Genomic DNA, 72,089 nt, shown 5'->3' with positions numbered 1-72,089 from the left:
AGCAATAATATTACGTTTTTAAAAATATTAGCTTTAACTTGATATTATTGCTTTTAACTAACCTAAATTGTTGACATAATGCCTTTTTTAAAGTCAACGTTTCAGTTTTTCACTGTAGGAGAAGAAATGAACCGTTTCATTGGAGTGATTGAAGTGAACATTTGTAACGCAGGGCTTGGATTGTTAACACGTTGTGATATGTCCTCCTGCAGTCCAGGGGGCAGTGGTGTTTGCTGTGGTGCTCTCCGCCGTGAAGAGGACTCTGGCCAGAATTCTGGTGATCATCGCCAGTCTGGGATATGGCATCGTCAAGTAAGCTGAAGGAGTTTAATTTCACCTAAAGTAATGTCTACACTTAAAATGATAGCTATGAAGGGAACTATGAATACATAGTTTCAAAAATTGGTGTCACTCAAGTAGTAGAATCCAAAATGACGATGAGCCAAATCCATCCAAATTTTAACGGACGTTAAACATGGCAGTTAAGGAGACATCCCCCCATGACTAATAATCAATTATTAATCAATTATTAATCTCGGTCAGGTTATCCATATATTGCAACGTGGCAGGGGATGCTTCATGTTGAATAAACAAAAATACTACATTATTTTCTCGGGCACAAATGGCACACTAAAAACACAGAAACATTACTTTAATCGAATGTATTATATCAATGAATTTCACATAACTGTATTAGGTTAGTTAAAAGCAATAATATTAACTTGAACCTAATATTGTGTATTTTGTATCACCAGGCCCAGACTCGGGGCGTTGCTCCACAGAGTTGTCGCGGTCGGTATGCTCTACCTGATCGTCTCTATCATTGGGGGGATCCTAAAAGTCAACGCTGTAAGTCACAAAAAATGTGTGTGTGTGTGCATGTGCTTTTTTGCGTTCGCATGTGTAACCTGTATTTCTCCAGGATGGAGGCGACAACATCCGACCTACACTGTTGTGTGAAATAGTGATGGCCTTCACTGACTCCTGTATTGTCTGGTGGATATCCTTTAACATGTGTACACACACACACACACACACACACACACACACACACACACACACACACACACACACACACACACACACTTTTGTCTTAGTTGTTCCATGATCAGTTATTTATTTATTTATTAAAAGCTTAAAATTACACAAATTATTTTCTACCATAAGTAAATCAATTGAACTATGATTTATGAATAAAACTAAAATTATATCATTTAAAATATTCAAATCTTAGTTCAGAGGGTAACACCCTTTTTTTTTTTACATAACTGTCTATAATCATTGTCTGTTATTTAAGTGTTCGAGTGAACAGTAAGCACTACGTTTGTGCCTTGGATTCAGCCCCAACAAGGGCATGGAAAGGCATGGAAGGAAAGTCAATTAATACTTTTATAACCTCCTAAATAATATTGTGCATTAATTGAAATAACTATAATAATTACTGTTCAACAGCCATCATCAACAGAAACAAAAGTTGAACACTTGTACACTTATATACACAAACCTTTTTTTTGTGTGATGCGTCTCCATTTTCCTTTTTTTGTTGTGGTCACTTCTCTTTGCCTATTGTCAGCTCCCTCGTCTTCTCTTTCACCCTCTTTTCTTTCCACATCCTGCTCCTTTATCCACCTACTCTCCCTCTTTTGTTTTAAATATTTTTCCCCTTTCCACCTCTGTCATTCTTTTCTTCCCCTGAAACCCAAAGGTGATGTAGTTCTCCTGGCTGCTATTGCCCTGGCTGTGCTCAACTCTGCCCTCTGTTGGTGGATATCTTGCACATTCCCCTCTTTTAATACAACTACAGTTTTCCCCCTCTCTCTTGTTTTAATTTGTCCTTTTTGCCTTCTTAGTATGGTGGCACACTAAATGCTAATATCAAGTTTTAATATGAACAATTTGAATATACAGCTCTGGAAAAAATTAAGAAACCACTCCAAATGTGTCTTAAATCTCAATCTCTACATGTATGGCAGCCATTCCATCAGTAATTTATAATATAAATTAAATATTTTACTCAAACACATACTTATAAATAGTAAAAGCAGAGAAACTGATAATGCTTCAGTGGTCTCTTAATCTTTTTTCAGAGCTGTATATTTGGCTGTATTTTACTGATGATTGACAGTCTATTAGCATTTAGAAAATGCTGCAAATGTATTGAAACAAGTTTATATATTCAATGTGCATGTGTAAAAGAAAAAACATTCTTTGACCTATCATGTTATTCTACAGTCCTTAATCAGTCAGAAAATGGTAGACACAATATTCTTAAACAGGATATCAGAACCAGAATCCAGCAGTAGAGTGTATTTTACCCGTGATTGTTGTTCCTTGACTGTGTGTTCACATCTTCGTGAGTTTGGCCCAAACGATGAAGCTGCTGAAGCTGAGGAGGAACACGGTGAAGCTGTCGCTCTACAGACACTTCACTAACACACTCATCTTCGCCGTCATCGGTACGGAACACACTCTTTAAAGTGGTCTTTAACACCTGCTGAAAACAGACGTTGTGTATCTGAAGCTTGTGTGTTTGTGTGTTTTACAGCATCTGTCATCTTCACCATTTGGGCCTTCACAACTTTGAAGAGTGATACTTGTCATTCTGTGAGTACTTAAAGCTTTACTATTAACTGTGACCTTTACAAAAAAAAGAAGGAATTTTCAGTGTTAAACCTGCACATAAAATCTTGTTCCATTTGTATAATTCATGAATTTCACTTGGAGTTAAATTAACATTTAATATACAACAAAAAATAGTTTTCTCTAGATATCCGTTGCAGCTGCTTGAGTCAAGATCAATGGCTATATGCAGGGCCGGCCCTTGGCATAGGCAGTATAGGCTAATGCTAAGGGCGCATCAATCAATGGGGGGCGCCGAAAAAAAAGAAAGAAATTGAAATAAAAATTTAAAAAACATAACAACACAATTTCCCTATTTTAGATCAACAAAGTACATCTTATTATCTTATACTACGCCTATATTGCGTACAGCGCCCATAAACCAAACCATGACACAACCCCCCCCCCCAAATCAAGTTGAACCGCCCCAGCCCCAGTAAAAACCAGAGGTTTATGTGAAATGGTTCTTTTTTTGAAATAATGGTTTTAGTGTGCAATTATAGGTTTTAATTTTGTAGTTGTGTTAATTTAAAATAAATGAAACTCCCCAAAAATGTGTACAGCTTTTATTAACATTGGAATTTACTGTGTAAGCGGCCGCGGGGGGGGGGAGCTTTAGAGAGCTCTCTCCTGAAAGACTGAGAGGCTCTGATAACCTCAGCTCAGTGAGGTAAAGGCACACCTTTATATGATCATTATAGTTATACAAAAATAAGAGAATAGATTTTCATCTATTCTCTTATAGTATAAAATACTATATGACAGTAAAAAAAAGTTGTTATTAATAAACAAGAATACAGTTTAAAAGGGGAGTGATTTGTAAAATATCCGTAAATAAAAAGAAAATCTGCTTACAGTTCTGTTTCATATGGGTGTTGAGAGATGTATCCATAGATCGCTTAATGTTGATCTCAAAGTGCACCAGATTGATGCTTTTAACTTCAATATTCCAAAAAAAAATCTTCCCGGGGGAGCATGCCCCCGGACCCCCCAAGTGGAGGTTAGGTCCACCCCCCACTTAAATCATGTTCAAATGTATAAGATACTAAATACATTTGCACACATCTTGTGTCCATATCAAACTGTTTTGGTGGTCATGCCACAACCGTGCATGCATGCGCGAGTCATAGTGAGTGTCTGCATTTGGGGGGTGGGCGCCAGCTGAAATCTTGCCTATAGGGCAGCAAATTGGTCAGGGCCGGCCCTGGCTATATGCCTTATATCAAATACTGTACAGAAACGCGTATCTAATGTAGCGAGAATAAAAGCTGTTACTAAAGAAAGAAACCCAAATAAATCAATTCAACAAGTCTCCTTTCACTGCAGCCACAGCTGCGCCACATACACATCATCTCTAGGAAAACTGCATCAATATTTACTTAATAAATGACAAGAAAATATAAAGAATGTAAATAAAGGTCATTATAGCCGATACTAACCAATACGTTGAGTAAGAAGAGTTCAATCAGTCTGTTGTACAGATTATCTTAGTGTTTCAGTTCCAATAACAAGTCCTGTTCTATCGCCATGGAGGCTAATGCATAGTCATCCCCTTTAAAACCAGAGGTGGCCTCTTGTTTCCGGTCTAGAAAATGTTATGTTCTAATGCCCCTCTTGGGATGTGCTTTGAGCTGTTAAAGATGACAAAGCAATAATGATTCAGACTTTAGTTACTATGAGCCTGTTTTTTTAATGAAAAATTGTTTAGGTGTATTGACTAGAACTGTTGCATCTATGCTGACAGGGTTATTAAAAACACAACATGTTTATAAAAAAACAAAACAGTGGCACTTCACCAAAGATGCAGAATTAACTTGGTTGGTGGACAAAAATCTTACTTCCAATCTATAATAAATGGTGCTAATTATCCCAATCTCATCGCCCCCAAACGTATTCCCTGGAAAAAAATTGAAGTATATGAACTTTATCCTCGAGGTATTCGGGTCATTTTGCGATTTATCATCTGTAGGTTTAGTGTGTTAGTAAGTCAAGTGTACTTTAATCAACTTAAAACACTGGAATCACTTAAAATGTGCATGTTTCTGCCTTAATCAGGATATTTCAGCATTAATACACAGATCAAGAGCAGAGAAATATTTGTTGTTCCTGAAAACAAAGATTTTTGAAGTGCTTTCATTCTGATCTCTCTCTTTGTGCCTGCAGGACTGGAGAGAGCTGTGGATAGAAGACGCGTTCTGGCCCTTCTTGTTCTCCATCATCCTATTGGTCATCATGTTCCTATGGCGACCATCAGCCAATAACCAGAGGTAAGAAGGATGTCAAGAATGTTTTTATTTGTTTCTCTTTTTAATGTTAAAGATAATCCACTTCCTTTTTTCCTCTGTGTATCAGGTACGCCTATAGTCCTCTGTTCGATGAAGAGAGTGAGGAAGAGGAGCAGGAGCCCATGGCGAACGAGGCTTTCGGTAAAAAATATTCCTCCTTTATTCCCTTGCTTCCTCTTTTCTCTATCCTGTTGCCTCCTTTCTTCCCTTCCTGCGTTTTTCTTTTGCCTCTACCACATTAGTTGATTTAAATGCCAAATGAAACTTAATGCGGCCAAACCAATATATGATCCGTTTTTACTGAAATATGCATCACAGAAAGTTATACCTCTTAGTTAATTACTTCCTGACTTACATATTTTTGTATATCTGTTTTAATTCCTGTGTCTCCAGAGGGGATGAAATTGAGGGGCATAAAAAACGAGACCAACGGAACACCCAAAGCCAACAAAGTGGTGAGTAAAACAGAAACAGCAGCTGCCATTTTTTTCAGATGTGTGTCCGGCCACAACCTTTTTCTTTTAAATTATCTGTTTCCAAACTAATTTGATGTTAGTAGAAGTTCCAGTTTGTTCCAGTTTAACAACAGTTTGCCTCAATTGTAAGTATTTTTTCTCTACAGTTTTGTATGTGCAGGAGCTGAGATGGAAGGTTCCCTGTGTGATATTGGGATCATTTGGTAGTTTCACTTAAAGGACAGATATATATTCCTTGAACATACCACAAACATCCACGCTGTTCTGTATCTAACACTACTGTGCACTCAGACATGTTGTAGGGTTGTAACAGTAAGAGATTTTTCATGCCAGCACAACCACCTCAGGAAATATCCCAGTTTCACAGTATAACATAATTATCATTATCACCAATTACAATGACCCTTGAACTACGTTTTTTTTCTGTACAACTCACACACGAAGGTCAGCCCCCCCCCCTCACAGTTTATCTTTTGGTTTACACTTTGCAGCTCCTTTTTTTTGCAATCTTGATAATCCCTGGTTTGTTTTTGGGATATTACACATTGCAAATGTTATTTCTCGGTGAGGGATGGAGATCAGTACAATACAATGAGGTAAATGTTATGATAACTGCAATACGGCGTCATATTGTGATACCGTTCACACATGTTTTTCCTGTGCTTTCGGCCCATGTGACCATCAATTGAGATTCTCGAGGATGGGTCGCATGGACAAAAGAACGAGATGTAGATAATGAAATGTATCTTAATGGTTATTTATTTCAGATTCTCAACACTAGGGATAGTGGTTTGGATTGACATTATTTGTGTTTATATTTGTCCAGGATGGGAAGAAACAATTTCTCTATGACAGGACACATTTTTGAAAATAAAGATAAATTAGATTATTGTATTAACTATTTTAAGTTTATACCGTTTATTTACATTTTAAAAGATAATGAAATGAAAGGGGTTAAGGTCATTCTGACTATAACAATCATTCAGCATGTTGCAGTCATGCTACCTACATTCAGATATTCAGCACTCTGCTTTATCCAGAGTGAAACAAAGCCCTAAAACAACTGTTGGTGCCACATGCAATGTCATCTTTTTTACATTAAATCAGCTTAACACCACGTTGTTGTTTTTCCAGGATGAGGATCTGAAATGGGTCGAAGAGAACATCCCGACATCTTTGGCAGATGTGTAAGTCTTCATCAGCGCGACATCAGTATCTTGGCTATGATAATTACACATCATAAATGAATGTTTCTCAAATGTTATGCTTTTCCTTCCTTCTCACAGTGCATTACCCCCTCTGCTGGACTCTGATGAGGTAGGGCTTTTACACGTCATTACTAAACTATGATGAATCACACACAGAAAAGGAAATTAGATTCAAAATCAACTTTATAGATCCTGTTTCAAAGTTGAAGTCGTTTAAAAATATACAGCAACCAAAAACAGAAGAAGTAATGTCAGTATAGTGCATTTACTGACTAGTAAGCAGGTAACTGTAAGCTTTGATTAAGAGCGTTTAGATAAGTTGTCAACAGTATTATTCTGCCCCCTGGACACGTAGCAATGATGTACATATCGCCAGATAGTTAAACATTTTATTGTAGTAATCTTGTGAAACTGAAAGTAAAAAGTACAAAGCATTGCAATCAATTCAATGACATGTTACAAAATATAAACATAAATGAAATCTATAAACATAGATAAATCATTAAACTTACAAACAATGCCTCTCCAAGGTCTACATGAGCAGATGGAGCCGGATGTAAGAGGAGGTACAACATGTGGCTGTCTGTCACTACCCGATCTGCATCCCTGCCCTATCTGCACTGCGCATGTGCGAGATGGTCCGCCATATTGGACAACTCTGTACGGCAACCTAACTAGGACACTTGACACAGCTGTCTAACAGAAGTTGAATCCATTTCTCACTTATTCTGACAATGTACTTAACCCCAAATAAAAGAACCCAATAAAAACTGTGTCAAGTGTCCTAGTTGGGTTGCCTTGTGGAGTTGTCCAATATGGCGGACCATCTCGCACATGCGCACTGCAAATAGGGCAGGGATGCAGATCGGGTAGTGACTGTGGGTGTTTCTCAATCTCGATTAAAGCTGCTCCAGAGCCACTATTTCAAGCATACTACGTCATCGAGTGCTGCCGAAGTTCTGTTCCAATGTTCAGCATACTTGGAATTCTACCGAGCCCGGCGTACTTCGTTTGGAGAAATTTCGAGGCTGCACATGTGTAGACTCCGCGGTCTTAAAATTCCCACAATGCTTTGCGCACGGACCAATTTCCCCAAATCTGTGGCGGACAATGTAAGGCGGGGCCTCTCATATGATGCACACCTGCACACTTGCTAGCCTGTTCTACTCTTCGTTTTCCGAATGCCAGGAAGTATTCTTGCCTCGCTTCTGAAGCAAGACGCTCGGAAGACATGTGCTACCAAGCAAGCGTACTCGAGAAACACCCCCACTCTCTAGCTTGTCTGTCAGAAAAACATGGCCGCTGACCTTTCAACTCAGTCATGTGACTATGTAATGTGACCTCTACTGGCCAATGAAAACACAAACAGCCAAAAATAGCATGAATATGCTGCAATCAAGCCAATTGCCTCTAGGAGGTGCTATAACAGCAAAACCGAAACTTACATGTCACGTGACAAGTATAGCAAGTATTACCTGTAGGCTATGCTGGTCAAATATCTTACAGAATGTCCTTCATTTATCCTCCATGGTAAAAGCATTTCCCATCTAGTTCAATGTCATGCTCAGATCAATATTAAGAATTTGAGGAAAGCATCTTCAGCCCCAGTGCAAACATATGATGCCAAGTACAAAGTTGAAATGATTTTTAAAACATGTCACCAGAAGGGATGAAAAAAAAAGAAGTATATAAAATCATAGATGTTGTTTTCTACAATCAGTTTTTAATCATTTAATGTTTTACAAAATATATCTTGAAAATCTCCAAGATTGATATACAGTACACAAACACGCACTTGTTTATCATATTTGTAGTTCTTATTGTCAGCAGCAGGGGGTGGCATACCATCAAGGCAGAGCAGTTGTTGCTACGGTTACATCACACTGTTGTTATCCTTCTCCCTGTTGTCATGGCGAGCAGAACAATGTGATTGCAACATGCCTGTGTGTGTGTTATTGTATTTATTATTTGATGTTCCGTCACAATCTCTCTGAACCATCTCCAAATTATTTACTCTTTCATCTCCGAGCTGAACCTTTTAAAGTGATCTATCAATCAACAAAGTGCCTCTCAAGCAGAATCAATTTTTCCTATGAAAGCTCCTGTATGAACACGGACAGATTTTAAAATCCATATTAAGTACTTGCTCTATGGAATTGCATTTTATAGGGTTCCTGTTGTAAGACATGAAGCAGGGAACAGAGAAAGCTTTGGCTCTGGTTTAAATATGACTTCCTTAGATCTGTGCGCTGTAATTATTGTGCTTTGCGTCAGGATCCTACTATTAAATGGCTACACACTAAATAAACCAAGGACTTGAATCCCCATATTGATTAAAACCCTTTTTATAAGTTTAAAAATGATGGGATTGCTTCCGCTAAGAAAATAAAACGTGTACCAGCGTCACCGTGTACTTATCTCCTTCTGCTGCTCCCGTTAGCCAGCCTGAATCTAAAGTGTCATGATCTCAATAAATAAAAATTAATATTCAAAAAGTATTTTAGTTTGTTTTCTGATGGAGGAAACTAATGTTTGAGCAGACTTTTTTCTGCGGATTGGTATGACTTGATCTTCCTGAGAAACAGTCTATTAGCGAAAATGTGCAGAACGCTGGAATGTCCAATTGGACCAATCAGTGTTAAATATTCAACTAAGCCGTGTAAATAAAGGCTGTTATATAAATTATGCATTTTAAACTGTTTCATATGTAAGTGAACAATGCATACATTTTTCTTTTAACCCTTATGTTGTGTTCGGGTCTCCCGTGACCCGTTTCAAGTTAAAATTATATAATAACTACGCTCTAGTTTTTTTTTACGGAACAAGGTTTCATGATACCCTCCACAACAGCTATACTGTATAAACACTACAAAACAGATTTTGACTATTTTAGCCAAGTCTGAAGGTCTCTTAAAAAAAAGTATATCATTTGGTGTTCGGGTCTGGGAAGACCCAGAAGAATTGTTGTCGGTCACTCGGGGTCAAATTTGGCCCCCTTCATCCACTGTAACAATAATTTTTCGCAACATGCAACTGGTCGTCTGTGTGTGTGTGTGTGGCAGGAGCGCATTTTGTGTGAGAGACAGAGTGGGAGACAGAGAGAGACAGAGAGAGTTACAGGGGTTGTTGTTAGCATCTGTTTCTAGCTCGGAGCTAACGGAGATTAGAAGAGGGAGAGTCCTCTCCTGTCGGACTGAGAGGGATAACCTCAGCTCAGGGAGGTAAAGGACTCTGAGTGATTAGATTGTAAACTTTAGTCTAAGTTATCTCAGTGGGTCTCAAACGGTTTGGTCATCTATGTAAACAAATATTTCCATCTATTTAATATAGTTGTTCAAAATAAGTAAAAAAAAAACACAGTTTCAAAGGGGAGTGATTAGTCAAATATGCGTAAATAAAAAGAAATCATGCAGACTAGGTAAGATAAAGATAGGAGAGAGGAGTTTATCAATGATGTGTTATTGGTTGTGAGCATATTCTAATGGTTTTTGCAGTATTGAAATATATACAGTTCTGTTTCATATGAGTGTTGAGAGAGCTGTATCCATAAATCTCTTAATTTGTGCACCAGATTGATGCATGCAACTTCAATTTAAAGAAAAAAATCTTCCCGGGGGTGCATGCCCCCGGACCCCCCTATAGGATGTGAGGTCATCACAAATGAAACAGGTTCACATGGATAGGATACTAGATAAGTGTGCACACTCATTATATACACTACACATTTTTCTTGGATTAGTTAACACCATAGTCCCTAATAATATTTGTAGAAAGGCAGGAAATGGAATTAAATCGATAACAATGTTTTATTGCGGAGGACCCCCTGTTTTGTGTCCCCGCCACTTCTCAAACCAAAGTTACACTCTTGGTCATACGTACATAGCTACAGTGTAGTTATGATGCTGAAAATCTTAGGTCACAGGCTCCTCCAACAGTGTAACACAATAAAACAGAAAAAGGTTGTGCAAGTAAATACAAAAAATAAAATAGTGCAATAAGGGTATATATACAAGTGATTGGATTATGATATATTAGATAAATAATTTCTAAGTTGCAGCCAGATGAATGTTATGGATGTTCTTTCAAAAGTTCAGGTGTTTAATAGTGTTATCGCCTGTGGGATGAAACTGGTCTGCTGTGAAGGGTTGAGAATTTGGGTCAGGGTTTCTCGCTCTAGCACGCCTTTTCCTTTTTTTCTTTACAAGACTTTTCCTGTCACTTTTTTTGACTAAATGTCTTCCAATGTGTGCCGGCATCACCATATTTAAATCCTATGATGTATAGCTTTTCACCCTACCCTCATGTGTAGCTCTTTTGATTTTTAAAAATAAACTAGTTTCAATTATTAATATCAGGATCAAAGTTTCTCATGCAGCTGTAAAATGGTATTTATTATTGTGTTATGTTTTCTGTTACAGGAAACAATAATGACTAAATACGAGATGTCCAAGATGGAGTAAAGCGGAAGACGAGAGATGAACGGGGGGAAAAAAACACACCAGTCTGGTAAACAGACAGATACATGATACAGATAAATGTTGTGTATAGGATGGATTTAAAGGGAAAGGTGGCTGATTAAAGGGAATTGATGGGAGGAAAAGGGAACGCAGGCAGCGAGTGTTTGCTTTGTGAGACGGTGTGTCTGAATGTGATCTAACCCTGACTTTATGAGCTTTGTAAGCCTTGACTGTACATAGACTGGGAGTTAAATTGATCAGAGCAGCACACAGATTCTTTTTATTTGTATTTTATATTTAAATATCTAAAGTTTATTTTGACAAATTTGATGCTAATCGTGTTCTGCTAGAGAGCAGCTTGTTTGCCTTTTCACTGTTTACATGTGGAAATGTTATTTCTTTCAATATAGTCATCGGACATTTGTGTTTTCACTGTTGACACAACATGAGCGCCCCCAGTGGTTCTGTTGAGTCCTTACCTGTGTTTTTCAGATCTGAAATAAACTAATTAATTGTATGTAAATGCATAAACACATCGTTTTCTCATTCTTACTTATTGGAGCTGTGAGGTTAGTCGTCATTTGATTTTGGTTTCAGCTGTGGTTCCAGTGCAATTTGCACCAATAAACTGTTCACGTTGAGATTATTTTATAAAGACTACGTATGAAACTGAATTGAGTGGTCGTTTTTACTTTGCGTCATTGTGAAGGGATTTTGCTAGAAAAAAGACGGATCTTCTGTCCTTAAATTACAATTCTCCACTGGTTCCATTATTTACATGACTTGTGTGGCCTCCTCGGAGAGCCATAACATAAGTTTAGCCACAATCCCATCAGCCTCAGCTTTAATTTGTATTTAGTGCTAGTAAGCACATTTGACCATGCTAATACACAACTATATGTCCCAATGTCTGTTTTTTGAATTTCACAACTGTAGAAAAAGTTCACTCTACAAGAACATCAGTTTTGATTTTTAAATAAACACTGGAAATACAAAAAAAAAAAAAAATTGTATTTAAAGAAAATATTTCATCCTGTTAATAATCAATTACTCATAGTAATATTTAACAGATTATCTGAAAAAGTTGTGAGTGGCAGCCCTTTTGTTTTAGGAGACTCCTCTGGCGATAAGCGGTTCTGCAGGTGTGTTTTGGGTTCTTACTCCAAAAGTTTATCGTATATGAATTTTCCCTAAAATGTCGCCAGACACCAATTACTTTTACACTTTGACATGAGAACTAAGGCAAAGCAAAGTGTATACCTCTATTATTTGAGGTCAGTTTGGTGAATAAACACTCCATACATCATGGAGTTGCCGCAGGGAAAAAGTCAGATCTCGCTCTCTGCTGTCCGCTGCCATCAGCAGTCTGCCCGCTGTTATCAGGAACATATCTGCAAACGCTCTGGGGTTGTTTTAGATTTTAAACTGAAATTATGGATGTCAGGATAAAGTTCTTTTACATGTATTCCGTTTTTCCTTGTTTGTTTTAGAATACAAATCTCTTCCACACAAGAACAGTTAAAGAAAATAATCTCCGTCCTGATTTAACGCAATTTAAGTGCTTTCAAGGCCACACACACACACACACACACACACACACACACACACACACACACACACACACACACACACACACACACACACACACACACACACACACACACACACACACACACACACACACACACACACACACACACACACACACACACACACACACACACACACACACACACACACACACACACACACACACGTGACCTTGGCAGCAGGGTCAGTGTCGTGGGAGAGTTCGATGCAATAGGCGACCTCTGCTGCTCATATTGTGGTAACTACATGTCCTGTTGGCTAAATGATTGGGCCTGTCAGCTGTTCACGGTCGTATTAATGCCTGAGTCATTCGGGACTCCTGACAAAAGAGATAGGGTTCAAGGCTTTTATTTTTCATACGTACATAGCTACAGTGTAGTTATGTCGAAGAAAATCTTAGGTCACAGGCTCTACCAACAGTGCAACACAATAAAAAAAAAAGAGAAAACAGAAAAAGTAGTGCAAGTAATACAACAAAATAAATAGGGAAATAGTGCAATAAGAGTCTATATACAAGTGATTGGAATATGTAAGTTGCAGCCAGATGAATGTTATGGATTTTCTTTCAAAAGTTCAGGTGTTTAACAGTCTTATGGCCTGTGGGATGAAACTGTCCCTGAGTCTGGTGGTTTTAATCTGGATGCTGCGGTACAGCCCGCCAGACAGCAGCAGACAGAACAGTTTGTGGCTGTGGTGATGGGGGTCTTCTATAACCCTAACGGCCCCTACACGCGGCGGCGTGCGTTGCCGCTTCAACGCTTCTTCCCATTCACTTTGAATGGGGTGACGTCACGATTCGCCGAACTGCATTGTGGGAGCAAAGCGTAGCTTCTCTCGCGGTGCTCGCTGCAAAAGTAGAGCAATGTTCTACTTTTGACGCCTCAACAGAGGCGTCAGCCAATCTAATAATATGCCAGTACAAGCTCTAGCCAATCAAACTGCGTGCTTGTGTGTCTGGGGCGGGAGATTCATGTGATTGGTTGTTGGTCGAGTTTCAGCCCTCCCCGCCGGCAAGCGAAAACGCACGCCGCCGTATTTAGGGGCCGTAACCCTGAGCCGCTGGGAGTAAATATCCTCCATGGATGGCAGCTCCATCCTGGCGATGTGCTGTGCGGTTTTCACCACCCTCTGTAGGTTCTTACGGTTGAGGGCGGTGCAACTGCCGTACCATGCTGTGATGCAGCCAGTCAGGATACTCTCTATGGTGCACCTGTAGAAGTTGCAGAGTATCCTGGAGTCCATGTTGAACCTCGTCAGATTGCGGAGGAAGAAGAGCTGCTGTTTTGGTGATGGTGTTAGTGTGATGAGTCCATGTTAGGTCCTCAGGGATGTGGACACCGAGGAACCTGAAGCTGCTGACTCCAGAGGCGCGGGAAGGTACGTTGAGTGGGGGTGCTGAGGTGCTGGACTCCAGTGAACACTATTACGGGCACCATAGAGCACGCACAAAAAAACTCCCCACACGCAAACACAAAGTAAACCCGCGACTGTTACAATGAAGGCTCGATAATCAGCTCACGGCATATAGGCAGGGGTAAAGTGCTATTTTTTACGAGTGGGAAGCGGACTTCACCTCCTCTAGGGGGGTCCGGGGGGATGCTTCCCCGGGAAGATTTTTTTTAAATATTGAAGTTAAAAGCATCAATCTGGTGCACTTTGAGAGCAACATTAAGAGATCTATGGATACATCTCTCAACACCCAGATGAAACAGAACTGTAAGCAGATGTTCTTTTTCTTTAGGGATATTTTACAAATCACTCCCCTTTCAAACTGTATTCTTGTTTTACTGCCATATAGTATTTCATAACTGTTTTTCCCTTATTCTCTTATTTTTTTTATAACTATAATGATCATATGAAGGTGTGCCGCGGAAATAATCTTTTGAATAATTTTTGACCAAACCGTTTGAGACCCACTGAGATAACTTAGACTAAAGTTAACTATCGAAACACTCAGAGAGTCCTTCAGCTCACCTGAGCCTCTCAGTCTGAGAGGAGAGCTCTCCTCCAGCTTGTTGTGGAACAAACAGCTCCGTATGTCCGTTAGTGCAGCTAGCTAACCAGATGCTAACAACACGGTCCCTCTCTCTCTCCCCCTCTCTCACACACAGTAAATGCGCTATTTCCGCACACACACAGAGCCGCGAGCTTGAATGACACAAGCACACTTTTATTTCCATGCAACTCTCTGATTGGTCTGGTGTCTTGCTTCTGTTGCATTCACTGAACACGGGAAATTACAGACCTGCCGTCCTTTCTAGTGTCTTGATGAGGTTCACGTAAAGCACGGTTAATGTATTATATTATTGAGGTAGAATTGTCCGGGGCTACAGAAAAAACATTCGGGGCAGGCCAAAATATTATTTTACCAACAATGTGGAATTTATTGGCTACATATTACACAGATTATGCACAGCGGGAGCAGCAAAAACCGTCAAATAATAATTCAGACAGGGGAGCTCCGCACCCCCTGCCTGCCGCTAGGGGGTGCTGCAGCGCCCTCAGCACCCCCCTTCCCGCGCCCATGGCTGACTGTGTCTAATGTAGTCCCATTAGGCGCTTTCACACCGAGTACTTTTCCCAGGAATAGTTCCGATAGTTCCTGGGATTTTGCGTTCACACCAAAAAGATCTGGAACTATAACTTTTTTTTGCAAACCTTTTCACCCCTTTTTACTTTCCTGGGGAGAAAAAGGTTCAATTTCTGATTGGCTGGGCGAATTGCAAACCACGCCCCGTAAAACTCTCAAAAGTTTTTGTGAAGCCGCCATTTTATTTGCTGGCATTAGCATTATTAGCATTAGCATTAGCCCAGTACACCAACGGAGAGAGACTAACTTATGGCAACACAAAAGGAAACATGGGAGCGGTGGAGATGAGGAGGTGTCTGCGCTTCTGGCAATTTACTCGGAAGGCTTCAGTAGAAGCTGCTGAGAAGACTCCCAGCAGCTTCTACTGAAGCCAGTCCCCAACTCCGGGGACTTTCGGACGGGGACTCCGGGTGGCAGTATACAGTACGCCGTGAAGTTGTTTGCGGCCTGCCAGTAAACCCAAAGCAGAAGAAGAAGAAGTGACGTCCGCGGCTCCCTCAGGGACTTATTCCGGTGTGAACGCGATTTACTAGATTGTGTGACTACCCGATCCGCATTGCGCATGTGCGAGATGGTCCGCCATATTGGACAACTCCATACGGCAACCCGAATAGGACAGATTTTGTATCAAAGGGTGATGTATCATTTTGAAGATAACCTAAGCTTTATGTTTCTGCGCTTCATTTCGCAATGCAACATCTGTTTGTTGTTTAACTTGATTGTGTGAAGTGACTGTAATATTTTTTTTGTAAAAATATCAAAAGTTAATTAAAAAAACCTTGAAAGTAAATAATTCGCTCCATTGTTTGTTGTCTTTTGATGATTTGTGAAGAAATAAGCCTTAAAATCGTATTTGGTGTTATACAATGATGCATTTTGCATAAGAAAAAAGAACCCTGACACAGATACATCAAGTTTGCACCCGTTATGACAATCTAAATTCTGGCAGTGTGGGATCTTGTATAAGTAGAAGGTCTCTTTAGTGGGAACAAACGGTTGATGTGATAGGCTAACATTTTCTTTCTAGATCTGGGTATAAAAAGGGACCAATGTGTTTAGTGGAGAAGCTTGGTACTGACTTATTTTGGTCAATACCTTACTGACACCAAAAACAGATACCCAGCCCCAACCGATGGTTACGTATTGTAACCCTAGTTCTACACAGACGGAGCGCTCTACTGGACTCTTTGGGTAATACCCAGGGTTGGGAAAGTTACTTTAATTGATAATTACCTGTCTAAAAAAAGTAATCAGTAATGTAATCGAATTACCGCAATATTAAAGTAATGTATCCTGTTTACCTCCTGTTACTTATGGATTACCTCAATGTCAAATATGAAAATAAAGACAATAGAAAATATACATCAATAAGATTGCTTCTACTAATTGTATTCTGATAACAAAAATGAGAAGACAACACAACAATGTACCATTAGAAAAGAAGAGTACTCTATCAGAAATGTGACCTCTTCTCAGTGTTTTTTTTATATATTCTTGTGGATCTCAACGTCATCTTTGTGCTCAAAATGTTTTTTAAACTTCACCCCAAATCGTCCATCTGCAGACTTGTATGATCTAATGATAGTAGCTGTAGTCTCAATATCAGACACTTAGCCGTATTCATCCCTTAAACAAATTTTTCCCATATTTAAGTCTAATGTAATTGAATCTAAGTAAACAGACAAAAGCCTGGCTGGTCCACGCAGCAGGCATGCATGTAGGTGTTTGCTGTGTATTGAGCAGCTGGTGTCTTTAGGTTATAATCCTGACATGTAATCCATCTTTCAGTGTGCTTAACCTCAGCTGTAACCCAAAGGAAGACAAATCTAAAGACGACTGTAACCACTCAGACACTATCATTATCCCGACATATTCTCCATCTGCTACTCAAAGCTGCTTCCATTTAGCTGAGGAAGCACCGCGTTAGTTTGGATTTCATCACTTTTCATTTACACTTAGTGTCATTGTAAAAACTGACGTGATTATTACCCCAATTTGTCCATTAAAATGTCAAATGTAAAACGTGTGTGTGTGTGTGTGTGTGTGTGTGTGTGTGTGTGTGTGTGTGTGTGTGTGTGTGTGTGTGTGTGTGTGTGTGTGTGTGTGTGTGTGTGTGTGTGTGTGTGTGTGTGTGTGTGTGTGTGTGTGTGTGTGTGTGTGTGTGTGTGTGTGTGTGTGTGTGTGTGTGTGTGTGTGTGTGTGTGTGTGTGTGTCTAACTGTACTCTGGCATTATGGCTGTAATAACATAATCCCAGAGATTTGGCTTGACAGCAAGACAGTATGCTGCTGATTTCAACTGGCTGTTGGGAATTATCGTCACCACCGCTTTACAGACGGTTAGACATGTGCTAGTATTTCTGCCTCTAGTCTGAACCTGCGGCCTGTTTAGTGGCAGGTTAAAGAAGAGTGAAGTGGAGAGTGTTTAGGAAGATAGGACAAGGAGGCATTATAGTTAATGTCCATTTAACATTTTATTATATACATATTAGTTAAAGGTCACCTATTATGCAAAATCCACTTTTTCAAGTCTTTTATACATAAATATGTATCCCTTCTGTGTTAAGAGATTCGGAAAGTTTCAGGAAATAAGATTCTTTCTCTTTTTTTCCAGATCCTTTAATATAAAAACTTTAATATAAAAACCTGAAAATGAGCTAATCAGATTTTGGCCACTTTGTGATGTCACAATGCTTTTGTGTGGTTATGCAACCATTAACCAATAACCGCCCACCTTATCACCTGAATCTCCTCCATTGTGTTATTTTAAACCAATCATCTTGCAGAGTGGTTGTGTCCACTCATTTGCATTTAAAGTTAGAGACACAGAATCAGCACTTTTGGAACTGGGCTGTAACATAGGGGTATGAGGCATGCTACGATGCATGACGTGTGGTATTTCCAGCCAACCACTTCAGAGACATGATTTGTATATATCTGAGACCAATAATATAGTGTTGAAAAAAGAGTATAATAGGAGACCTTTAAGTTAATTTGTATTTTATTTCATTAATCCTAAACTTTACGGCGAGAAAATGAATAACAGTGAATTCACGCAGAGGCCCAGCAGGCCTGTTAGTAATCTAACCATGGATTTATGTTTTTAATGAATGAATTTGCTTTTAATACTGAATATTACATCGAAAGAATGACAGTAAATGATATATTGTATATTCACCAATAAACACTATCAACATGACAATCTTAAATATTTATAATAGAGTGGCTTGGTTCAGTGTTATTTTATTGAAATAAGATTATTACAAGAACATGAGTGCCATCTCTTTTCCCCTCTACATATGTTACTGTTTTGCACGTGAAATATTCTAATAACTACCCAAGAATATATATAAAAAAGTATGTTATCAACAAAAGAGTTACAGCACCTCATTTATCATTTGCAACGTTTAAGTAACATTAATGTGTCAATAATTATGATCCAATATAGCAATATATATAATTTTGAAATGCAAATGTGGAACTTTCGGTTGTACATGAGTATTTCATCGTTAGCTGCAAGCGCCAAACTAAACTTTAAATAAATTCCCATTCGAAAAGTACTGTTGCACATCAAGGTTAACTGACATGAGTTAAGATGAATAAAATTACACATTATCCTAAAACTTGACCACTAATTACTCCCCGTCCTGATGTGATCACATTGTGATTAAACGGTAACATGACATGTCTCTCAGCTTCCTTTGTTCATTTTAAAGTTGTGTCAGCAGCTCACATTCAGATCTGCTTACACTGAGCCGGCTGGTTCAGTGTTTGGAGCAGTGTAGAGATGAAGCCCAAGATACAGAAATGATGCAGTGCGTTAGAGCTCCGGACAGACTTGGCTACACATTGTTCTGGCTCTTCAACACCTTCCAGAAGAGATAGAACAAACCCACGCAGGAAATTAAGCCTCTTTCTGACAAATAATCTAATCTAGAAGCTGAGAGGGTGAGGAGAAAACGGTCTTTTTTTAAATGGTAAATGGAGTCAGATAAAGCTAAGCATTTTCTGAGACGTTTTCTGGAAACAAACAGTTTTTTTCCCACTATGTCAATAGAAAATAACACTTATTACAACTACTGATTTTGCTTTCTTCATGTTGGTGCAGAGAACGTTTTCCAAAATACGTGGTAAATACGTGCTAACGTAGCTAGCTAGCTAGCAAAGATTACATTCACAAATTAACTAACTAATTTCACTAACTAACGTTAGCTAAAGTCACACGACTACAGCTGTAAGCTGTGTGCTTCTAGGTCGTTTTGACCATGTATATCACTTGATGCATAATAATGTCTGAACAGCTGAGCTCCGTTATTAGTCTACCTGTGGTCAAAGTACAAACAAGAAAGCCAACAGGCAATCATTCATTTATATTTTGCTTTAATCTTTGTAGCATTTTGTTAATGGAAAGCCTACTGCCGACTTCCCTAATCCTGCTGCACAAGTGGGCACCCGACCCCCACAAAGGAACAACAAGGTGGATGCAGAAAGCCATCAAGGAAACGGTATTTAACTTTAGACAAACTACAACATTTAATGCCTCTTGTGATTGTATTGTTTTATTCCAAAATATTAATAATAATTCCGTCGAATTTGACATACAGCTCATGTGGTTTTTCACTCTTGCACTGCGACCTGTATGCAAGTGCCTCTATTGATGTTGTGCCTCCCTCTTTTCTAATGTTTATACTGTGGATATAACCCTCCATAGCGTATTGTAGCCCCTTTTGTCGGGACCTGGAGGATATTGCTGCGTTATTGCTCCAAAATGAGTCTGTTAAGGCGACTCCGACGTTACGGAGACCCTCCATTATGGCTTTGTTTAACGCATCTGGCTCTCAGCTTGTCGGACTAGCAACAGTAACCAAGGGGGGGCGTGGCTTTGCGAAAGGTCAATTGGTGGCTGACTAAATACTTTTTTGCCCCACTGTATATTGAACCTTACCTTTAGATGAACTTGAGACTTTAATTTAAAATGCAAAGATTCCCAATTCCTCTAATGTAAAACAGAGAAGGAAAATCCTGCTAGGAAATGTCCATTATCCTATTTTATGTTCACCCCCAAATTTGTTTAAAATCAGTCAATCATTGGATCACCGGGGGCTTGACAGAATTTACTCCAGGTGTAACTAACGTCTTATTTAAGTGTTGATTATCCATCCATCCATCCATCTTCTCCCGCTTATCCGTGGTCGGGTCGCGGAGGTAACAGTTCCAGCAGAGAGCCCCAAACTTTCTTTTCCCTGGCCACATCAACCAGCTCTGACTGGGGGATCCCAAGGCGATCCCAGGCCAGCGAAGAGATATAATCCCTCCACCTGGTCCTAGGTCTACCCCTTGGTCTCTTCCCAGCTGGACGTGCCTGGAACACCTCCCTAGGGAGGCGCCCAGGTGGCATCCTAAGTAGGTGCCCGAACCACCTCAACTGGCTCCTTTCGACGCGAAGGAGGAGCGGTTCAACTCCGAGTCCCTCCCGGATGACCGAACTTCTCACCTTATCCCTAAGGGAGACACCAGCCACCCTGCGGAGAAAACCCATCTCGGCCGCTTGTACCCGCGATCTCGTTCTTTCGGTCATGACCCATCCTTCATGACCATAGGTGAGGGTAGGAACGAAAATGGCCCGGTAGACAGAGAACTTTGCCTTCTGGCTCAGCTCCCTTTTCGTCACAACGGTGCGGTAAAGCGACTGCAGTACCGCTCCCGCTGCTCCGATTCTCTGACCCATCTCACGCTCCATTGTTCCCTCACTCGAGAACAAGACCCCGAGATACTTGAGCTCCTTCACTTGGGGTAAGGACTCAAGGAGTGTTGATTATATTTCACATAATTAATCCAAATCTGCAAAGTAACTAAAGCTACGAAATTAATGTAGTGGAGTTAAAGTCCACGATTTACCTCTGAATGTTGTGAAGTAAAAGTACAAAGTAGCACAACATTGAAATGCCCAAGTAAAGTACAAGTACCTCAAAATTGTACTTAAGTAAAGTACTCAAGTAAATCTACTTAGTCCCTTCACACCACTGGGCATCGGCTGGCATATGCACGCCCCCGCATGTGTGAATGAAACACCGCGGTCAGATAATACATACAGATCGACTTTAATACAAAAAAATCTTGTATTATTCCACCCATTACGTAAAAGGGTACACAGATTAATGATCATCCAATGGTGTTCCAGCCTTTAGCGCCGCCCCGCCCCTCCCTGAACCCTCCACCCCGTCTGTCTGCATGCAACACTCCAATCCTCCAGATAAAAATAGAAAACCCCACAATGAATTGCAGTTTAGTTGTTAGATTTGAGTCTTTATTGTACTATTTTTTTTCTTGACAATTTGCTAGCGGACATGTGAAAACTTGGACCAACAAAACATCATCATTATTATTATTATTATTATCATTTTTTTCATAATTACAGCATATCGCCAGAATGCGGTAACAGTGAGAAGATGTGTTTTTAAAAAAGAAAACAAGAAAAAAAACAAGAGAATCCAAACCGAACAGGAAAAAAGAAAACATTTTGACTTTAATATTTGATGGCGTTTCTTTTCTTTTTTTAAATTCATGTACACAATAAAACAGTCTAAAAACATTAAACACACAGAGCTGAAGACATTGCAGTGATGGCTGGGATGTGGCAGTCCTCAGGGCAGTTTATATACTGTAGCAACATGGTCCTGCTGTACTGTCAAACTACTGGGGGCGGAGGGGAGTTGAGAGGGACTATAAACCAAAATGGCCGTCAATATAAAACTACCAGTCTTTTTTTTTCTTTTTTCTTTTTTTTAAATCCACCAATCAGGAGTCGTTAGAGACAGAGAGCAGAGTTAAGTAGCTCGACAAGGAGACACATAGGGTGGCGGGGGAAGTAGGGGGTGGAATGTCTAGATTTTTCATTTTTTACATTTCTGTGTTTTTCTTTTCTCTCGTAGACAATATAAAATATCACAGACAAGCAAAGAAAAAATAAAACACTGGATGTACATATTTGTATGCATGTATGCATGTATCGGACGGAGGGGTTGGAAGGATGGAGGGATGGGGGGGACTTGAATTATTGCTTTCTGAGTAGTTATTATTTTTCACTGCTCATCTACATGGATTGCATCTTTCTCATTCTCTCAATCTCTCTCTTTCTCACAATGGTGTTTTCTGTTTTGTTAACACGTGATTACTCTTTTTAATCGGGAGGAAGGCGGAGAGGGATGACGGGAGAGAGGAGGGGGAGGGGGGAGAGGACGGGGGAAGGGTAAAGTGGGGGGCGGAGCTCAGAGCTCCTTGCTCAGCGAATCCCGGGCAGTTCTAATCCTCTTTGTGTGGCCTCACACGTTTCCCGCCTTTTTGTCTGGTAAATGATAACAGAAGAGATTGAAAAAATGTATTAAAAAATAGGTCTTGGAAAAGGGATAATAATAATAATAATAATAGTAATAATAATAAACAGTCATTAAAAAAGGGTTATATGTGTGTTTAGTGGTTTAGTACAGATGTCTCTCTAGTGTTGGGTTAGTTTAAGTCATTTCGTGTTGAGGACATACACAAAGCAAACAACAACAACAGAACAGGTTTTTAAGAAAAAATATTGTACATTATAAAGGATGATCAGCATAATCACATGGTGAGTACATGTAGACTCTGTCTGCCTGACTCTGTCTGCCTGTCTCTCACTGCCCTCGTTTGTCCTGCTGTCTGTATTTGTGTCTTATTTTGTAATGCCCTCGTTTTTGTCTTGTATTCTTGGACTGTACTTTGTGCTCAGAGCTCACAGACACTTGACTTTAAGAATGGTTTTATATATCTAAAATGAAATACCCTGACAATCCACTGAATAGTCATCTGTCTTTCTGTTTACTTCCCCTGAAAGAGAGAGAGAGACAACAGAGAGAGAGAGAAGGCTAGCTAATCAGGCTCATTGAAGAGGCTCCGTGACACTTTGATTTTGCCCTCTAATCCTTTGATGGACTAAACTCTATTGATGTCTGCAAAACCAGCTTTTCTCTTCCAAAGCAAACAGTAAGCTAACTATCTAAGCTACGGCTAGTTAGAGCAAGCAATCAGCTGAAGAACTGAACGTCTGGCATGTGTTTGTGCTCGTGAAATGGAGATTTCTGACTCTAATAATATACAAAGAGAAATCTGCCTTTAGAGATGTAAGATTCTAAATATTTTGCAAAATCTTTGGATATAATTGTTAAACTTCCCCAATTATTCACAAATAATTATTTTACAAGTTTTCTGGAATTTTAAAGTATGTAAATGTATTATCTAATCCTAACTTTTGGCGGCGAATTTAGAAGAAATCGATTGAGGTAAATGGACAGTAGGAATATGTGTATTTAGGTTTTGTTTTTTTCACAAGTCTAAAGGAAGACATGGTATGGAAGCCCCAACACTCAAAATGGAATAGTTCATGAAGAACAATGTTTTCTCTTGTCCCAGTGTCTCGTCTTACTGACAGATACTGAGCATACTGTGCACTACACTTTCTTTTGAAACATAATCACATGCTCAGTTTGAACATTTCTAGTCAAATCGTCAATATTTTCGAGATAAAATATTCCTGAGATAATAATTATTTTGGTATCACTTGGCTCATTTAGCATTCCCAAAAAAGAGGACAGAAGAAAGAAAGACAGGACACCTGCCCAGTACAATTAAACGTGAAGTCTCTTATTGTAAAACAACAACAGTTTGCTGTGGGCTGACTTTTAGTGTTGGCTGGAAGACTTTGATTGCTAGAGAAGAGAATCAAAACTGTATTGAAGTTACTTCAGTAAAAAAGCTGTTACCGGTCTGTGGAGGGCTTGGCACAGTTTCAGGTCTCAGTAAGCCAATAGGCGTTAAACAGAGTTTAATTTAAGAAAAAGAGTTTCAAAGAGCTTCAAAGAGGCTCCTGGTTAATCGCACGGCAACAGCAGTAGCCGCGGCTCTCGCTGCAAACATCTGTTGGCCAGCATGGGATCAAAGCGAGGCGGTTGCCGGACATCGAGCCTCACGCTGCACTTGAATGGAGAGGAAGGCTGGATTTGCTAAATAATAGAGGAGGGAAAAAATCGCCTTCTGGTTCACAGACCCTTCCCCTGCTCATGCTCAGCGTCCAGCAGCTTTGAGCTTCGGCTCCCAGGTGGGAACTTGTAAAACGGTACAAACAAGAAGTGAAGCTTTGCTGGAAATAGCTCAGAGAGAAAAAGAACGCCTCTAGATAAATTAAAAAAAGCTGGAAAGTACCGGAGATGTAATATTTCATCTTCATCATTGTATTTCCTCTCATTCCTGCTAAATCAATTTATGTCTGCAGGTCATGATAAATTGCAGCAAATAAAAGCTAAGAATCATATAATGAAGGCTAAAACAGCTCTTAGGATTGTTTTCTGGGAGCTGTATAGCTCTACCATGTAGCAGTTAATGTGATATTTATATTCTTATTTAAGTTCATAAACAGTCACCTTCCAACCATGTAGCTGCCTTGGGAATCCACGCTCACCACCTGAGTCCTGTTATAGTTTAGTTGTTTGGCTGTTCATGGACTTGATGTTATAATGAAATTAGCAGGACTAAACGAAAGATTCTCTCTCCATCTCTCTTTCTTCTGTTGAAAACTTGCTGGATATTCACAGGTTACCAAACACGTTTTTAAAAGCCATACTACGAGTATTTTAAAGGGATTTAAGGAAGAGCTAGTTTTTCAGCATGCATTCACAGAGGAAACGTTGACATGCCTATGTACATGAGGTTTGGCAGTGGCTTTATTTGTGTATGTGCAACCTAGATGGAGTCAGGATGTGTTTAGCCTAGCTTAGCACAATGACTGGAAGAAGAGAGATTCAGCTAGCCTGGCTCTGTCTTAAGCTTTAAAGAAAATACACTTACCAACATATCTAGGGCTGATCAAATACGTTACAGCAGCCATAAGGGCTATTCTAATGTTCATACTGGGTAGTAAAAAATAATTTTCCAGTGATTTGCAGACATTTTTTGCCATGGTAAATCAATGTTAATAAGTATTTTTGGGCCCAATGACTCAAGGAAGTTCTAGAACCACTGTTTGGCCACTATAAGAATTAGCTTCAAGGCCCAGTGCACTTCCTGGGGACCTTGGAAAATGCCCATCCCCTTTGTTTATGCCATTGTCCAATCTGAGGAATTAAGAGGAGGGGCTTCTGTGGTGTATGTTGCTTGATATGCTATATGACTTCATCACCAGTAGGTACTAAACAGCCAATAACTTTTAATCAGTGTAGAGTTCATGGTTTGCAATCATTCGAAAACTGCTCTGTCTTATCCGGGTGTCTTCAACAATTAAAAAAGGGAATGGAGTGCATCACATACTTTAAGTCGGCAAATCACTTTTGTCTGATCTAGGCCAAAGCACTAGCAATCTGTCAGGTGGTCTGTTTATTTGTTTTGTGTGTAGGTACAGTGTTACTTGCAGTAAATTGCATTGTAATATTGGCATTCTGTTTTGTGATGGGGCAAGTGTTTTAAAAATACATCTAAAATCTTTGTCTATGCTAGTATTATTTTACAAGCTGTAACTAAGACAATATAGGAGTAAAAGCTAGCTTACTTCAACATACATGAGTGCCCCCCAAGTATTATTTATCATGCAAGTGGTTCTTGGCTTAAAACAATTGAGAACCTCTGCCACATGCTCACTTAGAGTTGGGAGTCTGGACAGAGCCAAGACAGCCGATTCCGCCTGTTCCTGTTCTCATGCTAAGCTAGGCTAACCACTTGTTGAGTCCAGCTCTTTGCTTAACACATTGAACTGAGATTGATATCAAACAGCAATTAGGCAAACTACTTTTTTGAAACATTAATTTTCATACAGGAATGTGTGATATCCTATGCTAATATGTGTAACTTTACATTTGGCACATTTAAGTGTATGTCATGCAAGTATTAACTCACATCAACAGTGCGCTTTCACATACATGTGTTTACCTATACATAAATGTGCGTTTGTGTTACCCTGTGCTTTCTTAGTATCGAATGTCAGCCTCATAACACCCATTCAGACCGTTGTCAACGCACAACTCCCTTTCTAATTGGTCAGTTGCTGCTGACATCACATTCTGAACAATGGCCACCGCTGCATCTCGAAGATCCCTCTTCGTCATTTCCTCCTCTTCCTCCTCATCCTGCCCTTCCCTCTCTCCCTGCTCACATGACTTTGCCCCATCTCCGTTGTGTGGAGACTCTGCCTCCCCTCCCTCCCTCAGCTCCTCCTCCTCCTCCTCCTCCTCCTCCTCCTCCTCTATGCTAACGGCTAGTGCTAGCTCAGGCTCTTGACAGCTGCTGGCTTTTGTTTGTTTACTGCTATCGTTTGTTAGTACTGGTACTTTTTGTTGTTGTCTGTTGTTAGTTTCTCCTTCTTTGCTGCTGCTGCTGTTTTGTGGCTCATCAGATTCCCGGTCGGCGTGCTCTAACTCACCGCTGTTCACAGCCGCCGTGGTGTTGATGATCTTGGCGTTGTCCTCCTCTTTCACTCCTCCTGCATCCTTGCTCTTCTTCACAGGGCTGCTTGCCGTTGTTTTCTCCTCTTCCTGGTGATTGTGTGTGGCATCATCCTCCCCGTTGCCATTGGAGCAGCCGTTCTCCCCGTTGGTAACCGGAGCTGGAGTTGGCGTCTTCTCCTCCACCTTTGCTTCTTCCTCTCCATTCTCGATAACGGGCGTGTTCTCCTCTGCAGGTGTCTTCTCAGACTCTACTGCATTTTTTTCTTTGGTCTCCCCTGCAGCAACTTCACCATCAGCAGCTCCTTCCGGCGCCACTTCTCCTCCCTCCCCTCCCTCCGCGGCCTCCTCCTCCTCCTCCTTGGTGCCTTCACCCATGTCCACACTCGTGGACTTGCCCTTTCGCAAGATGAAGTTCTTCAGGGAGACTGCTCGGCCGTAATGCGAGCGCTTGGCCTTGGCTGTCTTGGCGTCTTTGCCCTCCTCTGCTGCTCCGTCCTCACCTGCAGGGAGGAAGACAATCAAGGTTAAAGCTTGTTTATACAATATTTATCGACTTCCTCTGAACAATAAACCTTTAAGAGGAACTGCTCTTCCTCCTGCAAATTGATTGAACACAAAGGAATAAAATAACAATTTTATTAGGTGAGTTTTATAGTTCCAACTATATTTAGGTAGCTATTTAGTTACGTTGGCAGTAATGAAGATGGTTTGCATCTGATAAATGTGGGTCCAATGTTTACTCTACTCAGTCCAATTTAAGTCCCTAGCAACCCTTTAGTAAATGATCTTGCTCTATAGCTGCTAGAGGCTCCACTTTTTTCCAATACTAATTCCAATGCAACATCTAATTTAAAGCAATGTATTTGCTTCACATTTTTTAAAGGGAAGTCCGTTTAAACCAATAACCTCCAAAATGTGAATAATCTAAAACCAAAATACAGCTCAGTGTTCTATATTGTTGTACCATTTTCTCCATTCAGCAAGAAAGCAAAGAGTAAGCTAAATGTAGTCTTTTCCGTTCACTGGAGCTACATAGTGACTTGAATTTCACACCAGATGTTGAATATTTAATTTGGGAGAATGGTCAATTACATGACCTCCCCCAGAGTTAGCGAGCCACTCAGTCCTGCTCGTACAGGGACAGATATGTGAACACGCTGTCAGCTTCAGTGTTTTTTAATGGTTTTGACCAGAACAAACAGCTTACAGTTTTGGACTTTTGACCACGTAAGGATGGGTAATTGTTGGATGCCAAAATACCTATGTAGCAGTGGTTTCCAGCCTAGGCTCGGGCGCTTTCTAGTGTCACAAGATAAATCTTGAGGGGGTCTTGAGTAGACAAACGGTGTAGGAAAGAAGAACAATTAAAGCACTGCTACACTCCTCTGATCTGTGCATGTTTTGAGAAACATTGGACGCCTTAACCTTTTTGAGCTTCAAAATGATGTTCCAATGGAATCTCTTTCACACATGGTTCCCTGTAAATTGATGGGATAACCTTCAGGCACCACTTGTGATTGCTTCTATTCACGTATGCAGACATTCTTGCTTGAAGCTGGAAATTGAGGTTACATATGTCCTTAAATATCAATGTATTAACCATAACCCATGCAGGAAATGCTCGCGGACACTTCAGGTATAGACTGGTTGTGGGAAGGGACAATGGAGGAGATACCTCTTAGTTGAAAAAACTCTAAGACATCTCAAACATTACAAGTGGCCCTAACCAGATGCACATTTTTCGAAGGGTTCACATTTTCTGCTTCCTCTCACCTGAGGCGGGGGCTGCAGCTGCCTCCTCCTCCCCACTGGGGACGCACTCCGTGTTTGCACGTTTGGACTTGGGGATGACGCGCTTCTTGAAGGAGGTCCAGATCTCGTTGGCGTGTTGCGTCACCGTCCCTACTCCTGACGTCGCTGCCTTCTCCTCCTCGCCTCCCTCAGCCTTCTCCTCCCCTTCCTCGGTCTTGGCCTCCTCTGCTCCTTCCTCCACCTTGGCCTCCTCTCCTCCCTCAGCTCCTTCGGTCGCCGCCTCCTCGTCCGTCTTGTCAGCAGAGTCTTTGTCGGAGCCTTTGGCCTTGCCGCTGATGCCGACGATAGACGGGTCCCTCTTCAGGCCCTGGAAGGTCCAGGAGCGTTTCAGCGTCCACCTCTTCTGCCCCGACTCCTTGGAGTCCAGCGTGGAGGAGTCTCCGCCTCCTTCCTCCTTTGCATCCTCCCCTCCTCCGCTCTTCTTGTGCGCCTTCTGGGCCATGAGTTTCTTGAAGGAGTGCCAGCGTTTCATGTGCTTGGTGGTTGCCGAGGAGGTCGGTGCTTTCTGCTCTCCCTCTGCTTCTCCCTCTGCTTCTCCCTCTGCGCCTCCCTCTGCTTCTCCCTCTGCTCCTCCCGCCGCTCCTCCCTCCTCTATGGTGGAATCTGTAGTGGCGTTAAGTGCTTCGGGATCTTCCATACGGTCCAGGGACTTGGATCGAACCGTCTTCTTGGGTTCGGCGCCCTCCTTCTTGTCGGTGCTGCGATGGGAGAAGATCCTGGCCACTGGCTTCCTGATCAGATCCCGGACCGTGGATTTAGACTCCGCTGGTTTCTTCTCCGCTTTCTTCTCCTCCTCTTTTTCTCCATTTTCCGGAGCCTTCTCTGTTGCTGCATCTCCTTCTGCAACTCCCTCCGCTCCTCCCTCAGCCGCTGCGGCCTCCTCGCCTCCTTTCTCACCCTCTTTCTCCCCTCCTTCAGCTTCGTTCTCCTCTCCTCCAGCGGCTGTGCTTGGCTCTTTCTTCTTCCTTCCTCCCATCACCTTCCCCAAGCCGCTCTTGTTTAGGAAGGAGTCCAGGAAAGAGGTCTTGGGCTCGGCAGTTGAGGCACCTTCCGAACTCTGGGTGGGTGCCGCATCCTCGCTGGCTGCTGCTTCTCCCTCTTCGGCTCCTGTCACTGCCGCTGTGTCGTTATTCACTGTTTCTTTGTTGTCGACAACCTCGCTGTTGACTGCGGTGCCATCTTTATCGACAACTTCACTGTTGACAGTCTCTGAGTTTGCGTTGGCGTTGTTTGCCGGTTGCTCCGCTTCTGTCGGCTTGCTCTCTGGGGTTTTCCCGTCTTCCTGGACCACCGGCGCAGCGCTGGCCTCCGTCGCCGCCATTTTGGAAAGGGACAACAAATGATAACAAAACTAAAAGTGTGTTCCTTCTTTCCTTTCCTGGCCTTCTGCCCTCCTCTTCCTCTCTCTCTGGTGTTTTGTTCCTCCCGATGTGATGGCGCTCTCAGGTCATGAAGAGCAGGTCGGACAACAGTGGTGAGGAGGAAGGCTACTCAGCATCCTACTAGTCCTCTAAACTCCTGCAGAGAGAAACAGAAACAGGGAGAGAAAGAGGAAGAGGGAGGAGAAGAGGGGCAGAGAGAGGAAAATCGCAGATGGTTAATAGTTGGAATCAACACTGACACTCAATTAGTCTGGTCTAGACTGTGCATTGAATGCGAAATGAAGTGTAACAAAATAGAGAATCTCCATGGGAAATGCAATGCAATTATGATGTCTCCTAATCTGTCACACTTCCAAAATGCACACCCTGTGTGTTCGGATGTGCAACGCACACTCCTTTTTTTCTGATTAATTAAATTGCTGCAGGGGTTTGGGGAGATGCAAAACCTGCACCAGACAGCAGAAACAGCCCTGATCTGGTGACGGTCCCAATATTCAAAATTGTGTTCTGTTTGTCTCATTCAGCTCAGACGCGTTATTTAGGAAACAGTTTTACTTATAAGTATTGCATGGTCATACAGTGGACTTTTTTCTGAAACAAATTTTAAATACAATATCCTGGCTTTAAGTCCCTATAGGGTCCAGCTCCTAACATATTTGATCCCAGGTTTCCCATCAAAACTAGCACCTTTCCTTTGGCTCTTCATACTAACATCTACTACATTTCCCACATTTGAGTTCAGTGTGTGTGTTCATGGTGAAGAAGGATCAATTCATTGGTGTCTTTTTTGTCTTGTTGTTGAATTAGTTGAATACATATTGAATCTAACTTCCCCTTTAAACAGTCCCGCCTGGTTGTAACACCTTTGGAGAATTTAATGAATGAATCTCGAGATCAATGAATCTGTGAGTCACACACTGATGTGGAGTAACCGGCTGTTCTGCTGTGAGAAGTCCAGACGTTAAGCGAAACACAGTCAAACTCTCTCAGAGGAGAAGGTGAGTCAGACTGAAGAGAGGCAGAGAGATGCAGACAGGAAGGCACTCAGGTGGAGAAAAAAAATCACACAGGGGGGGGGGGGGGGGTCGGAGGAGGGAGCAAAACACAGCCAGGCAGACAGAGAGGGTGAGGTGTAAACACATACATCACATGCTCCAGATAATCTCACTGTGATGTTGCCATAACTAACTGTCCGACCAACTGGATGGCTTACTGGTTGACTGGCTGCTATATTGGCCTGCTGGCTACACTGCGGCGCTCAAAACTGTTAAACCTCGGTCAACTTTTGCCGCAAAGCAATAAAATGTAATCCAGAGCCGCATTGGCCAATAAAATACACACAGTCACACACTCAACAGAATGTTGTTTTTCTGCAGATTTCGAGCTAGGGGATAGAATGAGCATTACCAAAAATCGCTGTAGAGTTGCACAACCCTATATTGTAGTTGAATATGAACCAATAAGATGTGTCTGATGGACCTCGTAAGTTATAAATCTATTACTTTTTTTATTGTTTTTTATTCTCTGTCAAAGCGTCTTTGAGTTTTTATAAAAGCGCTATCCAAGTCTCATGTATTATTAATTTATTATTATTAAACCAGGCTTCTTTAAAATGTTAACACATCTTTGTACCTGAAACTACAAATGTTCACCATCATGCATCATTGCTGGTATGTATCTTGATAGTCTTCTGGAAGGTTGTTTATAACACTCTTTAAAGACTCAACAGTGAGGCTTATTGTTCTACTTGTTGATGTTGTTTAGATCCAAGTCCATTACCAGGTTAGAACGGGTCAGTTTATCCAAATCCCACCAAAGATCGCCAACACAGCGGTCTTGCAAGGATACGCGACCTGACCTGACGGGCTCTCAAACTACAGTATCCTGTTACATGAGCGGCCTCCTCCTCTCTTGTTTACTATTCTGAGTTAGCCTGTTAGCTCTAATGTACACAAGTCATTAACTCTGCTTTCTAGTAGCCTAAAGATAGAAAAGAACACTTCTACCCTGCCAACAGACAGTATTAGAATCCAAGTATAATTCAACAGCTGCATCAAACGCCTCACTGGCATTGTCGCTAAGGCTTGCTAGCCAACAACAATAACACGATAAACAGCTTTAAAAAAAATGTTTAGCTGGAACTGATTGATTTATCTCTGAGTTGATTGGAATTTAGCAGGGAGTCATTTATCCTCAATCCATCATATTCTAACGGCCACAGTAGTGCTGCTCACGCTGGCGATTTTGGCTCTTTAGTTTTAGTTTGCATACGATAAACATATTTCCCTCTATCGGCGACATGTTTGCTCAGGCAGTTGTGGGAGTTTCATTAGCAGCTGAATTTGGACTGAGATTATGAAGCCCTTCATCTTCTATTCCGCCAATCAATTATTCAGCCTTTGTTGGCTATTATTGTCAAAATGTTGCACATGCAGCAGCGGATTTTGCTCTATTTCCTTTTTTTTGAAGAATCTATTTGCGATGAGGATCACATTCATCTTGATAAACGACTGTATTGAAGGTTAAATCATGTTTTTTGAGTCAATACAGCTCACAGTAGATCTTCAAAGAACCAACAGAATGCCTTGCCAGTAACATTGTCCAATAGTGGGTGCCAAATAAACATTTAATGTGTTTCGCCCCTCTCTTATAGGACGTTGATCATCTTAACTGCGGATTCACTAGATTCATAAGTTTTTAATTTAAGGATGACTCAAACGGCGATACACTGAGGAATAAAAATCCCTTACACTGCGTCTTTAAACAGACATTAAAGTCTTATTAATGTGAGTTTCTGCTGGATTCTCCCCAGCTGTTAGTCACGTTCAGCCACACGAGACCCAGCCCCACCATGGGCAGGTTTTTTTCAGTTTCCCTTTTTTTTCCTATTGATTTTTATTTATTTGTCTTGGTTGTTGGTGATTGCGCTGCTGCAGCAGAGGAGCATTGGCGGAGTGTTGGATGGTGGATGAGAGGCTGAAGCCTGAGGTGTTGGAACAGCATCAGACAGAGGAGGATGACAAAATGGAGGGAGGGATAGGAGGAAGAAGAGGAGGGGGTGCAGGGTGGGAGGAAGAAGAGGAGTGGTGCCGACATGAGCTGATTACAAATCGTCTCTGTTTCAGTTTGTCTATGCGTTTCATTCATCACCTTCGTCTTTCTATGTTTGTCTTTTCTCTGTCTCTTTTTAGTTGTGTCCCTTTCGGATAACTATATCTCTGTTTCGTTTTTACCGACAATCACTGTCTCTCCTTCCATCTGTCTCTTTGCCTTTTTTACTTTCTGTTAATGCTTCAGTCTCTCTTCATTCTTCGCCTTACTGGCTTCTTTCGGTCTCGCTTATCGTAGTCTTTATCCGTCTCTTCTGTTTTGCACTTTTCTCTCATTTACCTCCATCTGTCTATCCGTATCACTCTTGTACATTTTCCCCAGTCAGGCTTTATCTCTTGTTCAGGCATTTCTGACAATTCAACTTTTTATATAATTATAGCACAAGGCAAAGACAATGCTAAGGTTCCCGTAACCTCATTACAAGGTCAAATTTAACAAAGAGAATGAAGGACAATTTTTGAGATTGATGTCAAACAACTTGGGTTCTGCAGTTTTAACACTTAAAAGCCACCTGCAGACATTGAACTGTGTCTGAGAAATAAGATTGTACATGTTAATTCCTGTAATTCTTTGTTACAGTAAAGTAGCCAGATTTAGGTTAACCTGTTGTTCATAAATTAAATTACAATGGGACAGGAAGCAGCGGGATGCCAGTCATGTATGAGTTTTGTGGTCATTACATGTACAATACATATTGAGTTACTGTCTCTCTTGTGTGACTAATAAAGCCACAAGCTGATTTATATTTCCATTTCTGGACTGCGACACATTTATCAACTCTGTCGCCTGGAAACTAAGTTTATCTACTAATTTGAACAGTAATTAGGTCTCGAGTAAAATGGATTCAAATGTTTTACATAATGAGGAAACATTTTTCATAATACAAAGCCACAAAATGCCCACTAACAATAGGCTTCATTTATTTTCCGCCTGACGTGACTAATGATTTGTTAATCATGATGGTAACCATGTTTAGGCAACTCGAATTTTGACCAAGGTTAAGGAAGGACCACAGGTGTCAAACTCCTGAGCTTTATGGGCCCACACACTCTGACCAGGAACCCATAACACACCTACGTAATTAATATAAAAAAGAAAACCGTTTTCCATTGCAAATGTTTTATTGAAGATTTTGGAAAATCCAATGTATTATTATCCATTCATTATTATGTATTTTAGTATTTGCCTGAATTCCATTAGAGTTACAGAAAAAAAGAATATCACATTATTGATTCATCAAAAAATTAAAATGATTATTATTATTATGATAGTTTTCATTTTTTCTAAAATATACATTATTTTTGGAAAATTCATCATTATGCCTTCCATCTGTTAAAAGACATGGGTGTAAAAGGAATACTGCTTAAAAAATCACCACAACCTAAGCATTTGCTAAACATCTGTGCTTGATTTCCAATACAATAAAACATTCTATTTACATTTATTTTCTGTTGTCTTAGTTTGCATATTTGGTATAGAAGAGTTAGCTATATTTAACTTTTGCCTACAGGTTGTACATAAACATTTGGAAATTGTCTAAAGGTGGTGAAAGACTCAAAATTAAAGCAGTTCTCAGCTTTGGCTGTAGGTGGGGACATTGACGTGTAACTGCAGCTGTGACACTGACTTCCTGTAGTTTTCGCAGATTAGCAGATGTTGAGACTGAACAGCTGTCTCTAGGGGAGAATGTAATGCCTGGTAAGGCCACCTGTACATCTAAACCTCTGAATCAGGACCAATCTTCCATCTACAATGTAAATATTCCACTACAATGAACATTTAATAATAATTTTGCGCATGTCTTCACGGATTTACTCTGTTGATATGAAAAGGCTGGAAGCAAACAGCTCCTGCTGCAGATAACTTTAATGCAGTCATTCTGAGCTTCCTGGGTGCATTCCCAGCTGCATGTTTTTTTCTCTCTCTAATGACAATCTAATCCCCCGGTTAATGCAGCTTTAATGGGGGTCAACGGTGAGGTGGCAGAGTGGCCAATCACTGTTTCCCTCTTCACACTGTGATAATAGCCCTCCCTCTTCACACCTTACTGCTATCAACATGTCCTCAAACCCACTGCATTCACACACAAACACACAGCTTCAGCCCTCCAGCTAAACCCTTTGTGGTGCAGATGTGGCATCATTCAGTGCCTGAATGCAAACAGCATGGTTCCTGAGCTGAGAGAATAGTGGGCTGTTAGAGGAAGCTCAAAAGCAGAATGTGTGTGATAAGATAGGATCTTGACTTGAAGCAGTTTCAGTACACAGTAGGAAAGAAGCAGCAAAAATACCAATGAGCAGTTAACCAGAATCGATTTTTCACTCCATACATGCGATCACCACAAACAGTCAGACCTGTTAAGTTGGTGTTTAAAGAGCTGCTCCATGAGAGAGGAAGTTACATTTGACTTATTTGAAGTCCCATCGTTCAAAGAACTTACCACTATAACTTAATTTATTTCCTTCAGTTAATCATTTGTACACCTAAATAAGAAATTGAGACAATGACTTCTTGGATTTGGCCGTCATTTCTCTATTGCACAGAAATGTCATAATTTCACAACAAAGCACTTGAAAATATCACTACCTTGAAAATTCTATGAATTTAAGGAAAAACATTTGTAATAAAAAGCATAATGGGCACAGTCATTTAAAATTTGGTGCAACAAATTGTTATGATTTTCTTTTCTTTTCAGTATTACCTGCTAGGCTCCATAATATTTCTAAAATAAGACTGTTAAAATTAAAGCTCAAACTAAAGGGCACTGGAGGACTTGAGCCTTTTTGAAGCAACAATGACAATGAAAATGTATGATGTTGACATTCCAGGTGATGTATGGAGCCGTACTTGTAAAATATGCAGCTGGGAACACAGAGAGACCGCAGCATTTTGTAATAAAAAACCATCAGTCAAATGAAATGAAATCAGGCTTTCAGGGAACCCGGTCCAGTCAAAGCGTTCACACTCCACGGAGCTGTCGGAGTTACAGTGACATCACCTCTCCCTCCAGGGCAAACAGTAGCTGCTTTGGGAATTGAACATGTGACCTCTCAGACTGAGGCTAAGCGGAGCGGAAACTGTGTCCGCACCGAGACGAGAGCAAATCGTATTCATTTGTGCAGTTCATACAACGAGCAGCCTTAATCAGGTCGGTCACAGGAGCCTGACAGCGATCCTGTGACCGGACGAAATATCTGATGGGAGGCGTAGAAACATGTTTCCCAAGACTACAGCGTCTAATCAGCACATACTAAATATGACATACACTGAAAAACTGAAACATTGACTGTAATTAAAGGTATTATGTTAATGGGCTGAATCTGAACATGTAGTAGACAATCCAAGAATTGGCAATGAACCAAGTGAGGGACGTGCAGAATCAATCTCAATCTGTCTTTCACAACTTCGAGGAGACGGCCAGAACGTGTATGCCATTATCTACCTTTGCCTAATCCATTGTTTCAAGACTAAACTGTCCCACAAAAGCGGAACTCACGCAGAGAGACTTGGGATGCATCCAGAAGGCGGAAATGACTGCAAGCTTATCTCTTAGTGTGGCCATTCAGAACGCTTTGTACAACAGACTTGAACCACTGGTCATAACCATAGATCCGTTTTTTGCATTCGGGTGGCTAATGGCTTCACTATTAGCCATTAGGTTTCTTTACAAACTATCTCCAGCTGCTTGGTTTGGATTTAATCCCCATTTCTGATTGGTCACAGTGGAGAAATTCTGATGATGCACAGCAATCAACACGTAGTGCAACTTCTGCTTTTCTGATCTAAGATGTAGCTGTTGCACCCAAACACTTTAGCCTCATTTTCTTCCATTGAAGATAGTTGAGTCTAATGATACTGGAAAGATTCCTGAAGAGTTTGAATCCAAAGCCCGCTGAACTTTCATAGCCACACGACAGAATCCTTGATCCAAACCGCTATAACATTGAATCAATTGTTCCTCGGTCTAAGGTCAAACGGTCACTGTTCCTAAAGTTTTTTACTGAAAAATCCTGCTCTCAGATAAACAAATTGATCTTGCAACAACTCCTGCTGTAATTCTATACCTTCTGCAGACTTTGAGGGTTTGATGCGGCAGGTTTGTTAAATTATATCTCTAGGATTATCTTATGAACCGTTTAAGCGCAAACTGATCTGGACACATTTCCTCCCCCCCTCCAAATTCACACAAAAATGATCACTTTGCAGTTCTGGAATCATTACTTTTAGAGGTTAATTATGCAGCAGGGCAAAACTATAGACTGTAATCTGGCGTCAACCCTACCAACAGATGCCAGATGAAGGTAACATTGGTTTGTAAAATCAATCAAAAACAGAGCTGTATCACTTAAATCACTTTGATGACCTGGTAAGGTCTGATTACATCTTTGTTCTTTGCTTGTTGCTAAATTTGTCCCTGTTGGACACTGCACACAGTTTCCCTATGAGCCAGTTGGATGCAAGCAAAGACAAATGCTTTTGATTGAAGACAATGAGCAATAAGCACACATTTCCTGTTCTTAAGTAGACTTTATTTATGTACCCGTACATGTAAATCAGTTAAATCCTTCTTAGCGCTGTTAGTTAAATGGTTTCATCTCAGTAAGATAAATGAAAACAAGCTGTTACGAGCTGCTAGTTGAAACATTATTGTTGGAGCTGATGGTTAATATATCGTCCTCTTAGGCCCTAGCCACACAAGGAAGATAACGGTCATATCCGTTACAGTTCTCTATCGTATAGATGGTCGGCCACACGAGGCCGACATGTAAACGCATAAAAGGATAACTTTGTTGAAGCAATAGCCCTGCCTCTCCCCACCTCTGCTGCTCAGAGATCAGCTGCTGGGCTGTCAGGAGAGGGGGAGGAAAAGAGAGGCTCCGTTTATTATTCTTATATATATATAGTCGTTATTCATTTGTTTTAAAGCTCATTAAATAACAAAGAAGACCTTTGACCGGCACTTTTCAAATTTTTGTCCGGAAGATTAAAACTTTAACGGACATGTTCACTGGCGGAAAAAAACTGAAACTCTGCCGCACAGTCCCCTCGTCCCTTGGAAGAGGCGGAGAGGTGGGTGTTCGTCATCTGCTGGAGGACTAACGGGGAGATTTACAGCAGGAGCAAACGCTTGCCTCGGGGAGGGAGAAAAAGAGCCAGAGTGTCCACGGCGGAGAATAAACAGAAGGGCAACCATGGCAACCATGCGCCGGAAGTCTTCTTCGCTACTTTTGTGGCAGACTACAGCACCACTTACAGGCCCGGCATATGTACTACAGCGTCTCCAGCGGTCTCGTGTGAACAGACACGTTTCTGGTGCCTATTGCGTGTGGACGGAATACTTTTTTGATATCGATTTCGGTCCGTTTGCGTTATCGTCCTCGTGTGGCTCCAGCCTTAGTTCCTAATGGGTTGACGTTTAAGTAATTTGGCCTTTTCATTTTCTTCAATGGTAGACATATATTTGTCCAACCAAAGTTGTCAAAATCCCAAAGTATTCTATTGCCAATGGTTTGATAAAAGACAAAAGCAGCAACTCCTCACATCAGAGAAGCTAGAAGCATAGAATTATTGATATTTTTCTTGGTAAATAATTAATCGCTTGTCAAAAAGGTTGTTCATTCAGTCTCGGTCTATTAACTCATTTTAATGGCACTCCTGGTAATCGTCCAAACAAAGGAGGCTGCCAGCAATAGAAGCTCCTTTCTCGTCTTCTCTTTGCTCAGATTTTTTTAAATGTTCAGCGATGATTTCATTGGCATCCAAAAGCTAACATGGAGCATGTATGAGCGAAGCTGGCACAGCAAGCTTCAGCCAGATAAACTGTTGTTGTTGCTATGGATTATGGCCCTGTGTGTTCCTGCGACAGATTGCCCTCTGAGGGGACATACTGGCCTTTTAGTGTAAAGGTATTAGGCCAAGGTCTAATCCAGAGCAAGGAGAGCAGCCAATGTAAACTGGATTCAGCCCACTCAGTCTATCCCTCTCTCGTCCCTAGGGCCTATTTTGTCTTTCTGATTCTATCCGAGATCCTCCCTCCAATAAGTCTTCGTCATTCTTTTGTGTCTGTCACTTATTTTCACATTTTATAAGTGACACAGTCTGGTATTTCTCTTATCGTCAAGAATGCATCCAAAGCCTGATATATCTTCATCCTCTGTGCCACAGACCTCCATTTTTATCCAGAAACAAAGTGTTCCACCTCTTTTGCATGATTATTCCACACTTATCCGACAACAAACGGAATACAGAACACTTCAGACGTTAAAACTGTCCCGTAAATGTATAGAGATCCATTTTGACTAAATCCCAGATACTCACAAGAGAACTAAATGTGGATCACTTCACCGCTGAAAATAGTCCCAAACAAACAAGCTTATTCCTCCTGATGTATAAAAGCGACAACAATGAGATGTTTTAGGAATTTAGCCTTTAAAAAAAAAAAAATGAATATTTTAATAATGTACGTCCTCACTAGGATCTAATGTGCATTAAACTGTCAGAGAGTAGACGGATAAACAAGTTGGCTGGGTTTAGACATGGGATATGTTAAAAATAGTAGGGATGCACCGAAAATTATCGGCCGAAAATTGTTTAAAAGGTTTTAGCACCGAAAAAATATCACCGAATGTCAGAGAACAGGGTTACGTTGATCATACTCCGCATATTATTCCGGGTGTTTTGATTTTCAAGTGGTGGAGTAATCCCGAAGTGGTGAAAGTCTTTGCAGTTACACCCCCTCGAGAAATGTCAGCTGAACACGTTTTACAAATCGCAATCCGCGCCTCTCTCTCTGATATTTTTGAAATATCTCACAGCGGCAGACATGTTGGCTGTGAGCCAGCCGCCGTGCTTGTCGCCGCGTTTTGATTAAGTCATCACAACAACACGTTAGGTTACCAAACTTATAGGTGCATTTGTTGTTGTTGAAGCCTTGCTGTTACAGTCTTTATTTACACTATTTTGTTGTAGGCCTACTGGCCTAGATGTTTATGCAGTTTTAAAGCACCTTGGCTTTGTTCTGAATGCACTTTGTTGTAGTTATCCTACAGAGAAAAGAAAATGCACTTGATTTGGAATTAATGTACTGTATGCATTAGGGATGTAACGATACCAAAAACTCAAGGTACGATAATATCGTGATAACAAGTCCACGGTACGGTATGTATTGCGATATTGAATAATAAAGGGAAGGGGAAAAAAATTAATATATATTTTTTTAAATAAAAAATTTTTTTACTCGGAAAATGTTTTTTTATTACATAATAAATCTGATTTTTACAGCATTTTTGTAGGATAGCAGTATTTTAAGTGTCAAAAACAAAGTGACAGTAACAGACTGGAACAAGAAAACCAGTGTTTTTGTACCTACTAGTACTACCAAATAAAGTAAGCATTTTCTTTATGCCACTGCATCTCACAAATAAACAAGGACATTTAATAATCAGACCCTGCAATAAAATAAATCAAGTTTCACTTTAGTTTTTCAAGTAACTCAACTCAAACTCACTAGTCACTCACTCAGCATCATCAGACAGGTTTTTAGGAATATGAGAATGTCCACATTTCCAGGTATTTATAAACTGGGATGTTTGGGCATTTACAATATCCCCTGCTCTGGAAAAAACTCTCTCGCTTGGTACTGATGTTGCTGGGAAACCAGTGGTCGCGTTAACCGAATATTTTATTTAACAATGACGGAAAAATCTGAAAGTAGTCTGTCATTTTGACAGATTAGAACAAACTCGGAACAGCGCCAACGTTTCCCCGCAGCCAGGCTCTGGTGTTATGCATGCCCGCCAAAAGGAAATTATATAGTTTCCAAACCGTACTTTGCCGTACAGATCAATACATGTCTGGGAGGTTTTGCTTTACGCTGTGCGCGTCCCGCGAGGTGCATGCACACAAGGCATAACACCGCCCCCCCCGCCCCGTTGACAGTTCACGAGCATGCTCTATCGTGAACTGTTCAGACCCGACGGGTAATAAGGGATTATGACGGATATTTTACGATCCTGTCTGTCAAAATGACGGACAGCGAAAAAGTCTAACGCAGGCTTATTGACATGGCGAGATATAAATATATGGTTGGTACATGTCTCTAGGTGTGTAAATGTGGCCCTGTAAATACGATGTCCTTTTGTGTTATCTGTTGTTTTATTTTCATGTTGTAACCTACTTGCTGCCATGTTGGACAGGTCTCTATTGAAAAAGAGATCGATGATCTCAATGGGACCACCTGGTTAAATAAAGGTTTTTAAAAAAAAAGTGTTTTAAAGAAAGAAAAAAAGAAAATTAATTACTTTTTTTTTAAAATCGCGGTAGATTTTGTCAGTCTCACGACGGTATTGGGAAGTTTATTTACCGCGATATTCGGTATATCATTACATCCCTAGTATGCATTCAAAAGTGCTGAATAAATGTTTTATGGACCCATAATAGTGATTATTATTTAAGTTAAGTTTTGCCATAATCATGTCTTTTTCCATAATCAGGTAGCTGAACAACATTGGTAAAAAATGTATACATTATATATATTTTTTTATTAATAATTTTCGGCCTTTCGGCATTCGGTTTTCGGCCAACTGTTTCCTATTTTCGGTATCGGTTTCGGCCAAGAATTACCCATTCGGTGCACCCCTAAAAAATAGGATATCAATTTTCTGCAAAACTATCTTTTAAGCAAAAAATATAAAGAGTCCAGCTTCTTCAATGTAAAAACTGCAGTTTTTTTCTATGCTGTATTCAATTAACTTTGTATTTCTAGGGTTGATAAAGATATGGGCTTACAGGGAAGATGATAGACTGTTGATTCATTAGGTGATCAAATATTTTGGATCAGTCCTGGCAATTTTAAGTTGCAGCCTTTTAAATCTACATTGTCGTTCTCTGTGATCTTTTTTCAGTAGTAATGTGTTGCTCAATTCCTGCAGATTTCCTATCCCCTTAAAGACAATGTGTGTGTCTGTGTTAGTGTGGAATCTGTTTTATCTGCCTGAAGCAGCTGCTTGAAAAGTTTGAGCTGAATTGATGTTTTTTTTCATGGCCTTATTACCATTCAGACCTATTTTCAAAATACAACTCCCTTATTATCCCTGCTGTTGTACTTTGGCATGGGAAGCGGGGTTGGGAGTGATCTGAAAGGCTTTCATGTGCACTGCTATCAGGGTCCACTTATTTTCAACCCAGTTCGTCCTCAAAATAAAAAAACGTTGAGTAAGGTATCTTTGTGCTAGTTTCCAGCAGTGTGTTTGCTCATGAGTAATCTGCAAATAGAAAAAGAAAGAAAGAGGATGACGTTTTGAATTTGTGTTGCCAAAAATGTAATAAACAATAACGAACTAGAGCCACAACGATAAGCGCATGATTAGTCGGTCAACAGATATATCAAGTACATATCTTTAGGGTTTCTAATGACAAAACCTGATATTTAAAAGAAGTCTATTTGGGCTTTTAGAAACTGGGATCTATAAAATAGTCAGTATATGATTAGATATTTCAAATAATCATTGGAATCTGTTCTCTCCTATTTATCCATTAGAAGTTGCCTTTTGATACCTCTGCGAAGGAGGTTATGTTTTTTGTCTGTTTTTCTGTTTGTAAAACTATTTGTAGCCATTTTTGTGAAACGTATTGGAAAAAGGTTGCAAGGTCTAAGGAATAACCAATACATTTTCTGGATTTGGACCAAATGTTGGGGTAAATAAACGTATGATGTTTCAATGTAGTTAACATTGCAAGATCAGGCCTTCTTGCTGCATCTAACAAAGGAATAGTTTGAAAAATAAGTACGAAAATGTGTTAAACGCTCTGAGCATTTCAATTAATGATATTCTTTGCTCTTGAACGCAATGAAGTAGGAAAAACAACTTCCCATCTTAAGAAATGGGACCAATCGGGAAACATGTGGATGCAGCATTAGATGAAGGCGTACCTCTGTGCTCTCTGAGTGCCATTCCAGTGTTATTTAAATAGCAGATTATGCAGCAGGACTCCTGGATGATGTAACGTTACAGAGACTGCCCTTTAGCCACCATATACCTCCACCTGCTGATGTGTCCTCGAGGAGAACCCTACAACCTGCATGCAGGCCGTACTCCCTCTCACACTGCAGCTGACCTCAACCTCTGACCTCTGAAAGTTCAGGGTCTGCAGGGAAAAGAGGCTTTCCCTGCAGGAAGCAATAAAGTTTCAAATTACATGACACTTGATTTAAGCCTGTTAAATCCATCAGAGGGATCAGGAGAGGCTGCACGCAAGCTCTCACACAGGTTCACATGTGAAGGAAAAGATACAGAGAGCAGCTCAGAGTGGGAAAACACATCCACCACACACCCTCAGAGCATGAAAACAAGAGCGTAATAAGGATTTAACCCCGTCATCCCGGCTGTAGCGCTCGGGTGCTTAACTCAATAGGTATGATGTCTAAATCTTTAATTCCCAGTGAACTCACTAACACACTTACCTGACCAAAACACCACTCAATTATTGAACAGAGTATGTGATTCCAACTAATTTAAGTGTATTTTCACCACTTAATAAGTGAACAAGTCATAAAAGAGTAGTCGATAGCAGCTTGTAGTAGCAGGTAGCCAATAAAGACAGAGGAACAGACTAAAATGGACTTCAGATAGTTAGCCAATAAAATACTATGTCTTTGTGTTTAGCATCCAAGGCTGTCACATGATTTAAAAAAAATACTGAGGTCATGATGTTTTGTGACTGACCAGAAAATGTTACAGTTGAAAAGTGGACGAATCAAGGCTTTTGTTGACAAATGTAAAGAGTCCTTTCTTAACCGATCAAACTTATCCGTGATACTTTTCATATTGCTTTGCCTGTTATCATCAGTAAACTATTAAATTAATTAATTCCAAACCTACTGCAACTATCTGCGTCATTTAAACAAACAAATGGTTTGATGTATACAGCTGTAACTTAAATATTGATCTGTATTACTACTGTCTTTGGTTTACCAACTGTTAGCCGTTTTCTGCAGAGGAGGCAGAACAAAATGTGACCATTATCCACAGATAAATCAAATTGATTCCGATAATTCGTCCATATTCCAGCCCAGTTCTGACTGACTGCCGCTGCAGGAAATATCCAAAACAAAGCACTCACATTTCAAAATTGGCCGGAAGGCTGAAATTGTGGGCAACTAGGAGGAAAAATGCACCATGGAGCCAAATCTCCAGCATTTACTGCTTCCAAAAATACACCTTAATTCCAATGTTTCTTTCTGTAACAACCCAGTTCGCTATAATTCATTATTCAAAATGGATACAGTAGAATAAGGTACTTTTAACAAATAGCGTAAGGCCCGTCACTTAAATGCTACTTATTTCTAATGTATTTCAACAAAAAGCAAACAGACATGAACCCTGTTTTCATCTGTCACTTTTCACGATAACAACCAGAGGTGGAAGAAATACTCAGATTCTTTACTTAAGTAAATTTACAGTATAACAATATCGCTTCTCCATACTTGGTTGGACATCACTTTGTAAAAATGAGCTCAAATCAGGCATGACCTAACACTAAGGCAACACAACGCATGTTATGCTGTCAATGTCTAAAACAATAGAAAATGAAATAGATACAATTAATTGTTAACCTTTGTTAGATCAGTAAGGGACTGAAAGGCCCATTGTTCCAAAATACTATTTGTCTGAGACTCCCATTTCAAACACCAATTTCCCCTGAAGGCCCTTTGTTTTTAAAAAGACAAACTCTGCTATTATGGTATTTTTAATCTGATTGGTTAAAACTCATTGCCCTGTTTGTTGGATTTGTTAAGTAATGACTTGAGGAGTGAGATTGGTGAGGGTCCAGGTAGGAATATCATAGTAAACCAATCAGAAGCAATGTGGGTGGGTCAAGCCTTTGCCATTATTCTGCATAATAATTTAGTTCTCTGTTCTTCTACGCACGAAAAGTTTATTATTCCGCCGACCTATTTTGCCGCGCTTCTTCTCCCGCATTGAACATTGCAGAAACTCCGTTCAAACATCAAAACGTTCAGCTTGGTCGGGAATCGATGGCTATTACTTTTCTCATTCATAACTTTCATAATTCCAGAGATACATCCCATAATTCATCACATTTTTAACATTTGAACTTTAACATTGCGCAACTCGTTAAGGCAGAGTGCGTGATGTCAGAGTTAGAGTGGAGGACGGCTTGAAATTTGCCTTCATATATATTTTTTAAACTGCCATAATTCCCAAACCCTACATTCCTGAGACATAATTTTTCATGACAACGTAGCTTGAAAAATGACAAATAATTAAGCAAAAAATAATTAAACAAAGTGCCTCTTGAGGGCATGAAGTGATACGTTCAACATATCTCCATTAAAGCCCATTGTAATTTCAGCCAGATATTTCCTCACAGCAGCAACCGCACACCTTTAGTTAAACTGCCAAAAAGGCCACATTATTAACCCGAAAGTACACAAAAATTACACTTCAGATACTCAACTTCCTTGACATGCTTCACGTTTTGAAATTTCACAGATATCTGTTACGGTTCTTCCACAAAACGTTCACATGTAAGAGGTTCATCTCTCATTCAGAACAGTGAAGCCTTTGAAGTCTAGGCACCTCGTTAGCTCAACTATTAACACCTGTGCAATGGAACACGATGATGTCATCACTTCAACTGACATGCTCAGAGCAGCAGACTTCAGATAGCAGTGTGCAAACAGTCCACAATGCTCGCCTTGAAGCACGGTTTTCTCATAACTTCAGTGAAAATACTCCAAACAGCCCAGAACTTCACAGGTTTGGTAACGATGCAGCCATCAACGCATCTAAGCGTAGTATGGGGTGTCATCAAATGCCGTTGCCATGGCGACGGACCACTCGCCATGAAACACGATGTGGCTGTAAGTCCCATCGACACGGTCCAATCGTCCCCCAATCTTCCCTTGTATATCACCGGTCAATGCCTTACCAGCTCTACGCCAAATCTGAGATCTCACCATATGCCGTTTCCATGGAAACGCATCCCTCGCCATAAAACGTGATGTCGCTATAACTCCTATGAAAATGTTTAAAAAGTGCTCAAACTTCACATTTGTGCTAACAGTCCAGCCGTGAAGACATCTACGGGACAGTTTTGAGATTTCTTCAAATGCCGTTGCCATGGCAACACAATGCTCGCCATGAAACACGGTTTTCTCATAACTTCAGTGAAACTGCTCCAAACGCCCCAAAACTTCACAGGTTTGGTAAAGATGCAGCCATCAACGCATCTAAGCGTATTATGGGGTGTCATCAAATGCCGTTGCCATGGCGACAGATTATTCGCCATCAAGTTAGTTCAGAAGTTTGCAGTTCAAATATTCTGCTGCTTTTCCAAGCCTTTTTACTTTATTTTCTTCTCTTATCACATATTCAAGCCCCCAGTGTTCATGTATCATTTCAATCTAAATTTGCCACTTTCTTCTTACACATTTAATTTCAATCTAAATTCTTCACTTTCTTCTTACACATTTCATTTTAATCTAAATTCTTCACTTTCTTCTTACAAATTACATTTCAGCCTAGCAGTTTAGCGTCACATTTTCAGCATAAAGCATTCCCACTAGCAATTTCTTCCGGAATTGCATTATCTAGTTAGCCATGTGCTTCAGTTTTTTTTGCAGGGATGGGCTTTTGGATGAATTTACTTTTTTTTTTCACCAGAAGTTTATACATTTTTAAACTTCAACAACCAACCAAAAATCAACCGGAAGCTTTCATCCAGTCATAACAGATTGGTCAAGTAAAAATGACTTCAAGAGACATTGAAGACCAAGATTTATTATTTGAAGTTACGTCCAGAAGAATTTACCTATCTTAGGCCAAAAGAATATGTTTATGTGTTTGTGTTTTGTGTCAATTTACAACATTTTCAGCTTCCACCAACCGTAATCTGGAAATAAATACTTTTATTAATAGAATATTTCTATTCTAGAGTTGACTCTCACCTCGAATTCACCATTATCAAAACCTAATCCACATCTTAGATTAGGGAGAATTAAATTGGATACATTACCAATGACAACCCTGGTTCTAAAACTCCAAAATGACATGTTAACAGCAAATCAGCATTACAATATGAATTCAGATATAAATTGGGGCCATCAGATGCCCCAGTGCTCAACTTTTCATGTCCAGAGCCCTAAACTCTCACCCAGATGAGGCGTTCTCTTGTTCCTACCCATGACCGAACAGCTCATCCACCTTCATCACACTATAGGCATTCCTCACAACAAGCCCGCAGTTTAAAGGGACATTCTCTGTTTTCTGTTTTCCCCTCCCTGTCCATAGTGGCATCATTATAAGAGCCTATTATGGCGGTACAGAGGCCAACTCACAGACTAAATGCCTTGTTTCTGTCCACCATGGGAGCCTTCTATAGAGCCGCAACTCCCTTCTTAAACAGAGAGGCCCCTTCATTACGCTGCCCCCTCCTCCCCCTCCTCCTCTCATCCTCCTCACTCTCTTCTCCCTCAGACACAGACAAGCCTTTATCTGCCCATCATGTGCTCGCTCTCTCTTTCTCTTTTTTCTCCAGCCTGACCCTGTTTTTCACAGCGAACAGGCATGCCGGTTAGGATTTGGGGGTTGGGGGGGCTGGGACTCACACACATGCAGAGCGGGAGGGAAAAGGCTGATTTGGAAAGCCAGCTAAATATTTTATCCATGGCCACGCTATCTGTCTGTGTAGCTTAATACCGATTTGATGTTATCTCCTAAGTCCTTCCAGCAGAGGTTTTCTATTTTCTGATCAAATAATCTCTTCATATCTGCTGGGAAATATCTAAACAGTGCACCATGTCAACTTGCTGTGTTTTTTATCCCCTGTTTAGATGTTGGACTGTACATCAGCCAACAAGGCAAACAACCACCATTATGAAGTCATCAACAATGAAGCTGCACCAAGCTACTATTGTCAATATCAAATAATCTGTTCATTATTATACTTAAGACATTCACCATCTGGTCTAAAAAAAAATAAACATATATATAATAACACAATATCCCATATTCCCAAGTCCCAATGTACATCATTAAATAACTTGTTTTGTGCGACAAACACCCAGAAACTCAGTTTAGAATCATGTAAAACAGAAAGAATCAGAAAACTCTCCAATTCTAAAAACTACAACCAATGGGTGTTGGCTGATCTGCTCAATTGAAGTTTGGACTACCAATTGATGTTAGAAAGAGAAAAAAGCCAATGGAAAGGAAAGAGTTCTCCAAAAACCAAAGAAAAAGTTGTGTTCGCCCTCCACAACATCTGTTCCATGATGTTCCAAAATCCTAAGGCTTTTCCAAAATATGATCTCACTAACCCTGTAAAAAAGCTTCAGCAGGCCAGTTATTGAAATAACTTGTTGCTCAGCCTTGTTCAGGACCTATCTCTTTATTGTAGTCCATATAGTTATCAAAGCTTCCTTGGATCACAATTAAGTCAATCTGAATTACAGAAAAATGTGTACCAAAATCGTTTTGGACATATCAGTTCAATGCCACTGGAAAGGACTTCATTGAGTAATAGAACAATCTTAACATTTATAGGTGTTTTGTTCCCGCCCATTTATTACAAATCCTATACAATTACAAACATTCTAAAACATGTTCTACACGTTTCAGGCATCTGATGGGTTTCCCTTACCCTTTTCTTACAGAATGAAAACCAACCTGCAAAAAGAGCTCCTGGAGCTGCATGAACAGTGACAATGTATTGAAGACTTCACACCACAGTATCTGCCTCCACCGCTCAACCATGGCATATGCATTTGACAATGGCTTACATAACTCAAGCTGATTTCCCTCCTTAATGAAAAAACTCTAACCCCTAGATTCCACCGGGTCCGTCTGCGCCGCGTCGGTTTTGTTCCGACCTCCTCCAGCGTCATAACCCACCGGGCGCGTTTCAGAAGCGGAGCGTCTTGCGTGCCGGCTCGCAGTTTTTGTTGATTTGGGCATATTTCCTGGACAGGCTACTTTGTGCAGACAAAGTTAATAATAATTGTAATATTCCAGTTATAAACGACATGAATCAAAGATGTGTTGCTGTATTTTAGTGGTAAAAAAATGCATACATCTTCATAATTATTCTGTAAATATAATTTACACAGTGCCTGTAAACCGGAGGAGAACGCTGGCACGGAGGGATAGGGTCTGCAAAATTAGTTTATTTTGGGGATTGACTGGATGCTCTGACCGGTCCACTTCCTGCCCGGCGCTATGGAACGCTTCGCGTCGAAAATAGACTTGCATCCTATGTTTAGCGGAGCCCAGCGCCGAGACGCTTCTAGCCGTAACGTGGCGCGTCTGGTGGAATAGCACCCATTGACTAGAGTGGCCGCGATTGCTCTGAACGCTGTGGTGCAGACGGACCCGGTGGAAACTAGGGGTAACAGATGCTGTGCAGAATGATCGTCAGCCATCCAAACATGGGTGATTCGGATTTAATAGGCCAAATAAAGATCACATCAGCTAACACTATAAACTGTTATTGTATTTAATGAAAGAAAAACCTTAACCTTGGGGGTAAACCCAGAGGTGCGACTTCTCTCTGCAACAGCGTGTTAAGGTCCTTACAAACCGAGCCGATTTTCGGCTTCGATAGATGTCGGGCCGATGAGCGTCGTGTCGCCCTACTCAGATTGGTGTGTACTGCACCGTCGTATCTTTTCAGCCGTGCCAAAACCTTCCGCTGCCGGCTGTCGGCCACAGGCTGTCGGCCAAAGAAATCACTCTGACTGGCTGTTCAGCTAGCGAATCAGTGCATAAGAAGCGATACGGAAGTGAGGGACCCAAACAAACTATTAAGAAGGCAAATCTGAGATTTCATTTAACTCCAGCTCTCGACACAGGTTCGGGAAAACCCCATGAGCTTCTCGTCGTAGAGTGAAAACGGAAAGCACACGCTATTTGTTGTTTGTTTATATCGCGCAGTCTGTTCTTCTTCTCTCGGTGCATCACGCAGTCTGTTCTTCTTCTCTCGGTGTATTACGCAGTCTGTTCTTCTGGTTGTTGCCTCTTTTGAATGACGAATACACACTACCGCCGCCTGCTGGTAAGGAGAGTTATTGCCACTCACGCAGGCGCAGTTTGTACGCGCAACTTGGCCGTCGGCTGAAGTCTTTGCGGTGTGTTCCAGTGCGAAACATGGTGGCGTGAGCCGACGTTCCGTCGGGACGTGTTCTTTGGTGTCAGTTTGGAGTGTAAGGAGCTTTAAATCAGTGTGACTTGGCTCCTCTAGCAACTTCATTGATTGGGGGAAAAGGCAAAAGAGGCCATGCGAAGGAAACCTTTACATTCCAGTAAAACCCTACACGGGTAATGAAGTGAATCGTCTGCTGCAGGCTGCCTTTATATACTGCACTGAATTGAAAAACCCTGATGATGTGCATGTGACCAGGGGAAAATGCAGCTGTACATTACTGAACAATTTTCTCCTTGTCTTGTCACTGCGGTCGCCATGTTGGCTTTCTAAATAACAATTTTTTTTCCATCTGCTCGGCAGATATTTTGCCGTTTGCTGGCGTTCACGTGGCGGACCGTGAATGGCCTACCCCCTATTTCACCCACCTTATCAGATCCTTTAGTTTGTCAACTAACCTCTAACATGTCTCATATATTTTCCCTCCAGTTTCTCCTCTTTTTCCAATCTGCCTCCAATCCTCACTGAAAAACTGAACAATGACTTTAATTACATTGACTATGTCAACAGAATTCACATAATTGCATCAAGTTAATTGAAAGCAATGATATTAAATAACTAATATTAATGTTATTTCTTTCAACTAACATAATAAGAGTTATGGGGAATCTCTTGACATAATACATTTCAGTTTCTTCAGTGCTCCATCTACTGTATGTCCCTTTACTCTCTTTAAGCCCCCTTCTCCTCTTTCCTTATCTCTCCTGTCCCTTCTCTGTCTTAACCCATTTCTTTGTCCCTATATACTTTTCTTATCTTCTTTTATCTGCCGTTTGAATGTATTCTCCTCCACCCACCCCCTATTGATTATCTTTCTTCTTCCTGCTCGTGTTATTTCCTGTCTTCTTAAACTCTTGTTTTATGTCCCCTTCTCAAGATGTTCTCCTTGCTGTCCTATTCTTACTCCTCTATATCAGTCCTTATTTCACTCTCCATCAATGTCTCTTCTGGTTTTAACTAATAATTTCTCCCTTTCCTCCGTTCACTTATCAACCTTCCTCCCCCCTTTACTGTCAACTACACTATTGTCCTCCTGCTCATTTCCTTTAATTTGTCTCCTTTCCTACCCTTAACCTCTTTGTTTATATCCTCATTATATCTCCTTATTAGTTTCTATTGGCATTTTCCATTTATTTTATCCTTTAGTTTGTCCTAGATTCCTCCCATTCTCAATCTTTCTTTCTTTTTCATACGTTTTTTCTATTTTCTCTTCCCTTAAAGTCACCATCCATCCTTTGCTCATCTTTTTTGCTCTACGGTCATGTTCATCTTTATATTCTCTTCTTCTCGTCTGCTTTTTACATCACACTCTTCTCTCCTTAATCTGTCCATCTTCAATTGTCACCCTTTAACCATTTTTTTTTAATTGGCTTGTCCTTATTGTTTTATACAATTATTTGAACTGCACAATCTTTAATGTAATGATTGAATTAATTTATATTTTGTTGTGTATGTGCGTCCAGGGATATATTTGTCCTGTTTCCTCTCGGTCTGTTTGCTGGTCCCTTTTTAATAACACTATACTTTAGCCGCCCCTATTCTAGCACTACATACACAGTTGCGCACAGATATGGATTTAATAATGTATATAACTCCTCCTGTGCACACCGAAAGGTGAAGGCTGCTGTATAAACAGATAGTAAAGTAATATTTTCCTGACAAATAATAGATGAGGGCAAGACACTAAAAGCCAAAACATGTTTTTTCATTTACTGGTAGATGAAGGGATGTCCAAAATATCCAACTAATTGGCAACAAAATCAACCAAGAATTACAAAATAATTCTGTTCCGGAGATTTTTGCAAAAATCTGCATTAGTGAGTATGCTACTGAATTAGGGCGGGAAATATTTATGCCAATTTCCTCTGTGGTGTTCCCCATTAAAAGACAATTTAAGTGACTTTATATCTGTTTACAAGTACATTTCTGATTGGGCGATTTTTTATGCTAAAAAAACCCAGTTTCCTTCATTTTTGTCTTCTTTGCTCACCATCCTCCAATCCATCTTGGATGTATACTTTTTTTGCTTGTCTCACTTTTAATTCACCGCCTCCCATTTATTTCAGTTCTGTCTTTAAAACTCCCCCGTCATTCTTCCTCTAATTTCTTCCCATTTATTTCCTTCTTTTGTTCTGCTAAAATAAGGCTGCTAGAGAGCGCGAGACCAATCACAGCCACGAGCTCTTCTTCTTCTGTGTGTTTATCCGTTAAAAGCCCCAATAGCGCGTCTTCACGTGGACAAGAAACCTATTCTGATGAGAAGGAAGGAGGGAGACGCGTTCACGAGGCTGAGGGGGAGGAGGGGAGGAAGCTAGACAGCCATCCAGCCGCGCGCATGCTCGAGACAGCAGGTGCCCGAGCCCCAATGATGTGCCTAGCCCCCGTTAGAGAAAAGAAAAAAAAACTAATTTGCATTGCTAATGGTCTCCTCGGAGCCTCCTTCCCCTCCATTTTGGGGGCAAAAAAGCTTCTAATATGACGACATGTTTTTATTCCCCGCTTCCTACAGGCCATGAAAAAATATATTCCTTAAGGTTAACATTTATTTTAAGAATACAGCATTAAAAAAAATCAAATATAAAAAACATGAAAGATTAAGAAGGTCACCAGACTTCACAGGATGGACCCACACTTTAGATACTTTAGCAATGTGTTACTCAGTAAAATAGTGACTTTTCATATGGAAATGTTTGTGAGGAGGTACATTCGGGTTAATGGGCCGATGTAAAATGTTTCCCAACAGATTTACACAGGGAACAATAGAGAGTGAGTGTGACGCCATGGGGGAGACAGAATGCAATATGGGCATTGCAAAGAGCACAGAATGGTCAATTCATAAGCCAATCGACAGGGATGCTCATAATCAATGGTGATAAAAGAGTAGCCAGAAAAGGGTTCATGGAGGGCTTACACATCATCAACAACAACAACAACAACAGGGAGAGGGGCTCACACCGAATTCCTCATTGAGCAAAACAAGTGAAGCGCCAAATTCCCAACAAGCAGCCCCCTTGTCTATTGTGGGGGAAGAAGGGGAGAGAAAAAGGCTTCTCTACTCCTGCCTTCAAACAATCTCAGAGAGAATAAACTATATCCGTTAATAAAAACAACATTAATTGTATCGAAGGGTCTAAAAATAATCACGTTTCCCTGCTCTCTCCACGTTGACCTCGTTTACACACATGGACGCCAGGCAGTGATTATGATGTGATTCTGTCTGTCGCCATGTGCGAGCGCCTTTATACGCGCAAAATGGTAGAGACCCTCGCACCCCCAACCACCGTCTCTCTCTGCGCGCGCATTGTGTAATATTCTCAGGTTTTTATTGCACTGTTTATGTAATTTTTGTATGACCATAACCATAAAGACTCAATCACAGTTACATCCATCTTTGGATTTTTGTGCAGTTTTTTTCTCCAGACGCTGGAAACACATACATGCACATGTAGACACCCATACACGTGAACAGATGACACGCTCGCATGTCAGATGCACATATTTCACATTGGACTGTATATGCCTGCCTACAACAAACGCCCCTTAAATTGAAATATGGTAGAAATATAGACCGGCTTTACATCCCTGCAGAGTGTATATGAATGAAAAATAACCCAACGCTCCCTGTTGAGCCGCACATGGACACTATAAAATATAAGGAAGATTTGTGTGTGTTTTGCTCAATAAAAAGGAAAAGACGGCGCACAAAAACACACCAAAAAGACACCCAGATTGGTGCCAGCCTGTGTGATTAATCTGCTGGCTAGATTTCACGTGAATTACTTTATCACAAAATGAACATATTTCAAATTTATTTTTGGAGAACAGTTTTTGCCACCGCGCGCAGCTTCATTGTCCCCCTCCGCCACTTTCTGTCTCCTCGCGCACACCAAAGACCCGCCGACCATGCACGCCAAAATAAGCCCCTCGTGCGTCCCCGGTCAGTGTAACCACACCGCTCCTACTACTACTAATACTACCGAGTTAATGTGTCAGTTAAAGGCTAATTACCCGCCGGCTAATCGCCATTAAACTCATTCCCACGACTTGTAGCCTCAAACTGCACCCACAGCTGTTCATTGAAAGATGTGAGGAGCACAATAAATAAATCAGAGGCAGATATGATTGCAAACAGCAGCAGGGACACGATAAAAGCCGGGAAAAGGTAAATAAATGAGCCAAACAAACCTCCTTCCGTGCGCGTAAATCCGTTTCCAAGCGCGTGGAGAAAAGGGTAATAAGCTTGTTGTGTTGCACGGGCTCAATCCTACCAGCCTCTCTCTCTCTCTCTCTCTCCGTCTGTGCCTATGTCTCTCTCCCTGTCTGTCTGTCTCGCTCCCTAGCTTGTCTCAGTCTCTCTCTCCCCTTCTTTCATTCTCAATGTCTCTCTCTCTCTCCCCTTCTTTCATTCTCAATGTCTCTCTCTCTTTCTCTCTCTCTCTCTCTCTCTCTCTCTCTCTCTCTCTCTCTCTCTCTCTCTCTCCTTCTCAGCCAATAGTGGATAGGGATGGAATTGGCGCGAGAGGTCTTGGGACGTTAGCAGGTTCCGAACGCGCGCGCCGCACACACACACACGCGTGTAATCACATGCATGGACGCACAAGGACCCCTATGGTTGCCCCTAGCAACTATTAGAGCGACCCCGCCCCTTGCCTTGCTGTACCCCCCACCAACCTACATTTCATCCCCCAGTTAAGGACGGTTTAGGTAAAAATTATCTCGTCGCGGGTTAATTTGCTCGCCAGCCGCTAGAACATGATGCGCGCGAGCTTTTCATAGATTGCGAGAGACAGAAAGAGGGAGAAAGAGAGAGAGTCTGGGCGCCAACAGCTTACAACTCTCCCCATGGTGGCTGGTCCATTCACGTTTCAGGCATTGTATTGTACGTGTGTGTGTGTGTGTGTGTGTGTGTGTGTGTGTGTGTGTGTGTGTGTGTGTGTGTGTGTGTGTGTGTGTGTGTGTGTGTGTGTGTGTGTGTGTGTGTGTGTGTGTGTGTGTGTGTGTGTGTGTGTGTGTGTGTGTGTGTGTGTGTGTGTGTGTGTGTGTGTGTGTGTGTGTGTGTGTGTGTGTGTGTGTGTGTGTGTGTGTAAGGGGAACAATGGGGGCAAAGCAGCAAGAAGAGGGGGCAATGGGGAGGGGAGGGGTAAGGAGCCCCCCCCCCCCCCCTTCTTTTAAAATAAACCATTCAGAGTGAACTGGAAGAAGATGGAGACAGAAGGACTGAGTTCGCACTGAGCAGGCTAAATTTGAAAGTGCACATGTTGCCTGCACGTCGCTGCGCTGCGCTCACTTTGCACTACAGCTTTGTTCCATCTGCTTTCGAGCGCCCACTGAAAGCGATTCAGCAGCAGAGCGTCTTCATGCAGGCGGTTGTTATGAGTTCCTATGATGTCATTTTTTGGTCGCTTTTTTCACAGCCCAGTATCTTCTATCTAGAACCAACACTCAGATTGATGGGTCTGACTTTCATGCAGGACACCAGAGATTCCTGTCACAGATCAGCCACATTCTCCTTCACCAAACTTAACTAGTTGTGAACTATGGCTTATTTGCTGTGACCAAAATTGTATTCCTGACCTATCCTCTTTAGTTATCATTTTGAAAGAAATATCATTGAACTATGGTGTGGCAGAATTGTCCAATAGTGATATGGGTGCTGTACTCAAGGACACCAGAACTGACACTAGTGTGCTGTTTACACCATAACGCTGTAGCATGGTCAGTAGCTACTGTCAGTAGCTACTGCTACTGCTACTGACCATGCTACAGATGTTAGTGCAAAATCTACAGCTCCTCTACCACAACCATCAGCAACAACTGGACATGGAGGATTACATGAACTACATGTTGCTAAATCCACCGCGGGGCATAAACAGAAGGGCAACCATGCTCGGGGGTCTTCTTCGCTGCTTTTGGTGTATCTTGTGGCGGAAGTTACTACGCCACTTACAGGCCCGGAATATGTACTACAGCGTCTCCAGCGCTTTCGAGCAGTCTCGTGCAGAAGTACACTGCCACTTACAGGCCCGGCATATGTACTACAGCATTTCCAATGGTCTCGTGTGAACGGACACGTTAAATGAGACGAATGCGTATGAAAGGAATACTTTTTTGAAAATGAATTCGGAGCGTTAACGCAAACGTTCCCGTGTAAATGGGGTCTAAACCAGTAAAAAACGGTATACACACTTGCGATGAAAAGAAGAACATACAAACCATAGCTTGGTGTGAATGGGGACGGGGAGGGGAGACAACTATTAAGGCTGAGAAACATGTCAAATTAGAAATAAGTCAAGTTATTGGTTGCCTTTGCTGAAGGACGCTTCGCATCCAAACAGTAATGATGAGAACAGATAAAGCACACATTACACAGGTAGTCCAGTGACATCCAAGCAGTATGGCGTGGACCAGTATAGAAAAACCCACAGTTTATTTTCAACTGAGATCGACAGCACGTTCACACCAGTTTCCTCCCATTGTCACATTAACTGTGGGGTTTCTTTGGAAGTTTGTCCTTGTGAAGGTCTAAGGTCAGAGGGTGTCGAATTCTGTACAAACTGTAAAGCCCCCTGAGACAAATGTGAAATTTGGGATATTCGGTTATATAAATAAACTTTGATTGATTGATTGAATATTAACACCGGACAAACTGTAGCGCAGATCAAACTACACACTGGTTTGCAAAAAAGGGATAGTTTTGTCAAGTGAACTCTTGAGCAGATAATTTTGGGTGTGAAAACCAGTCAAACCAATCAAAGAAAATGTTCCATTTATGTGTAACTACATTTCTTTCAAAAAGGTTTTACTTTCCCTTTGCTTCCACTATATCTGATATTTATACTGTCAATGAGACAATAAATTAGACATTAATTAGATAGATAACACTCCCCAAGATTCACTCTACTTCGCAATGAGACACATTTGTTGGTAGCGGTCATCACCCTGAAGTCCCTCTTCTTCATTTCCTGCTGTTAGGGGACTGTAGGTTGAACTAGTCGTGTATACGTAGCTAGCAACTAAATGTGTTAAATCTACAAACTTTATATATCTAAAACTGATCTGATAACCACACTGTTAGGTTCTTGCTGGTTTTAAAGCTGAATTAGTTTGCATTTTGCAACTCACTTCTTTTAAATTAAGGACGAAACATTGTTTGCTCGCGGCTGCCCTTTACTAAATCAAATAACTATACATTTCTTACACTGCCCTGTCATTTTATTCTCCTATTGTATAAATGTCAATTTTGTTTAGCCTGTTTCCATTTCCGGTTCTCTTGGCTCTCTACAACAGTTTTTAATTGTATTTTGCCTCAGTGCTTTTGATGTTTGACGTAAAGCACTTTAAACAACACTTTCAGTGATCTAGCAATAGCAAGAGTGGACAAAAGAGATATTCAACCAGCTGAGCTGGCTCTGCAGAACAGACTCTCTGTCTCACACATTTTGTCGACTGCAGAACAAAAGTGGGCAATGAAGAAGTTGTTTTCCTTTTGAGCTGTTTTAGTGTGGACAGAAGTCTTTGCCGAAAGACACCTGAAAACAAAATCGTGGAAACAGGAAGTGGAACCTCCAATTCTTAAAAGTCAAGCGAATGCTGGGTTCCTTAACCCTGCTTTCTTACTGACCAACAAGGGGCGATTGACTGGTGGCAAAAGGAAGTCCAATTGCATAAAACCCTGAGAGAAAATGATAGTTATTAACCTGTTTAATACCAGATTGAACATTTTCCCAAAAGATTGTAATAGTTTCAATTGTAAGTTTAAATTTGTATTCAATGCTTGATGTTCATTTAAATTATTTTCGCCCAATTAAGTGTAACATATTTGTTAAAACAGCACAATAGTAGTGAGAGGCATTTTTTTAATACCTTGCAGTCATTTAACAGCTGTTGATGCTTCTTTGAGAAAAGTATCAAACCTTCAACGGCTCCATCAGAGCTGCAAAGTGACCCATAGACCCAGCTGTTCCTGCTCAGAGGACACTTCCTTTGCAGAAAACGGTTTAAAAAAAAGAAGAGAACATAAAATACTGAGCTGGCTATTAAAAAAATCTCAGATATGTGAGGGTAAGTCAGGCGAGTTTTATAGCATTCTACATTGACTCCATCCTATTAAGAAGTACTGAAAAGAAAAACCTCCAGCTGTAATCGAGGAGAGCTGAGTCAGACTCCTTCTGCTCTACATCACCATTGGAGTGTCTGCAGATCACTCCATGTGCTCACCTAATGAGGCTTAAAAACCAGGAGTTCAACAATAACTGTGATATTTAAGAAGTGAAATATTGACATCATGTTAATAAAACACATATGATAACATGTAAGAAGTCCAGTGTGTGTGTGTGTCCACACACACACACACACACACACACACACACACACACACACACACACACACACACACACACAATAGGCACAGTCAAATAAATAACAGAGCAATGACAGCGTAAATGACAACAATCAATCGATCAAAATTGATATAGCTCACTATCACACATTTTACATTTGTAATTCTTTTTGCAATTGGGTACCGGATTCAAACCAACCTTGAAACTACATTGGTGGAAAAGGGGTAATTGTCATTTTCATGTATTTATCGTGTAGTGTAAATCTAATATTGCGAAAGCCATAATCCAAGCGTTCTTCCCTGTTGACAATACCACTCATTGGGGAATGGTCTATCTCACTTTGACCTTTAAATATAAACTGGGTCATCCCGTTTTGGCCCTGCAGTGGAAGACAGAATATTCCTCTATACAGGCTTGTAGTTCAAAACAGATTACTGTAATGAGTGATCTAATGAAGGATGCACAATGGTATTCGGCTGTAATTGCAGACATACACAGACAAACACAAAGATAAAGCTTCAGGGCAAAGTTGAGGAACATGAAAACATGGTTTCATCTAGAATTCCCTCTCAAGTCTCTTTTCACCTCATACCTTCATCCTTCACTCCTCCTGCCTTCCTCTGTCTACAACTCCACATTTATTTCTTCCATCTCCCTTATATAAAATCTCTCATCTCATTCCCATTCTGATCCTATCTCTATGTTATTCGACCACCTCCTCCATTTTTTATCTCTCCATCAATCCATCTCTTTACTCTCTAACGAGGTGAACACACACTACAGCCATCTATCGCAATCTATCGCACGTACATACAAGCAAATGAAGACAGAAGGAAAAACACTCTCGTATACACACATGCACAAACTGAGACATGCACACAAAAGAAATCGAAACATACACAGTCCAAAGTCGTCTGGATGTCACCAGACAGAGAGATGACTAGAGAAAGCCCTCCGCCTTTGGTGACAACAGTGTGTGTGTGTGTGTGTGTGTGTGTGTGTGTGTGTGTGTGTGTGTGTGTGTGTGTGTGTGTGTGTGTGTGTGTGTGTGTGTGTGTGTGTGTGTGTGTGTGTGTGTGTGTGTGTGTGTGTGTGTGTGTGTGTGTGTGTGTGTGAGAGAGAGTGGGTGTGTGACTGACTGTGTAAACAGCAACGCGGACAGAGCATGGAACAGAGGGTGGTGAATGAGGGAGAAAAAACTACAGGCAGGAAGGCAAGACAGAGGAGGAAGTGAGAAAGTGTCAGACAGCAGCGGGACAGAGGCACTAAAAGAGAGCCAGAGTGGAAGTGAGGCAGGGATAGACTGAGAGAGAGGGGGTAATGAACGGGAGAGAGAGAGTTCGCCTGAGGACACAGCGACCAGCCTTGGTGTGTCTAGCTAAAGCAGAGGCTGCTGGGTAATAAATAACCTTCACTGGGATGTCAGACAGAGGAATAGTGATGGAGATACACACAGAGTGATAAACAGATGGATGTTAGTGGTAAAAGTAGGGTGGCTGACAGGTGAAAACACGGTACAATGACACATAACACGTGCCAAATCACACGCAAATGAAGAAACATCTTCAGCATATTACTTAAAGCACTTCTTACGCATAGCATTGCAAAAAGCTCAAAATAAAAAACGCCGCAAGAAGGATAAACGGAAAACGGGGACAATAAAAAGTGAAGTAAATGGGATTATAAAGTTGAGCAACGGTCACTGTTGTTGGAGGAAAACTTACCCAAAATGCAAGTTTTTTGCATTTATATAACAATGTAATCGCATGATTCCTTACAATGTTAATGCAAATCTGCTGTAAGCTAGCTAACGTAGCTAACCTTGTCTTTTCAAATATACTGACAAAACATTTACAATTTACAACGTCTTGGTACAGCATATGGTTGTAATAAGGTTTGTCAAGTTGGTTTGGTACTGTAAAGGATGTTCAGGGAAAAAGTAAGCAAAAAAGGTTGGAGTAGTTTGTGAAAATTGACCAAATTTAGCAACATTTTAACATTTTACTATACCGTACTACTTTTTACAGTGATTGAATACCCAATTCAGGGATATGTTCAAATGCAAAACTCTCTCTTAAACAAAAGATAAAATACTAAGAATGTAAGACCAAAAGAGGAGGAGAATCGACATGAGGAAACTGAGGAAGAGTCAAGGAGATGCAGAGTAAATGGTGTCATGTGAATGGCAGGACGTGGATGTGCCATTCATGCATGCACGCATGCGCACACACACACACACACACACACACACACACACACACACACACACACACACACACACACACACACACACGATGTGATTTTTTTTTTAATGTAATTTCAAATTCTTGATTTTTTTGATCGTTTATGGCTAGTATTATGATGTGGCTATAACTGGTTAAAATGGTATGTCTGAATGCACAATTTTCCTTGAATCCATATATGTGTGTGTGAGTACATTCATAAAATACCTTGATGTGCCTTTTCATGCTAATCTGAGTGTGTGTGTCAGAAACCGGCTCGAGTGCACTCAAATTTGAAAGTACACAGCCCTTCCTTCAGACTTCCTTACAGAGCACCTCCTCAGCGAGAGAAGGCTGCAGTAACGTTACATATCAGGCAAAGCTAAACACATCTAGGTTAGCAATACTACACAGCCAAAGCAACTCCGATATTGACTCTGGTTTGACTTCTCCTAGTTTCCACTTTCTTTTTGTTCTTAATTTGCTCCGTCACATTTTTTCTTTTGCGACCAGTAGACGATGTTGAACCTAACTCTGCCATGGTGAAAGTGGCCGCCTGTTGCTGCTTGGCGACTCATTGAAGTACTGCTGCAATGCACGCCCAATGACGGCAGGCCCAATGAGGGCACGAGATACATTTGTGCGTGCACGAGATGGAAGGCTGACAGACAGGGCGGCAATCCAATCCGTTTAGCCGGGCCAGATTTAACCACGCCCACTTCCGCATTACGCAAGGATCGACGTAGCTCTACGTAGACACGGCACACCCGCGAAATCTGAATCTGACAATGAATCTGACAAGCAAAATACCGTCCTTATAAACGCTGCATAATATCATAGATAGACTGTATGCATAATATACAATATCTTTGTCAATATGACTGACGACCACACTTATGCAGTGCTGAGGTAATGTTAATTCATCATTTAATATTAATTCCTGATGGATATAAGAGGGATACATTAGCAAACCTCTGTATATATAGCCTATATATAATGTTTCGTTTTTTTGTTTGTCATGTAACATGTTAACGTTTATTTAATATTTTATAGACTTTTATAATATGTTATAAATGTCTATTTTAACATTAATATATATATATATATATGTTTATAAATGAATAAATGTGTGTAGGCCTATATATATATAAAATAGTATCATTAAATAATGCTAATACTTACACCAGCTGAGATGATAAAACACCAGTAAACATCTGTGTGTATAAATGAATAAATACATCTGTGAGTACATATAATTGTGTGTTTATATATATATATATATATGTTTATAAATGAATAAATGTGTGTAGGCCTATATATATATAAAAAATAGTATCATCAAATAATGCTAATACTTACACCAGCTGAGATGATAAAACACCAGTAAACATCTGTGTGTATAAATGAATAAATACATGTGTGAGTACATATAAGTGTGTGTTTATATATATATATATATATATATATATATATATATATATGTTTATAAATGAATAAATGTGTGCAGGCCTATATATATAAAAAATAGTATCATTAAATAATGCTAATACTTACACCAGCTGAGATGATAAAACACCAGTAAGAAAAAAAACAACTATTCCTGCTTTACCGCGACCGCTATGGCTATAACTGCCGAAGATGAAGTCTATGACGCTAAAGCTACGTTCTTGCGTAATGCGGAAGTGGGCGTGATTAAATCTAAACTGGGTTGGAATAACGATAGACGCAGCCGGGCCGGCTAAACGGATTGGTTGTAGTTTTTACAGTATTACGGGTTCCCCAGATGATTTTTTTTAATGGATTTTGTTGTCAAAGCACTTAAGATATTCATTGCTATCGGGATGTTAGGCGCATTCCATGGAATATTTCCAAAAGTGTATCTCGAGCCGGTTTCTGAAACGTACCTACCCCACCTTTAAATAAGATTATGTGTGTGTGTGTGTGTGTATGTGTATGTGTATGTGTATGTGTATGTGTGTGTGTGTCTGTCTGTCTGTCTGTCTGTCTGTCTGTCTGTCTGTCTGTCTGTCTGTCTGTCTGTCTGTCTGTCTGTCTGTCTGTCTGTCTGTCTGTCTGTCTGTCTGTCTGTCTGTCTGTCTGTGTCTATCAAGCTCTCAGCGCTACCTGTCAAATACATTTCCCGCTCACCCATCCCCCACGCTTATTTTTGGATGTATGTGGTGCCCATGCAGAGATCGTCAGCCAATGAGCGTGAGGTTCAGAGCCCCTGTTGGCAGAAAGCCTCTCTGTGATTGGCTGAGGCGAGCGGACTATACGCGGAGGAGTTTAGCTGGGATTAACTTTGCTTTATAATCAATGTTGACTGATGGAATAACAGAGGGGGGCTGGGGGTAAGAAGAGACAAAAAAGAAGTGAGTAATGGGGAAGAGAGAAGGAATAAAATGATGTAAGGGGGGTCAAATTGTGTAAGAGTGGGACAAATGTGTATGTGTGGTGGCAAGGAAGAGGAGGACTGAAAGAAAGAAGGGCGGTGTTTGCTGTCCAGATTGGAGACCCCCCCCACCGAGGAAAATGTGTGATATTGGGCTGCATAAATAAATTCAGTACAATACAACAAAATATGAAAAATATAATACTATATTCAAAGTGGAGGGCTGTGATGCAGTGGCGGCACTAGGGGGTGGTGGCTACTTGGGCTCAAGCCCCGGATGTTTTACTTTAAAAAAAAGTTTTAAAAAAAATTGAAGGGAGAAATGTGCAGTACCGGAGTCCACCAGAGAGGCAGCCGCTACGGGACATTAGCCTGCGTACTGCATAGCCTTCCCTGCCCTGAAGAAGAAGTGATCCTTCTACAGCAGTGGTCACCAACCTTTTTAAGCCCAAGATCACCGACCTCGGCCTAGGTGACAGGCGAGATCTACCTATTGCAGAATTGAGTGGAAAAGACGGCCCAGACAATGCTTCCAATTTGAGGCCTTTTATATAGGCTAATTGCATCTGAATTACTCTTACAATGAAGGCTCCATAATCAGTTCACGGCATATAGGCAGGGGTAGTGCTATTGGGGGGCAGACCTCACCTCCTCAAGGGGGGTCCGGGGGGATGCTCCCCCGGGAAGATTTTTTTTAAAAATATTGAAGTTGAAAGCATCAATCTGGTGCACTTTGAGAGCAACATGAAGAGATCTATGGATACCTCTCTCAGCACCCATATGAAACAGAACTGTAAACAGATTTTCTTTTTCTTTATGGATATTTTACAAATCACAATAAACTGTATTCTTGTTTTACTGCCATATAGTAGGCTATTTCATACCTGTTTTTCATTTATTCTCTTATTGTTTGTATAACTATAATGATCATATGAAGGTGTGCCGCGGAAATAATCTTTTGAATAATTTGGGACAAAACTGTTCTAAACACTCAAGAGTCCTTTAGCTCACCAGAGCCCCTCAGTCTGACAGGAAACGACTCTCCTCCAGCTTGTTGTGGAAACAGCTCCTTATGTCCGTTAGTGCAGCTAGCTAACCAGATGCTAACATCACGGTCCCCGCTAGCATCGGTCCCTCTCTCTCCCTCACTCCCTCTCTATCACACTAAATGCGCTATCGCCACACACACACAGAGCCGAGCTTGAATGACACAAGCACACGTGTATTTCCATGCAACTCTCTGATTGGTCTGGTGTGTTGCCTCGGTTGCGTTCACTGAACACGGGAAATTACAGTCCTGCCGTCGTCTCTTGTGTCATGATGAGGTTCACATAAAGCACGGTTAATGTATTATATTATTGAGGTGTCTCAAATATACGTCAATCAAGTGGCACCTGCTAACGGGGTGGTGGATGATAGGTTTACATCTAAAAACGTATTTTTCGAAAATTATTATTTTAATTTTATTTTGTTACTTTTTTTTTTACGGTCCGCGATCTACCCGCACCACACTCGACTGGTTGGCGACCACTGTTCTATAGTGCCTGACGAGTTTTAAGCTAATAGCCTATAAAGTTATGGATATTAGAAAGTTATTTTCATCGAAGCAGGTGCCACAAGCAGCAGCAGCAGTATCAGGAGCAATGTCATCACCAGCAGTGAAGAAATGGATGATGTTTCAGGTTTGTGAATCTAATGGTGATATCGGCCCTCTGGCTGACTGAGTAAGAAGTGAAAAAGAGTGATGTAACGTTAATGTTATAGCTAGTAAACATGGAGTAACCACACTAAGTATACCCTTATATGTTAGTATGTATACAGAACATGACTAAAAAATTATCCTAAGATGTAACGTAAACCCTTCATACTTCAGTCTACTTTTAAGACACTAAAATAAGGTATTCCAATTTTTTTTTGTTTTCGCGCGTGGAATTATACCGGCTCTCGTTTCAGTACACATAACAACGGAACCATAGCAACGGAACTGACAGACAACGGAACTGACAGGCAACCCTCTGAATCAGACTCCGATTGGCTGTGACTGCATCCACTCAGAGTGTCCGATTCAGAAACGTGACTCTTACACTCTTTACGTCACAAACAAAGATGGTGGATGAGAATAGATCTATAAAACGATAAGCAATGCGCCCGAATCAAGGTGAGACTATCCGCATCCTTTAAAACTCTACGCACATTCGTTTCACCGAAATAAGTAAACAACTGTATTTAAGTAAGTTATGGCATTAGTTTGCTTCATTAAAGGGTGTTAATGAATAAGTGCTCTCCAGTGCCTTTTGTCCGCTTTAAGGTATTATTAAGGTAGGGTTAATGTTGCTCTCAAAGTGCACCAGATTGATGCTTTTAACTTCAATATTTAAAAAATATATATTCCCGGGGGAGCATGCCCCCGGGCCCCCCTAGAGGAGACGACGACCCCCCTAAAGGATGTTCGGTCCACCCTCCACTTGTAAAAAAGTAGCACTTTACCCCTGCACCCCCTCCCACAACAACTCCTGGGCTAAGCCCCAGATCTCCTGCAATCCTAAATCCATCACTGCTGTGATGTGACTTAACAAGAGAAGGATACAGCAGGAACAGGAGGTAAATCAGAACAAGAAGTGAGAAAAGACAGGAAAAGAAGGAGCAAAGTTTTAGGAGGAGGAGGAGGAAGCACAGGAGGAAGGGAAGAGGAGGAAGACAAGTGCTGGACATATGGCAGGAGAGCAGATAGTAGTCCAGTTGCCAGCTTTGTGAGCCCGGAAATGTTGAGTACCCCAAAGTTAAAATGTTAGAAATGTAAAGTACGAGTCCCCAGCACATAGAAACTGCTGGATGTTAACTTGCATATGTTGAGCAATTTGTATGTGAACAATAGTTAAAAGATGACTTTGCCGATTTGGACAACTTTGGAGTGATTATAGGGGTTATTGAGGGGACTGAATACATTTTTGACATTTACAGGCTAAAAATGGCAGCTTTAACCAGAAAACGGCCATTGAGGCTGATTTTGTCTGCAATTAGTAGTGTTGCGACAATTGGATATATAGAACACAAGATTAAAATGAATATAATTCTTTACTCTGGAGTCCCTTAAATGTCGACCCAAAAAAATTCGCCCACCGGGAGTACAAATATGGACATTTTGTGGTTAAATATGCCATTTTGATCCTTAATTGGACTCAGCATCCTAAATAAACCCCATAATCATTCCAAAATGGTCAAAACCGAGCAATTTTTTTACTTTCCACATACTGTAGGCTATAATGGTAATTCATGTTTATTAACGCATCTTATGCTAATTGTGCAAATTGCCTAACATATGCAAGTTAGCTTCCGGAAGTTTCTATGTGCTGGGGAACCGTACTATACATTCCTATCATAAAACGTTGGTGTACTCAACATTTCCGGGCTCAACATTCCCCATGAGCTGGCAGCTAGACTTTAAAGTGAAGGCAAAGGGGAAAAGAGGAAGTGAGATGAGAGGAGTAAGAAAGCATAGAAAGAACAAGGAAAAGAAGACAGGAAAGGAACTGTGTGATAAAAATTAAGATGAAGGGGTTGAAGAGTAAGAGCAGGTAAGAATAGAGAAAGAGTGAATTATAAAAAAGAAGGGCAGGTGTAGAATAAAATAAAATGGAAGTAAAAAAAGAGTATGAGGTGGAGGGGAGAAACAAGAAGGGATGAGATCAAGGAAAAGCGGGAGGTGGAGGAAGGAAAGAAGAGGGATAAAGGGGAGGAAGGGGGAGAAGAGGAGGGGCAGGTCTTTCAGTGACTGTGCTCTCATGCATGTCAGCGTCCTCCACCCCCCCATTCAACCCCCAGCCCCCCATCATTCACATGAATTAAAGGCTGTGTGTGTGTGTGAGTGTGAGTGTGTGTGATGAGTCATACTTTTGTTTTGTGGCATTCTTTACTTCCAGCGAATGGACTGCTGACAATGACGCATACACACACACATACGCACACACAATCACACAAAAGCACACACCCACACACGCACAAACACACACACACAAATGGTTTCAGGGAACATTTTTGCATTTAGACTTTAGATTGTGAGCTAGTTATAGTCACATTATAATTGTAATGACACACACACACACACACACACACACACACACACACACACACACACACACACACACACACACACACACACACACACACACACACACACACACACACTGAACCATACACACAAAAGCACACACACTCTTACTCACACACACACACACACACACACACACACACACACACACACACACACACACACACACACACACACACACTGAACCATACACACAAAAGCACACACACTCTTACTCACACACACACACACACACACACACACACACACACACACACACACACACACACACACACACACAAAGCGATGAGGTAATGACAGGGAAATAAATGAAGAGTTATATAAGTTAGAAGCTTGGGCAGCAACAGAACACTGAGAGCCTTTGACCTTTTCTGGTTATTACATTAATTAAACCTATTTTGAAAAATTTAACACTATATGTTCGTGACAAAGTTGAAACATGTATACTGGTTTTCATACCCTTGCAAATATTCGAACTGCATACGTTTGGTTTTCAGTGTTGGATTTGACATGTTGATAGCCTCACAGTAACACCAGATATTTTATTGTTCTTTATCGCGCCTTGATTATGAGTTTGCATTTCTGACTTTGTGATATGAAGTAATGGGCTACACAAATACTCACAGAACTGGAATAACATTATTTTTCACCTTCATTAAAGAGATTTAGAGAAGTTTACCGTGATAGAGCGACATTTCCTACAAGATAATGGTCATTCCTAAAGACATACACCAACATTCAATTTTTCCGCTTCTAGAGATGTGAAAACAAATGCAAAATATACTAAAATTCCACATATCTATCCCTTTGCCATTCTTTAATTACCCTAAAGAAGCCGTTGTTTCTGACCACTGCACCTGCTTTTGATGTTGGTACTCAGGAACACAGTACAACAATCTCTATTTGTGTATAATGTGATGCACTAGTTGTATTTAGTTGAATTGTTTTGTACCGATTGTCCACTGTGGCTGCCTCCTGGACAGGTCGTCATGAACTTGAATTGGTTATCAATTGTCCTATTTGCTTGGATAAAGATAAAAAAACTGTTCATATTACATTTAACTTAAAGTCTTTTGTTGTTATTTTTATGCGTTTTCTGATGAATATCCAGCGATACGAGCAAACAGTGCCACAATGCACGTCCCTGTAGTGCAGAACTTGTTCAGGCAACAAAACTACTTGGCTATGTATGGCAATGCTTAGAAAAATGTTGTGGTTTTGGTTAAATAACTACGAAAGTTGCGTTACTCACATGTAAGTATAGAAGTTACACAACTAACAAGGTATGTTTCACAAGCAGCGACACCTATTTACGCCAACTTCTTACCTACACAGACTTTTGCTTTTTATACGTCATCTGTCAACATGTACAATTATGTTGGTTACACTGCATATAACATTACATTGCATTTAGCTGACACTTTTATCCAAAGCGACTTACAATAAGTGCATTCGACCAAGAAGATACAAACTTGAAGAAAACAGAATCATATAAGTACATCAGGTTTCATAGAGCCAAAACATTTCAAGTGCTATTTAACTGGCTTTAGATAAGCCAGTCCTTTGTTATTATATAAGCGCTTTGTTAGTAATAATCGATAGAGCTGGTTATTTAGAAACCTTACTTTTAGATCTATAAGGACAAACAGTGTATGCAAACGGAAAGAGAGCAGTGATCATGTAGAGCACAAGCTTTGCGTAGAAGATGGGATCAATTAAAGCTGTAGACTACGTAATATTGCTTAATTCTTCTCAATGTTGCCTACTGTCTCAACAATCGGTACTGTCATCAAAGTCACATTCATCCTGATGAATGTTGAAGTTTTAACATTGTATCTACAGTATGTAGCCACTTTAGCGTGACAAGAGGAGGCACACATCAGCTACAGCAAATCATACACTGGGGATACTTGCTTTGCCAGGAGCAAGATACTCCCCTGGCACTTTAAAAACATAAATTACAATTGAGTTCTATTAGTTTAATATTGTGTTTTTATATGCACTCTGGCTAATTATTTACATAAATAGTGAAAAAACCTTGTAAATCTATTTATTAACACTATAAATTAGATTCAGACCCCTCGTCAACTGTCAATCCTTGTTTATGTTTCTCACAAAGGTAGATCACAACATGGCTGAAAGAGACAACAGTGGCTGAGTGGGCTAATACAACTGGACTTACAATGGCAAAATGTATATTCAACATTTTCAAGGAACATTTTTTTTTTTGAAGTAATGCCAGACTAGGGAATTTCATTCATATAAAACTGAAGTTGATGGAATTGCACAATGCATAATAAAAGCAAAATATCATGCCCATGGTAAACAGGCTTGGCAGAATTGGGCACCTTCTGAATGCCCTTATAGTTTTGTACATTGGTATTTTTTCATCAACTAATTTGCCCTTATCATTCCTACTCAGAGCTGTTTAAGAGTTTAAAAGTATTTTCCTGTGAGTTGTTATTTTTTCCGATCTGTACTTTATTTGAATAAAATCATTGGCTTGAATATATTGAAAACATATTGTGCCGAAACATCCTATCAAATAATGAGTGAGAGAGGCTGATAGAGAGAGAGTCATCTATAACATTTAGAGTTTTGAGCATCATGCTCACTACTCTCTCTTTTAGTGCATTTGGGTAACTGCCCTTTTCAAGCTACGTTAATATGTGTAATTAGGTTTGATGCTAGTTTTTCCTCCTTTCCTCTCCTCATCTTTTCTATCCTCCACTATCTTCCTTTCCTCACATTTCACTTTCTTCTCTTTTGCCATGTCTTCCTTTATCAATCCTATAGCTTCTATCTCTCATCCTTATTCATACAAAAGACATGGGAGGACTTTACGTGTAATTATTCATGTTAGAACAAAACAAAGAACAGACAAGGACACAGCCACAGTTTTATGCTCATTTTGAGGTTCATATTTGTATTTTGTGCCCCTACAGCAGTGGTTCTCAAACTTTTTCTGTCAGGCCCCCCCTTTGGAGAAGGTCGGGCCCCCCCAACACAAATAGTCAGGCTCAGTGGCGGCGCCAGAGATTTCTTTTGGGGGTGCTGTGGGGTAGCTTGACGTTTCATAGAGGGTGCTCAAACATTTAGGGTTTCCCATTAATGTACCGGTCGCTACAGTGGAATTTTCTACTGCAACACTCCCCACGCAAATACACAGTGTACCCGCGACTGTTACAATGAAGGCTCGATAATCAGCTCACGGCATACAGTGTATAGGTGTAAGCAGGGTAAAGTGCTATTTTTATAGGTGGTGTGTGGACCTTACATAAGGGGGTCCGGGGGCAAGCTCCCCCCGGGAAGATTTATTTTTAAATATTGAAGTTAAATGCATCAATCTGGTGCACTTTAAGAGCAAAATGAAGAGATCTATGGATACATCTCTCAACACCCAGATGAAACAGAACTGTTTTTCATTTATTCTCTTTTTTTTATAACTATAATGATCATATAAACGTGTGCCTAGGAAATAATTGTTTACATTAATGGTGACCAAAACATTTGAGACCCACTGAGATAACACTGAGAGAGTCCTTTAGTTCACTGAGCCTCTCAGTCTGACAGGAGAGGACTCTCCTCCCCTTTGTTGTTGAAAAAACTCCTTATATCCGTTAGCGTAGCTCGCTAGCACCAGAAGCTAACAACAACGATCTCCAGTACCTGTGCGCTCTCTCTCTTTCTCTCTCGCGCACACAAAATGGCTCGTTCAACACACACACACAGAGCCGAGCTTTAATGAAACACAGAGACCCAGACGTAATAGTACTGTACTGCATCATATTGTTTTCGAATCCATAATTTTTCAAATTATGTTTTTTTTTTTTTATAACCATTTTTCGTCCTGGTCTCTCGCGCCCCCCCCTGGCATGCCTCTGCGCCCCCCACTTTGAGAACCACTGCCCTACAGTGACATGCTTCCATGCTTTAATGTTCAAAAAGCTCTTTATTTTTTTCATACTGCCGTACTGCATCACCTCTTTTCAATGTCTGAAACCAGAGCCCAGTCTGCTTTGATTGGTTAGCTGGCTGGCTCTGTTGCGATTGCTCAACCACTTAAACACGTCCCGTAACTTAGCCTATCGCATATATTGTGTTGTAGAGCTCGCCAAAAGAAGCAATAATTAAAGTTAATGGCTACATCTTAACATGCTCACCCTTCAAGGGTCGCAAACACATTACAAAGAACCACACCACCTACAGAGCAAACAGGTCCAGAGACAACGCCATAGCCCTCACCATCCACACTGCCCTTTCACACCTGGACCAGAGGAACACATATGTGAGAATGCTGTTCATTGATTACAATTCAGCCTTCAACACCATTGTGCCCTCCAAGCTGGTCATCAAGCTCAGAGACCTCGGGCTCAAGAGCGCCCTCTGTGATTGGATCTTGAACTTCTTGACGGCCAGACCCAAGCAGTGCGGGTGGGAAACATCACATCCTGCACCCTGATCCTCAACACCGGTGCCCCTCAAGGCTGCATGCTCAGCCCTCTCCTCTACTCCCTGTTCACACACGACTGCGTGGCCACACACAGCTCCAACACCATTGTGAAGTTTGCTGACAACACGACCGTCATCGGCCTGATCTCCGACGGCGACGAGACGGCGTACAGAGAGGAGGTCGAAAACCTGAACTACACAACTACACTGTAGCTATGCAGAAATGACAATAAAAGCCTTGAATCTTGAATTCCCCAATTCGTCGTGATAAACTGTTTTGAAAAGGGCTGGCACAGAAAAAAGAAAAACAAACTCTCGCTCTCTCCAGAGGGGCAGGTCAGCCAAAAAGGTCACACGGCACGGGCT

The 72,089-nt window shown here is 40.8% G+C and overlaps 2 protein-coding genes across 2 annotated transcripts in view; one reads left to right on the top strand and one right to left on the bottom strand.

Annotated features, from left to right (window-relative positions):
* Positions 1–11,719, top strand: part of LOC307036336 (transmembrane protein 87A) — a 22,036-nt gene extending 10,317 nt beyond the window's left edge. Inside the window, exons 10-20 of the mRNA XM_079676567.1 lie at positions 213–312; positions 756–849; positions 923–1,002; positions 2,350–2,456; positions 2,546–2,604; positions 4,783–4,886; positions 4,972–5,045; positions 5,298–5,359; positions 6,515–6,567; positions 6,667–6,697; positions 11,007–11,719. Coding sequence (XP_079532693.1) covers positions 213–312; positions 756–849; positions 923–1,002; positions 2,350–2,456; positions 2,546–2,604; positions 4,783–4,886; positions 4,972–5,045; positions 5,298–5,359; positions 6,515–6,567; positions 6,667–6,697; positions 11,007–11,048 — 806 coding nt within the window. The 3' untranslated portion in view covers positions 11,049–11,719. The remainder of the gene's footprint in view (positions 1–212; positions 313–755; positions 850–922; positions 1,003–2,349; positions 2,457–2,545; positions 2,605–4,782; positions 4,887–4,971; positions 5,046–5,297; positions 5,360–6,514; positions 6,568–6,666; positions 6,698–11,006) is intronic.
* Positions 11,720–21,502: 9,783 nt separating this feature from the next.
* LOC307036333 (uncharacterized protein) lies at positions 21,503–54,630 on the bottom strand. The gene is made up of 4 exons (XM_079676559.1): positions 54,396–54,630; positions 28,456–30,012; positions 26,658–27,182; positions 21,503–22,568 (listed from the first exon to the last, which is right to left on the bottom strand). Exons 2-4 carry the CDS (start codon positions 29,813–29,815, stop codon positions 22,546–22,548), a joined length of 1,908 nt encoding a protein of 635 aa, XP_079532685.1. The 5' UTR covers positions 29,816–30,012; positions 54,396–54,630; the 3' UTR covers positions 21,503–22,545.
* Positions 54,631–72,089: the final 17,459 nt, after the last annotated feature.

The sequence above is a fragment of the Notothenia rossii genome (genome assembly GCF_949606895.1).
Source record: "Notothenia rossii genome assembly, chromosome: 4".
NCBI classification, from domain to species: domain Eukaryota; kingdom Metazoa; phylum Chordata; class Actinopteri; order Perciformes; family Nototheniidae; genus Notothenia; species Notothenia rossii.
Note: the sequence above shows the minus strand (reverse complement) of the source record. Positions and strands in the feature narration are given on the sequence as shown.

What these genes read in the sequence shown, in the direction of transcription:
- LOC307036333 (XM_079676559.1), bottom strand. Translation starts at nt 29,815, where the DNA reads ATGGCGGCGACGGAGGCCAGCGCTGCGCCGGTGGTCCAGGAAGACGGG. An exon ending in AGCTGCAGCCCCCGCCTCAG is followed by an intron (nt 27,183 to 28,455) that starts GTGAGAGGAAGC and finishes TCCTCCCTGCAG; the next exon opens with GTGAGGACGGAGCAGCAGAG. An exon ending in CACGGCGGCTGTGAACAGCG is followed by an intron (nt 22,569 to 26,657) that starts GTGAGTTAGAGC and finishes ATCATTTACCAG; the next exon opens with ACAAAAAGGCGGGAAACGTG.